The 66,494-nt window shown below is 44.1% G+C and overlaps 1 protein-coding gene across 1 annotated transcript; it reads right to left on the bottom strand.

Moving 5' to 3' along the window:
- Positions 1–14,634: 14,634 nt before the first annotated feature.
- Positions 14,635–60,376, bottom strand: LOC146058751 (solute carrier family 13 member 2-like). Its single transcript, XM_083170984.1, has 12 exons — positions 60,275–60,376; positions 50,331–50,459; positions 43,507–43,643; positions 39,651–39,910; positions 38,481–38,658; positions 36,154–36,276; positions 31,899–32,120; positions 29,284–29,392; positions 25,520–25,636; positions 19,342–19,503; positions 17,332–17,469; positions 14,635–14,763 (listed from the first exon to the last, which is right to left on the bottom strand). The coding sequence occupies exons 1-12, from the start codon at positions 60,374–60,376 to the stop codon at positions 14,635–14,637; spliced, it is 1,806 nt and encodes a 601-aa protein (XP_083027110.1).
- Between the last annotated feature and the right edge of the window lie 6,118 nt (positions 60,377–66,494).

Below are 66,494 nucleotides of genomic sequence, written 5' to 3'. Positions count from 1 at the left end.
GCACTCATATATCGACAAAGTTTTCCAATGGGCAATGCTAACCACACTGAACTGTTGATTGCGCCCTATATGCTTCTAACCATTACACACTGGAACAGTTATATACTGTACATCCCTCAAGTCCCCAGCAATGACCCCATGGAATGTAACTCACCAAGTTATAGCTCCCTATGTTCCTCAAAAGGTATCTTTAAATTGATGTTTCTCCTGAGCCATAAATAGGGCAAACCAGAGAGTTCCACTCCTCCACACGAAAAGATATTTATTATGAACAGTCCACACACAGTTAAAAAATTCCACTTTAAAAATACACAATAAAAGTTGACAGAACATACTGACACCTGGAGATTTCTGGAACGGTCCTCTTCCGGACAAGGATCCCCCCAAAGCAGATTACAGATGAAATTGGCAAAAAAAGATCTCAACAGAGTAACAGGTAGAACGTACACACATCCACCAATGCATTTCGGGCTGCTTTGAGCCCTTTTTCACCTGTCGATATATGTGCGCACTGAGGATCTTTTGAGATTTTGGTGGAACAATCATCGTGTAAAGAAACCCCTATATGAATATAGGGCATTTATTTAAGGTCAGTGATCAGTGTGCACATTTAACGGCCGAATTAGAAAAAAGAAGATTCGAGTGGATAAGATTTCTCCCCTTAAGTGGTGTTCAATTCAGTAATCCTCCTACCATTTTGTATATGGGGGTACAGCGCCAGTAAACACCTATTCCTTTCTTTGTTATTGTATTTTTGTGGATGTGGTACTTGTAAGGTGTTGTATAGGCTGTAGTACCAAGGGCGCAGTCAGTATTCTGTATTTTTCATCTTCCAATATGTGCCTTAAGTTTATAAAAATGGTTTAAAGCTAGTTTTAATTTTTTATGGGAATATAGGGCCTTATTCTAGTTCACTCTTTCGGACAAAGTCCTTCTTAGATGGACAAAACCATGTGCACTGCAGGGGGGGGGGGCAGATGTAAAATGTGCAGAGAGAATTAGATTTGGGTGAGATATTTTGTTTCTGTAAATACTTACTGCTTTATTTTTACACTTCAATATAGATCTCACTTTGAAGTAAAACCCCACCCAAATCTAATTCTCTCTGCACAAGTAACATCTGCCCCACCTGCAGTGCACATGGGTTTGTCCATCTAAGAAGGATTTTGTCAGAAGGATTGAACTAGAATAAGGCCCATAGACCCTTAGCATTAATAAAGGACAAATTGTACCATGACTTAGTATAGAGATAAGCTTAATACCACAATTACAATTATAATTGAATACAAAATGTGACCTTTAAGAAAAGCTGTTACTGTGACCATTTCATCAATTATCTAGTTTTACTTAAAGCAGGGATGGGGAACCTTTGACCCTCCAGCTTTTGATGAACTACACATCCCAGCATGCTCTGCTATAGTTTTACTATTTGGCCATGCTGAAACTGTTGCAGGGTATGTTGGGATATGTAGTTCAACAAAAGCTGAAGGCCCAAAGGTTCCCCATCCCTGATTTAAAGGAACATTAATTTAATTGGTTATCTGTATTTATTATATTATTTATTATATTATTTATTAACAGTTTCTTATATAGCGCAGCATATTCCGTTGCGCTTTACAAAGGGGACAGTGATACAACAAAGCGGGTATTTATAGACAGTCAAAATGTAGAAGGGCCCTGCTCGCAAGCTTACAATCTACAGGGAAATAGGCATTGATACATAAGGATAGATACTGTATTCTTTATTGCATCGATTCCACCAGAATGCAAGGTTCTATGACTGGTTCTGGAATTTGATAAGCTTGCCTGAAGAGATGAGTTTTTAGGGAACGCTTATAGGTTTGGAGACTGGACGAGAGTCTTATTGTGCTTGTGCTTTTACTGTATTTAATTGGTTATGGTCATTGGTTTAATCCTGGTGGAGAAAGTGCACTATATAAATAAGACTTACTTACTAAAGGTTGATTTGTTCGTTATTATGAGGACTTAATGGGTAATTAGGAATAAACAAATGGAACTGTTATGTAATTGTGAACAGGTGCAGCCTGAATCTTTACACAAAGTTATATAAATGTTTTATCAAACAGTACCATTTGCTAATACAGTTACGACATGAAGATGATAACAGTCGCTAGTGATAGTGAACCACTTGTGATTGGTTGATTGTGACCATATTGCTGATGCTCATATAACCCTAACCCTAAAACTAACCCAACAAACTACATTTATATTAGTGTACTGTAGCTACTTGAAGAAGGAATGTAATGAGACCAGCAGTAATAATGAAACTGTTACTTATTGAATGTAATTTGTACCAAAGATGAGCAGGCCCGGCTCTTTGACAACCAAGCCCACTTGAACTTTCAGGATCCGAGGTGGCGCTTGGCTCTCCCCAGCTGCCTAGGATCCAAAAATGAGGCGAAATGTCATCTCGCTGTTAATCTTGCAGGTTTTGGATTCGGGCACTATTTTTAGAATTCAGCGTCCCCTCTCTGGATCTCAGCTTCTGCAGTGACATGCTACTGCTGCTGGCATTGTATCATGATTTACACACAAAAAACCTGTGATTCGAGCGTTTGTACTATTATATGTTACGCAATGTTTTAAGTCATATCTCTAGGCAGCACTTTACCCATGGTGGAATTTATGGTGTTTGCAACTTTAACCTTTGAGAATTTACTACCTTCTATACATTAACATTTATGTCTTCTTTAACCAGAACAAATTATATTGCAAGTAGTTGTTTAATGACCTAAAAACAAGTAAACATGAGCAGCTTGGCCTGGGGGGTGGGGGGCTGATGTTTGAATTGGGACAGTAAGAAACCTCCATTATTTTATTTGTTCTAAGATATTCTAATAGACCAAAACATGAGCTGGCCCACTGCCTGTGCAGGTCAGGGGAATGGCCTTGGATTACAGCACTTCCTGTGAGGCCAAGCCCTATTTTCGCCACTGTGGGGGCATGCCAAGATCTTTATGAGCTGTTGGCCATGCCCCCGGCCCCTCTGAATCGACACTGTGCACACTGAGTGGAAGGGGTAGGGGTGTCTCTCAACTTCCCCCCTCCCTACTGTGGGACACTGATGTGACCTTGCTGTGAAAATTGGCACAGTTGGGAGATGTGCATCTATGTAGGCAATTATATTGTACAATTCATAATAATGAGAATAATCACTGATCATATGTTAGGACACATGTATGTAGGTTTCAAAGACCGTTGGCCATACTCGGTTGGACTATCCATAGGCACCGCTACTACAATGGAATTTGATTCATATCTACAAACTCTGAAATAGAAGTGCTTTTTGCTGCAGAGTTTGCAGAAGCAGGGAGGGATAAGTCCGATCTGTGCAGTGTTTCTGTGTGTGAAATGTAAAAGAAAGAGTTACACATTTAAATAAAAACTGTGGTGGGTCCCCTTTCTAAGCATAACAAGCCCATTGTCTGGATTTGAGGTGTGGATATATCCGGACCTGTGTCAGAGCTAACAGTAGCTTCAGTAATGCTATGCTAGGAACTGGAAGCTTCAATGTAGTTCCTTATAAAAGATGAGAAATTGTGGACTGAAGAATGAATTAGCAGGATCTAACTTTAGCACCAGGTAGATGGTTAGACCCAGAACACTGGCAGGGAGTGTTAAAGTGGTCTCTGAACCCCAGAAGGTAATTTGTGTTCTGCTACACCTGACAGGATGGTAGCGGCCCTCTGTCTGTCACCTGGGCCAAAGCTATTGGAATAACTGATAACAGAAGGAATAATCAATAATCAAGGAATAATCAACTGAAACAGATGGTGAGTATGGGGGTACTTGAGGACCAGGGTTGGGAACCACTGTTCTAGGGTGTCAACCTCCACCATTGGCGGTAGTAGTAATTCTCGTACCCTGAATGACACAACAATAGTCATATTGGTATGCATAAAAGTATATTTTATTAAGCCCATAAGTTAATATGTTTGGCCACAACTTGCATACCCCACACACGATTTTGATGTGGCATTCGTTCCTATCTTTATCCCATGATAGCTATATTTAGGAGTTGTTCTAAAATTCCAGTTGGGGGAAAATTTACTTCACTTTTTTATTTTTAAAGATTATTAAAACAAACTCAACTATGGGTTTGTTTTAATAATCTTTATTCTTTAAAAATACAATATATCACATTCAAAACATAAATAAAAATACAAAAAAAAGGTTTATCACAAAGAGCAACAAATAACAATCAAAAACTTCAAAATAGTGCGACTAAAGAAAGGATGAATGTTAAATGACCTCAAGAATGTTGGAAGAGTAAGCAGAATCTCCAAATTTCAACGTTTTTCATTTCTTAATGAAACAAGTAAACAAGACAAGACAACAAACTTTTCTAAATCACATGGAATTTGAGGGTTTCATGAAGGAAATTGTTTAGCTATTTTAATTTTTTTGTATTACCAGTATAATCTCTTCTAATATTGGTGGGTATATAATCATGGATGGTAGCATGCATGCGCAAGGCCTAACAGTGACAGATTTTTTTTGCAATCCCCTTGCAATTTGACCGACAGGAAGTCAGCATTTGGGGGAGGTAACTGGCCTCCATCTGGGAGTGTCAGAAAAAACACAGGGATGCCCAGGCTTTTCAGCAAGGATGCGTGACTTCAGCTCCGGTTTCCATCAACCTTTCTGTATTGCAGGGTTGTGGAAGCAAAGTGTAGGGAGGGTGGCTCTGCTGGAACTCAAGCTGAAGTAGCTGAGGAGGAGAGAGGGCACATCCCCCTTCTCTGATGTGCCGGGAGATGGAGACAGCTGGCGGGGGAAGCGGCACCGCAGGAGTGGCCAGTCTCCATCCACATGCAAACAGAGACCCTGCACCCCATCAAAATTGGCCGCTGCCTTAAAGGAAGAAAATGCTAGAGGTGCTCCTGCAACAAAGAGCACATAACCCCTAATGGCAATGAGCAGGGCCGCCGAGAGATTTGCAAGGCCCCGGTAAAATTCTGGTGGCATGGCCTAATCTCGGGAGGCTTGGCCACCTCCCGTGATTGGGCGACTTCCCCATAATGTTTAGGGGTGTGTAAAAAAACACTCTAAAGTCGAGGGGTTGGGAGTGTTATTCCCCCCCCCCCCCCTCAGCAGCAGCAGCAGCACACACTTACAGCATGTCAGTGAGACACTCATGCTGAGCCTGCTGTCAGCACAGCACAGGCTGTACGTACGTGTGTGCTGCGCCCAGGAGGGACAAAGGGAGAAGGGAGGGTCGGACCAGGGCCCCCGCCGGGCCCCTCCCACAAGCCCGGGCCAGGATAATTAGTACCCCATCTCGGCAGCCCTGGCAACAAGCACATCACCCCTGCTTGCAAGGAGCACATAATCTCCCTGGCAATCAACACGTCACCCCCTGGCAATGAGCACGTAACCCCCTGGCAAGAAACACATAACCCCCTGGCAACAAGCAACCACCTGACAATGAGCATGTAGGTAAGCAGCACTTCAGGGGGCATTATGTGTGTGAGAAGCACTACAGCGGAGGATTAAATGTGTGAGCGGTACTAGGGGGAGCATGATTACGTTACAGATGAAAGACAATGCCTAGGTCGATAACTAATGGTCGGCAGTGACTAGGTCGACACCAAAAAGGGTCAACATACTTTTGGTCGACACGGTCAAAAGCCCAAAACAAGCTTATGGTCGACATAGGCAAGGTCGACAGTCAAAATGTGTTTTTTCATACTTTACTATTCAAGTGTCCCGTATGCCTATATTCTGCATGCAGCCACGGCTGTATCTGCATACAACATGCTGTAAAATAGCATTACATTTGCAGATAGACCAAGAGTCACCTAGAATATATACATGCCACCTTTTAATCAGCAGAAGCTACTTGTGTGTCCTATGACCCGCAGTCACACCCAGAATATATATATGCCACCTTTTAATTAGAAGAAGCTGCTTGTATGTCCTATTTGCACTTTTTTATGAACAAGATGCATTGTAATGGAAAAAAAATTACAAGCAAAGATGCTTGACATTGCCAAGTCTCTCTATGGCATGGTGTTGGACTGGCCCACAGGCTGCAGAGCCGGCCCTAGGCATAGGCAAACAAGGCAAATGCCTTGGGGCATTTAAGTTTGCCTGGGGCCAGCTCTGGCAGAGGGATAGAGGGCTCTGTCCGCAGTGCCCCCTCACCATGCCAGCTTATGGCACCTGCTCCTGCAGCATGGTTTTCTTTTTAAGGACGTTTCGTCTCTTATGCCATTTATTCCAGGCTTGACTTCATCAGGAAAGTGAAGTCCTGCCTGGAATAAAGGGCATAAGAAACAAAACGCATAGAGAGGCCTCTACTCAATATCCTTTTAACCACCTATAATTGCTTTATGTAAGTTTTATTTTTATTTCATGTTTATGCACTTTATTAAAACGCCTAATTTAATTGTAATTGGAGTTCTTTCCTCTTTTTGGAAATCACCACTGCACAATAGTTGAAGTATACTTGTGGACTCACTTGGGAGACCAAATAAAAGGTCCAATTTGGATATCAGCCGGGAGTTCCTGGTAACCAGTTTACCCAAGGAGGAACAACAACAATTTGATGAGCACTAATTTATTACTACACGGTACGCACAATTTAAACTGTAAATCACGGTGAAATCACTAATCTACTACACCATAGAGCGCTGTTTCTCATTATTTTTCAGACATTATTCACACTGAGATGATTCAACAATGTCCCACTAGGGGGCACGGCACTCCAGACGACTTCAATAATTCAGGCAAACACAGGTTTCATATACGTATATATGTATATGAAACCTGTGTTTGCCTGAATTATTGAAGTCGTCTGGAGTGCCGTGCCCCTTCCCGTTCTATACTACATCCTTCTGTCCCGGGCACCCGATGCAGCAAAGCACACCACAGGAGAGCCGGATCCTCCCTCTACTTTTATATATATATATATATATATATATATATATATATATATATATATAGACAGCTTGGAACTGGTGCTCCACACTGTCCTGCTCTTGAGGACCAGCTGCAGGTTTGACCACTGGTTTACATGTTCACCGATGTGCCTCAGCCTTCAAACGGGTGTGGTATAGCACCCCAACAGTTGGGATTCCCACAGTCATTAGTATAACACCCCGACAGTCGGGATTCCTACAGTCATTAGCCCGACGTCGGAATCCCGATTGCGGGGAAATAAACAGCGGGAGGAGCGCAACAAAGCCCTTTGAGGACTCGCTGTGCTTGCCACGCTGCAGGCACAGTAGCTCGCTACACTCGCCATATATTTTATTCTCCCTCTATGGGGTCGTGGACCCCCATGAGGGAGAATAGCTGCTGCCTGTGTGACGGGCTTTTAGCAGTCAGCATTCAGACTTCGGGGTAATAACTGTCAGAATCCCGACTGCCGGTGAGTCCTCCGGCACCCCCTTCCAGTGGGGTGTATTACTAAAACTGCTCTGCAGCAGCTGCTCATGCACCCATTTCATCTGTGGATACAGACCTTGGGACATTTGGTGAGCCTACTGAGCAATTATTTGCACAAGTTACTTTCACTGATGTTTAACATTTGAGACGTTATATATGTCTATTCCAACTATGGCTGCTAGCTTATTAACCCCACGTCTCTGGCACAAACTAACAAACATTGCTGACTGATTAATTTAAGGAGTTTGGAAATGTACCATCTTTTTAGCCAATTAGCACCTGACTGGACTGTATATCTAAGCTGGGACGCCAGCACATTTTATTCTTTAGTGTGGATTACTAAATATTTGGTTATTATATTACAACATATATTGATTATTATCATAGAACTCTATATATGTTTTCTGATGTAGTATATGTATTGACTAATTGGGTGTTTTTTCTTTATATAAAGTAATTTATTTTTTCATTAAATCATTGTGTTTTGTGTCTTTATGAATAGCGTGAGACTTTCATTAATATCCTAATTAATTTTATGAGTCATTTCAGCGCAGTGTATACTTTATCTTGTTCTGCACATGTTGGGAGGTATGCTTACAATGCTTCTTACCTTGTGAATTTTCTTTTATCAGTGCCTCCACCCGAAAAAAAATCAATACACACTAGATCTAATAGACCTTCCATTGCTTAAAATGTTTTTTAATGGTGCAGCTATTTTGGGCAGTGTTTTCTGCATAATGCATGTCCCACAATATCTAAAATACTTAGGGCAGCCCGGACAGTGTAATGGTTAGCCTTACTGCCTCACAGCACTGAGGTCATGGGTTCGATTCCCACCATATCCCTAACTGTGTTGAGTTTGTATATTCTCCCCATGCTTGCGTGGGTTTTCTCCCACAATTCAAAAATATACTTGTAGGCTAATTGGCTCCTAACAAAAATTAGCCCTAGAATGAATGTGGGCAGGGACTGATATAAATGTTCAAATATTCTCTGTAAAGTGTTGAGGAATATGTATGCACTATGTACATAACTGGTAATAAATAATATGGTAGGATGTTAAAAAAAACTCTATATTATATAGTCTTAAACTATTTGCTTATCACCCGTTTGTTTTAGTTATTTATTTATGCCTGCCAGGATTTTACCATATCTTTAAAAATTGCTAGACATTAAGGGGGAAATTTACTAAGAATACGAATACAACAAATCGTATTCGTATTCTTAATACGAATCAATACGACTGCATACGGCTGTTTCAGCCGTATGCAAAGTCGTGTTCTGGAGGGGAATTTACAAAGCAATCAAATACAACTGCTTTGTAACCCTCCAATGGTGTAATGATTCGTATTAGCGGCTGTGTATACGGCCGCTAACACGAATTCGTACATGCAGTCTGCACAGATCAGTCAGATCCGTGAAGGCTGCAGAGTGTAAAAAAACATAGAGAAATAAATAAACAAATAAATAAAACAGCATGGGGTCCGTCCCCCCCCCACAGCCGTAACCAGCACCAGGCTGAAAGAGCCGGGGCTGGTAATAAAAAATCTAGAAACCCGACAAATAGGGGTTCCCTGATTTTTTTAAACCAGCCCCAGGCTCCAGGTCTGGGGCTGGTTCCCAAAATACGGGGGACAAAATGAATAGGGGTCTCCCATATTTTAAGAACCAGCCCCAGGCCAAACCAGCCAGCAGGGTAATGTCACAGCCGGGGGACACTTATTATATAAGGTCCCGCGGCCAAAACATCACCGTACCGACCAGTCAGCCTGGCCAGGGTCCGGGGCCTTGGTTCCGGGGTCCAGGGCCTTGGTTCCGGGGTCCAGGGCCTTGGTTCCGGGGCTGTTCCGGGGTCCGGGGCTCCAGGGCTGAAGAGTCCGGGGTCCAGGATCCGAAGAAATCCATATGAGGACTGTGGAAGGAAATCCTACTCACCAGATCCTGTGGCGAAGCTCCCATCTTCTTCTCTCTGCCGTAGTCCAAGTCGCGCATCACTCAGCCGGTACCCGCTCGGACTGAGGAGAGACGTTGATGTTTCATGTTCAGCGCCTCTCCTCCGGATGATTCTATTGGCCGCCTAGCAGCCAATCAGGAGCCGAGAAAGTCGGCTCCTGATTATTTTTTTTACACTGAAGGCTGCAATTACGACCCAGCCATTCGCGGCCGTTTTACGCTAATTAGCGGCCATATTTTACATACGGCCGCTTAGTAAATCAGGAATCACCATTCTTTTGAATGGTGATTTCTGTTGTATTCTATCGATGGTGTAATCATTCGTATTTGTAAATACAAATACGAATGTCCCATCAATACGAATACGAAAATTCGTATTTTTGGCATAGTAAATGCCAAAAATAGGAATACGCCAAAAAAAATTTGTATTTTCGTATGAAAATACGATTTTTTTTCCACAAATTTTTCTTAGTAAATTTCCCCCTAAGTTGCTCATGTGCAATTGGACATTACATATGTAAAAACATAGCTATACTGTACATTGCATCTTTAAAATATGCAGTTTGAGCAAAATTAAGCTAGACACATACATTAACCCATTGAGTACCAACATCTCTGTGAGAGATGCGCAAAACATCTGGTAAAAATTCCAGCGTCGCTCACATTTGTTATATAATTTAAAATAAAAAATGTTGTGTAAAAGAAGATTATACTTTTTATATAAGGTAAACATTACAGGTCATTGGGGGAGATTCTCTAAGAATCTCCGCCCCCCTTCGCCGCCCATCGCAATTATAATTATCGTATGTGGTAGAAGCCCATTGGCTTCTATGGGGCATCGCCAGATTTTTCTGGCGATGCCCCCCATTGCGGTAACTCGGCGGGGGATGCTTACAGCATCCCAAAATGCGGTAAAAACCCCGATAACAGGGTTTTTACCGCATTTCTATCTTAGAGAATCTCCTCTCTAATGATGAATAAAAATATTTGCTTGCCAATTTTCACACCAAATTTGATACTCAAAGGGTTAATATCTCTATGTGACGGGTGTGTGAATAGCCATAGTGCTTTTGTTATCCATTTGTTCCTACTGTATGTGAACAACCACTAAAGAGCTGATGTCCTCATCTTATGGGGCCTACACACTTAGCGACGGGAGCTTTGTGCGCTCAGTTCGCTCAGCAACAACTGGAGATGGGAGGTAGTAGTGGATGGAGGGGGTAGTAGTAAAGGGAAACAGTAGGGGATGGGGAACAGTAGTGCTTGTGTGCAGCAATAAACAATATGCAGATAAAAACACTGTAGGTGTAGGGAATACAGTTTAAAAAAAAAATTAAAACTAATTAAAAACATATACAAAAATGATACTGTATGTGCAGTGATTATTCTCTGCAATAATGCTTTAGGCAATATGGGTAATATAGTTCTCAAACGTGCATGTTTAATCAATATACCATACCTCCCAACTTTTTACTGCAGCTCGGCGGGATTGTTTACGCGACACAGCTGCGCAGCACTTTTTTTGGGGTGTGGCCTAGTGGAAAGGGGGCGTGGACTGTACTCGCGGCGCTGCCGTGAGGCCATGCCCCACAGTCCACAGTCTTCTCGCTCGCCTGGCAGGGACACCGCGGCCCGGACCGGAGTGCAGAGGTGACGGATGTGTGTCTCAGGCCTGTATAGCGAATGCTGATTCCTGCCCATATTCTGACATCACACCGCATTACATCTGCTCTCTCATCCACATAATATACACTGAGTGCTGCAGTCATACTTTATTACCAGTAACAAACATAAAACACATGTATATCTCTATATAAAGTCTTCTCGCTCGCCCTGCAGGGACGCCAGGACTGGAGTGCAGAGCTGACGGATGTGGGTTTCAGTCCTATATAGCGAATGCTGATTCATTCTGACATCACACCGCATTACCTCTGCTCTCTCCATCCACATACTGTACACTGAGTGCTGCAGTCACACTGTACCGTAAGCTGCTGGCTATGCCCCCAGCCCTTCCGGCTGCAGGAATGGACGCTGCACACAGCGTCTTTTCATGGATGACAGGGGGGGGCTCCCAACTGCCCCCCCACCTCGGGACACTGCCGGTCGGGAGAGGGACACAAGAACGTGAAAAAAAAAGGGACATTCCCGTGATAAGCGGGACAGTTGGGAGATGAGCACAGAGGTGAGCACTTAATTTAGGTACCTGCTTCCGATTCCTCTAACTCCTTTATAATTTGTTCCTGGTCTGGTTAATTGTAGGCCATCTTGTGGGTTTCAAAGATGAAAATACTGCTCAATACTGGATTAATAGCCCTTCTTTAAGGATAAAGAAAATTGTATTCCAAAAGCAGCAATGCCTGGAGCCAGTGGTCAGACTCCAGTGCTGTTCGCACTCTGTGCAAAAGTAATTGCACTGTTGTCATTAACTCCAATGAGCTGGTGTTAATTATAGTATCTTCTGTCTGGCTTTTTGCTCCTTACTTAGCCTTTGTAGGTCCTGATGAGAATCAGGATTGTACAGAGATGTTGTGCGGCTCTCATATTCCTGGTTGCAGGCCATACAAAATACATATTATGCTGGGAAGGTCTGCCCCCGGTGACCGGCACTGTGTGAAAGGCACTATCGTACCATCGGCACCACTCTAGTTATGGACCTTGTGGCATCTTGCGTAACTTCAGCAAATGACTAATCTGCAATGAATGCTGCATCTTTGTATGCAGCCTCTGGAATTTGCAAAGCTGCCACTGGCCATTTCAATACAAATCCAGAGCCATTGTTTTTATACAGCTGCTGCTTACAATTTCACAGGTGTGAATGTATTTGCAATTGCAACCATCTCTGAATTAGACCCTACAGTGTGTCACACAAGTCCAAATGCAACTGACTGATGCTAAATGTTATTATTTATTTGTTTTGTACAATTGTTTTTTTATTTGATTACATTTTCTATCTTGAGATCCGTGGCACAGCAATGGGGACCAGGTACACCCAAAGCTATTCTATTATATATATGGGCACATATAAACAACAGTACATCTGGAATAGTGGCTTTGCAGATAACCTGGTTCTTTAGACATGTTTTATAGAATATTTATTTTTTATTTGAAAAGGGCACAAGGCATACGATGCGATGCTATGTGTGCTAATTAAGCCCACAACGCACGCCGGGATCGGTGCGTGTGTGGGCTCCATAACTGCTACAAAAAGTGGTTGGAAAATATTTCAAGGGGATATATATTCATATATATATATATATATATATATATATATATATATATATATATATATATATATATATATAGAACAGGCTGCTTTACTATTGAATTGTTATAAAAAAAAATATCTTATCCTGTTAATATAATAGCTGACCTTCTTTAGGACACTTGAAAATTGGAAAGATCTGTATTATTAAGCCATAAACCTAAGATTTTATTTTATTATTTGTTAACAGTTATTTTATATAGCGCACACACATTGGCCCTTATTCTGGTTGGTGCGGCCAGAGCCGCACACGGTGCTCTGGCCGCACAAACCAATCCCCGCCCACGAGACGGATCGCCACGGCCGTCCGTACACGGACGGCTGGCGATCCGCATAAAAATGGTGGAGGCGTACGCCTCCACCATGGTGGGAGCTGCCCCCTGCATTCGATGGTCGTCGACCATCGAAGGCAGGTCCGCACGCCCCAGCAGCTCCCGCAAGCTGAGACCACACGGACAATCGTCCGTGTGCTAGCTTGTATGGGGGCTGAGAGCTGACATCCGGCGACGTCAGCTTTCCGCCCCCATCACTGGCGTCATACCCTCATTAGCATGCGTACGCCCCGCGTTTGCATGGGAACGCCCATGAAACGCGGGGCGTATACATAGGGAAATGAGGGCATGAAGCCCCTCACTCCCCTATACGCCCCCTTTGCGGCGTAGTAACGTTATGTGCGGCGAATTCGCCTGCACATGCGCAGATTGACCTCTGCGCATGTGCAGACGGAAAACATCGGCGGTACGGCCGCACGCGGGCCGTACCGCTCGAATCAGAATAAGGGCCATTCTGCAGAGAATAATTGAACATACACATCATTCCCTGCCCCAGTGGAGCTTACAATCTATATTCCCTACCACATGTACACGCACACACATTCATTCTAGGGTTAATTTTGTCGGAAGCCAATTCACCTACCAGTATATTTTTGGATTGTGGGAGGAAACCAGAGTACCCAGAAGAAACCCACGCAAGCACGGGGAGAATATACAAACTCTGCATAGTTAGCAATATTGTAGGAATCGAACCCATGACCTCAGTGCTGTGAGACAGTAATGCTAACCATTACACTGTCTGAGTTACATGATGAATAAAATAATATCATCTATATGTCTAGTGTCCGTGTGTCTCCGAAACACTGCCATCCATTTGGCAGTGAGTAAAACGACATCTCTTCCTCTCACTCATGCACAAACACATAGGGCCTTATTCTAATTCACTCTTTCTGACAAAATCCTTCTTAGATGGACAAAACCATGTAAGGTGGGGCAGGTGTTACTTTTGCAGAGAGAATTAGATTTTGGTGGCGTTTTACTTCAAAGTGAGATCTATATTGCAGTGTAAAAATAAAGCAGCCAGTATTTACCCTGCACAGAAACAAAATAACTCACCCAAATCTAATTCTCTCTGCACATTTTACATCTGCCCCCTTGCAGTGCACATGGTTTTGTCCATCTTAGAAGGATTTTGTCAGAAAGAGAGAACTAGAATAAGGCCCAGAGGCACAAGGTAGCAGACTATTTTTTAAAGCTTTTGCTTCGAGCAAGCTTACTAGTATTTGATGGTTATCTAACTATCTAAATGATTTAAATTTAATAATTCATCCTTTTAAAATTAAGTTTTCAGCTTCAGCTCATTTTAAAAATGGAACGTTATAAAAAAAAACAATAATTTATTTGTGAATAAAAGCATTCCTTTACTTCCTTTTTTCTTTCACTCGGTAGTAGAGTGCAGTTTCTACTTTTTTTCTGGTCCAGCAAATGCACCGTTTCCCCCTGTTCATACCAAGTCACTCTCCCTGCAAGGTGTAGAGATCATGTGTGGCTCTACTGTATATCCAGAACGCTGCTGTTATCATATGCTGGAATTCAATATGTAGACAGGTTCCTTGAGACCGTTATTAGCCAAGGAGGATTGCATACACCCAGAAAGGGCAACCCACTTTAGTTTTTGCAACAATTTACTGAATACTGTAAAAGTCTTCTCCAAATGGAAATAATAAGATGTTGCTATGGTTTCCCTGTGGAGTTTGCCCAAGAAGGGAATGTTCCCAGGTCAAACATGTAAAATCCCCAGCTGTTAATGGCCATTGTAATTACAAGTACTCCTAAAATATTCAGCATAAATCCAGCTTTAGCCTGTAATGAAGATGAAAACAAATATAAAATATAAATAAATGTCTGTATTTCAAATGGACATTTTTTATTTACTACTTTAGTGTTCAATCACATTTATACTTTTAATGCTTTCTCTTCATCACTGCACAATAAATGACACAGTTCAAAAAGTCATTTGTATAATTTTTGTTATGCATATCTGTTCATGCTTTGCTATGGAAATCACATCCTTAAATGTATGGTAGGGAATGCTTGGTCAAATGTCATATACATTAAATAAGGCAATTTAGCCTTCTGTGCCATGAATACCAGGCATGTTATGGATTATTAGGAAGATGACATAACCCTCGGTCTACAATGGCAGATGTCCAGAGATAGCACCATGTTTTTATGCAGTTGTATATAATGAACATGTTAAAGATAGTGAGCTACAGTACATAGGTGCCGATTTATGATTTTGCTGGTGGGTGCTCAAGCCAAAGATATAGGGGAGTGGCTTCATGGGGAAGGGGCATGGCCACAAAATAATACCAATTAATATTGCGCAGTACAGTTGTCTCCAATATTCAAATTATGGTAGCAGTGCCAAATACATAAATGCCCACACAGTGCCAAATACATAAATGCCCACACAGTGCCAAATACATAAATGCCCCCACAGTGCAGGTACATAAATGCCCCAACAGTACCTGTGCTGGCAATGAGAGAGGGGGAGTGCAGTGGGACATGGGCGGAAGGGCCGCTGCTGAGATACTCAGTCAGTGTGCGCTATGTGCACAGCACGCACAGAGTACGCACAGCCTGGCCTGCCTCACATCCACCTATTACTCTGTGGATGGAATACACCCTTGCCGCCATCCCAGCATACTGTTTCCCAGGCGGCGGGTCTAGCGATGCGGGTGCTGCAGCCGCAAATTAGCAAGTTAATACAGCGGCCCAGCAGTGGGACTTGGGTCCGTGGGTGCTCATCAATTTCCGTGGGGGCTCGGGCCCTTGAGCACCCACAGAATCGGCACCTATGCTACAGTATGTGCTGCACAGGCTAGAACTATGGAGAACTAGGAATTTTAAAGGGGAAAGGAATGTATAGGGCCATGTTCAAGGTGCAAAAGTGTAGAAGAATTCCAGACCTCCTTGGGAAGATTTTTTTTAAATTTGTTTTAACAAAAGCAGGATGTGAACTGATGATCTATAGTTATTATCCTGTGATAGATGGCCAAGTCACCTATACAGCACTGACCTCCATAAAGATTTATAGGCCAAATAGGTAAGTGTTACAATTCTTTATACAAGAACTAGAGCATATAAAATTGCATACCTCCCATCTTTTTGAATGGGGATCTGCCGTGCCTGAGGCACGACTAAGACAAAAGGGGATGGAGCCATGAAACGTTAAGCTGTCATGTTTGATCACAGCTGAACACTAGCGGGGGAAGGGGAGGAGGGCTTAGATCGTCGTGTGAAGCTGAACCACTAGTCATGAACATAGGCCAGGGCCTTAGCCGTTGGCAAGCTTACATTTCTCCTCAAATGATTTACATAACTGTTTTTTCTTCAACTTACTGAACTTTGCCATTTTGGATTTTACATGCCCTCTACGATGACATTGGGCATCGTCCTTGGCAGACGACGTTGCTGGCATTTCATGTTCTATGTCATGACTAGTGGTAGTAGCTTCATCACGAAGAGGAAGTGGTTCTTGTTCTTTTACAATTTTATCCTCCAAAATTTTGTTCTCCATTATCTATCTGGAATTATAATAATATGAGGCACAGGAGAGTGTACCCCTAGACCACACACATGGCAAGGCTAAAAAATGTATACAGTTTAAACTGGACTTATATGGCAGTCCCACGGGACTTACTGTATATGGCTGTCCCACTGGACTTATATGGCAGTCCCATGGGACTTACTGTATATGGCTGTCCCACTGGACTTATATGGCTGTCCCACTGAACTTAACGACATTACTGAACTTAATGGCAGTCCCACTGTTCTTAACGGCACTACCACAGGACTTAACAGCAGTACTAGACAGCAGCACAGCACCACTGCATGGACTATAGCAGCACAGGACACCAGCACAGGACTGGACTGAACTGGATGCACAGGACACAACAGGAGGTCACCACCACTGCGACTAGATCACCACCCCATGCCAGATTCCTAGAGCCACAGCCACCCACAACCTCCCTCATACTCTCCAATGCTGGTGTGAAGATGGCGGTGGGAGCAGGGGCTTATATCGAGTTCAGATCTAGTCAGATTGCTTAGAAAAGGCCCTGATATCGCCCCATGCGTAGGCGCCATTACAGCTAACAGTAACACGCTATGGGTCAGTGCACACCAGCACAGATAAGATAGACCCTGTATGATCATTGTTCTGCTGTCTGTTTCTCCTACCGAAAGGGGGGATAATGAGAGTCGTCAGCAAAAACTCCTGACCTGAGCAGCTACAGCAAATCACAGTGATTACAGCAAATCACTGTTCTTTCAAAGAAACTCCTTAGTGGTACCCCTGGCAGAAGATTTATGACTGAAACAGGAGCCTAGTGCAGGATGCTGGAGGGTAGGCAACTTTGAACTTACCATATCAACAACCTTGAGCTGTCCATATGAAAAGGCTATGGCATTAGGAGGTGTGGCTACTGGTAACATGAATGCAAAGGAGGCAGAGAGGGTACATGGCAGCATGATGTATAATGGGTTCTGCTGTATAGCTTTTGCCTGGGTGGTGAAAAGGACAAATGTTATTATAAAAATGAGCGATCTTTTACAATATCTACAGGAAGCGTATTGTGCAGTTATGCAGGACATAAACACAGATTGCTCTCATTGTAAGATTCTACTGCTTTACTACTGTATACTCTCTTTTTTTAATATAAACTTTCTTTTATTGAAGCGTAAAAAGACAATTCAATACAAATTATTTGTGCATAGAATACAATATAGAAACACATAATAATTTGCGAAAACACCAAAGAATATTCTACCAATGCAGTAATAGGGCAAAGGTCTTTAAGCAAAAAGACATAGTAAATCAAAGGGCAAGAGACAAATACACATATCATAGCATGTCGGGTCTAGGCCCACGCCCATACCAATACTCCCATAATAAGCAATCCCTACTGTATACTCTCTTACAGAAACATCCAAAATAGCCAGGAGTTTGTGTTTACGCACTGGCATTCAAACAGGGCTGCTACTAGAAAGTAGGGCCCTCCCCTCACTTGCCGCCTGCCCCCCTCACTTACAGTCCGGCTCTGCTTAGGAGGGTGAATCAGAGCAAAGCACAGGCTCCCCCACCCTCCATTCCGCTGTGCTGAATGAAGCCCACTGCTCCCGGAGCGCAGGCTTCTTCACCTACGGATGCTGGCAGCCAATCAGAGTGGCTGCCACTACACAAGCTCTGATTGGAGCATTTTAATTGTCCGCCAGGGTCTGGAGCTGAAGAAGCCTGCGCTTCGGGAGCAGTGGGCTTAAATCAGCACAGGTAGCATGGTGGGGGAGGGGGGTACAGTGGGCAGAATGAGTGGCCCGGGCCCTTCCCTTTCTGTCAGTTGACGGCCCTGCATTCAACCCTCACCAGGTCAAGAATATTCAGAAAAGCTGTGCACTATAAAATGCATTTTTGTGCAAATAGACTTCCAGTATATGGCAGAATGCAATGACACCCAAGTTTGGTGGCTTTTTTTTAAAGGGACAATCACTTACAGGGCAAAACTATGCCTTGGAAGTGATTACTCCTTTAAAAAAAGTCCAAATTTATCTGGCATCCCGCACTGCCGCCAAATTCGTCCGGAATTACATTCCGCCCATAGTACAGCTTGAGTATCCCGTATCCGAATATCCATTATCCGAATTATTCCGAAAACCATACATTCCAGAAAGTGAACACATTTTTTTTTTTTTTTTATTAAAACTTACTGGGGACATCTGTAACAGCACTACTGGGGGAATGATATGTAACTGGCAATACAGTATATATGTGCAAGACAATGATGGCTTGGCATTCAATTCAGTATCGAAGATACTGTAGTACACAAACTTTGTTTCATGTTTTGTAACCTTGTATATAAAATATATTTGTGTATTTCAAGTGTTTGATGTATATGTACAACATAAATGCAAGATACCTCAAGATACATAATTGAAATGTTAAAATATTCCGAAATACGGAATAATCCGTAATCCAAAATTCTCCTGGTCCCGAGCATTTTGGATAGGGGATACTCAACCTGTATGTCTAACTCTAAATCAGTCTCAATCTGCTTTGCATAATAAACATAACATGGTCATTTATTAATGTCATAAGTACTACTAAAATAATATTTGAAAATATTTATGAAATGTATATATACATTTTTTTTTTTTTAAATACATAAGCAGATACAGTAGGTATGGACATAGTATAGATAGATATGTCCTGAAATACCAAGAGTAAAATGCATGTATGATGATCACATTTGTCAGACAACCATACTGTACTTTACAGTAACTGTGCCAATCCTTATTATATTCATACTTCTGTCTAGCATCTTCATTCAATAATCTGGAACATGTATCATGTAACTTTATATGGTGTTACTGATCACTCACCATGGATGCCAGGATGGGTAGGAAAAGCGTAGTGGTGGCCACATTACTGGTGCATTCTGTGAACGTAGCGACCAGCAAGCACAGCACCAAGGCTATAGCTGCTGGGGGTATACTCTCCAGTGGAGCGAGTTTCTCTCCAATCCATATTGATAGTCCAGAATCCTTGAAGATTGAAAATAACTTTATATTTATCTACATAAGTATAATTGAACAATGTGTGTATGTGTGTATGTGTGTGTGTGTGTGTGTGTGTAGGTGTGTGTGTGTGTGTGTGTGTGTGTGTATGGATGTTCCTCGATAACTCTTGAACACTTTAGCTAATCGTCTTCAAACTTTGCACAGCACCTTATCATCTTAAGGGACAATATAAGTTTGAAGATGGGTTTAATCGGATGAGCCCTTAAGGGTGCTGCCATAAGGGTCCATGCTATTTCTGTTGGTTTCATGCATTGTGATATGTCGTTAGAAATAAAGGACACCCTTAAGTGGTTAACCTTTATCCCTCTGGGAAAAGAAGATTGTAACATTGTAACCCCCCCCCCCTCCTTTTAGGATAGGCTATATGATAACAAATGCTTGTGATGTTCTCCTTATAAGATAGATATCTTTATTATATCAGAAGTAGAAAAACTTTGAATACATCTATCTACTAACGATGCGCAATTTGCAGCATGAAATGTAATTATATCTCTTCCTTTTATTCATGTTTTTAAAAATGAAAGTCATATATATTTATTTGCAAAGCTCAATTCACTGTAAAGCATGGTCTCCTCTCAGTGTAAGTAACAAGGGTTATAAATAAAAACATAATAAATGTCTAATAGAAAAGCACTTGAGGAACCGTGATCTTTCCGATATGCCAAATGAATCTAAGTGCTTAAAATAAACTACACATGAATGCCTAATTATCTATTTGTTACGCTTATATGATACAAAGACGCGTGATACAAATACTTCAGTGATGAGAGACAGTGCTACTTCGACATACTGTAATGTAACCAAGTTTTACTATGTAAAACAGAAAAATGCTGATTGGTGTATTGTCCAATATGAGTCCTGTTCACGTTCACCAGCCCACTTATGAAGTCTTCTGATGAAACGCGTAGATACGTGGTCAACGTGACGAGCCCTCCTGAACTTGGAGCTGTGGTGTATGCGCCGGAGAAAACACCCCTGCCTGTCTGTGATGAGTGACACTGTACGTCCGGACAACACACAAAGGAGGTCCCGTGAGTGACGCACTCTATCGGTGAAATCCGGTCCGTGCATGCAGCTTTCCAGTTTTACTATATGCCTAGTGGTAATCAGCCCACTGCAGCTGAATAACACGGTACGAGTTTTGTACAGAAAGTAATTCTTTTATAAACTACATGTTTTAAAAATAAAAGCGATATTGCACTATTGGGTGCCCCTCTGGCCCTCTATCTTTTCCAAATTTGTCCTGTGTGCCTAGGCATAAGGCACAAAACAGCGGGGAGTAGCGGTCCTAATAAAGTGGACGAGTGCTTTTTTACCATAAAGGAACTTTGTTTGGATAAACTACAAAAATTCCCTAACAAACAGGGACTATTAATTTGCAGGTGTCAGCGCTTCTATACCAAAAGGAACTGTAGTGTTTATATATATATATATATATATATATATATGTTAAGAAAAGGGAGGGGTGCGCTCAGTGGCGTAGATATCGTAAGGCAGCCCCCGCTGCTGCTTGGGGGAGCGGGGGCTGCGTGGGCGCCGGATGCTGGCACCGGCCACTGCCCTCCACCCCTCTCCTTACTGTGCCCGGCCCCTGCCTCCCCCGCCGCGTCTGTATTCCGCCGGGAGTCGGGACCGCATATCTACTACTCTGCATCCCGGCGCCTGGCTCCTTATGAGTCCAATGTCTATTACAAAATGGCCGCCTCCTTAGAGCAGACCGTTTTTTAAGATGCTAGAGGAGGCAGCGACGGCCTCCTCTAGCATCCTTACAAACGGTCTGCTGTAAGGAGGCGGACATTTTGTAATGGACATTTGACTCAAGGAGCCAGGCGCTGGGACGCAGATTAGTAGATATGCGGTCCCGACTCCCGGCGGAATACAGACGCGGCGGGGGAGGCAGGGTAAGAACGGGGAGCCTGAGGCAGCGCTAAATTTAGGGAGGGGAGGGCGCCGAAATTATCCCGCGGGGGGGGGGGGGGGCGCAAAAATTGGTGCTACGCCCCTGGGTGTGCTCCATAGTGTAAAACATTTTTATTATAAAACGCAAACTGTAAAAGTACATGGAATCAATAAAGACCCGAACCGAGCAGGTAACCGCTGTGGGCTGGTTACCACAAGATTCAATATTGTATAAACCCAGGCAAGCTCCTACCGACTTCGTCGGGAAACTTCAAGCGTTATATATGGATGCATGAAGAAGAAGCGTCACTCCAGGGCTGTTTAAATCGTGCAAATATTTATGTGTGGTCTACGCCACATGGGAGTAACTCCCATTTTCGGGACACACGAGTGCCGGGTATATATATATATATATATATTAGAGATGTGCAGACTCGGTTTCCAGAGATCCGAGCCCCCATGGATGTCATCATTCCGAGCCCGGTTCTGAGCAGCGCATGGATATTCCCGCCTGACTCGGGTGTCCATCCGCGTGGGAAGAACGTCATCGACCGGCGCCGGATTTCGCGAGGCTTTAAATAGCGGCAGCTGCGCCCACCATCTTCACTCCAGTCTAGTAGTGGGTTGGGAGAGGGTGTGTTGGTGCTGCTGCTGGGGCTTAAACTTGAGCTCGACCTTGAACGCAATGTTTTTTATTCGCTGGGGCTGTCTCTCTCAGTGCTGCTGTGTAGTCTGTGTACTTGTAGTACTACTGTCTCCTCTGTGCGGTCTACCTCTGGTGTGCTGTGCTGTAATTATTTTATTCGCTGGGGCTGTCTCCCTCAGTGCTGCTGTGTACTCTGTTCTCCTCTCTGCTTAGGGTGGGATCTCCCTAGCAAGTAGGACAGTCTAACTGTGTACCTGTAGTACTACTGTCTCCTCTGTGCTGGGGCCTACCTCTGGTGCTGTGCTGTAATATTATATATTATATTAATAATTAATCATATTATATATATATAGTCCACTGGTGCTGCCTGCACTGAATCTGCCAGTATTATTTACTCAGTCCACTGTTGCCACTGGCAGTGCTACTGCCTAAGTGTACCTACCTAGTACATACTAGGCTGCTATATATAATTTAATAAAAAAATAATACCTGTGCTTTGTGTGACTGTAAAAAAAAATTCCATGCTGCTGGTGCACTGACGTGTGCCACTGAGTGCCAAGCAGTACCTAATAATAAAATTAATTATTATAAATTCTGCTGGTGCACATACTAGTATTGCTGACATATCTACCTGTCTTGTGCCTAGTACTGCCTTATTTACCTGTTTTGTGCCTAGTACTGCCTTACCTACCTGTCTGGTGACTAGTACTGCCGTATCTACCGCTGCAGTGCCACTCTTACATGAGCCACATGTTTGTGCCGCACACTTGTGTGGCTTAGCATAGTTATCCAGCTACCTCGGTGCAACCTTTTGCCCTAAAAACAATATTGTGAGGTGTTCAGAATAGACTGGAAATGAGTGGAAATTAATTTTATTGAGGTTAATATAGCGTAGGATAAAAAAAAAAAATTCTGCGATTTTAGCAGTTTTTATGCTTTTTTAACAAAAAGTCAGAACCCAAAACCCAAAAAATCCGAACACAAAACACTTAGGAGATGTTTTGCCAAAACCCATTAGTACCCAAAACCTCAAGGTAATCAAAACCCGAAAAGTGGCCGGTGCACATCCCTTATATATATATATATATATATATATATATATATATATACAGTATATATATATATATATATATATATTTCTTCCTCAAGGGCCTTATTCGAGTTCACTCTTTCAGACAAAATCCTTCTTAGATGGACAAAACCATGTGCACTGCAGGGGGGCAGATGTAACTTGTGCAGATCTAATTAGATTTGGGTGGGGTTTTACTTCAAAGTGAGATCTGTATTGCCGTGTTAAAATAAAGCAACCAGTATTTACCCTGCAAAGAATCACCAAAAAATCACCAAATCTATTTCTATCTGCACATGTTACATCTGCCCCCCTGCAGTGCACATGGTTTTGTCCATCTAAGAAGGATTTTGTCAGAAAGAGTGAACTCGAATAAGGCCCTTAATTCTACAGGTACTTCCATAAAAATTTAATTATTGCTATGTGACTGTAGTCAGTATTAACCCTTCCCTGATAAAACAAAAAATAAAAATGATGACTGAGCATGCCAACAAGTGGCTGCACGTTGCTTTGACAGCTGCTTCTCTCTGCAGCCGCTGAACGTGAGGTGCTGCTGGGCTGGACACTGCTGGAGGATACAAGGTCCAGGGGGAAGTTGGCAGCTGCTGGAAGATTATTGTCTGGCAGCTCATTTCTGACTGGTCGTATTGTTTGAAACCATGTCAGTGAAATCCCAGAATGACGTGGTAACAATTATGCAACCAGGCCAAGCAAGTGGTTAAAATAAATAGCTCAATACTATTTCTAAAGGTGCAGTGGTCAGGTAGTGTCTACTGCTCATTCCCTCATCTCTCACTCTCTTTGAGGCCATTTCTCTCCAACACGCTCTCTTTTTCTCCTCTGCCTGCTGATTGGCTGGCTCTTTAACACTCTCCATTTTATCACTTTTGAAGTTTGATACATCTGGCCTTGAAACTGTCTCGGCAGCGACCAGAAGGGGGCTGCCTCCATGTCCTGCTGCTCAAGTTTATCCTTGACCACCGGCAAAAGCATGGTTGCAGAGGATGTATCTTGGGGCCCCCAAACTGTGGCCAACTTTGCCACAGCCTGGAATGGCCCACTCTTTCCCCTGCCTGCCAAGCTTCCAGCAGCAGAGCAATGCTTTGATTCATGAGTTTTTTGGGGTAAGGCCATTTGCCGTTAAATGCTGTGGTCAGGTAGCGTCACTCTCTCTCTCTCTCTCTCTGTCTCTCTCTCTCTCTCTCTCAAACTCTCTCACAGGGCCAGATGCTCTAAGCTTCAAAAGTGATAAAATGGAGAGTAATAAACAGACAGCCAATCAGCTCCTACCTGCCATGTCACAAACTGTGTTTGAAAAATGTCAGACAGGAGCTGATTGGCTGGCTGTTTATCACTCTCCATTTGATCACTTTTGAAGTTTAGTGCATCTGGCCCAGAAACTCTCTGAAACTCTCTCTAAGGGCCTTATTTTGGTTCATTCTTTCTGACAAAATCCTTCTTAGATAGGCAAAACCATGTGCACTGCAGGTGGGGCAGATGTAACATGTGCAGAGAGAATTAGATTTGGGTGGGGTTTTACTTCAAAGTGAGATCTATATTGCAGTGTAAAAATAAAGCAGCCAGTATTTACCCTGCACAGAAACAAAATAACTCACCCAAATCTAATTCTCTCTGCACATTTTACATCTGCCCCCCCTGCAGTGCACATGGTTTTGTCCATCTAAGAAGGATTTTGTCAGAAAGAATGAACCAAAATAAGGGCCTATATCTCTCTCTCTCCTTTCCTGAAACTGTCTCTATCTTCCTAACACTGTAACTTTCTCTGTCCCTGACACTGTCTCTCTCACACACTCTTCCTGACACTGCCTCTTTCTCTCACACTGTCCCTGACACTGTCACTCTCTCTAACACAGTCTCTCTTCTGGACACTGCCACCTCTCTCTCCCTGGCACTAGATCTCCCTCCTATCTCTCCCCCTGATACAGTCTCTTACTCTCCTGGTCACTGCCACTCTCCCTTTGGGCCAGATATATCACATTTCAAAAAGTGATACAGTGGAGAGTGAATAAAAACCAGCCAATCATCTCCTTATTATCCTTATCTCCTACTTATCATCTATAGTATACAGGCTGTACCACGTCTGTAAGCTTCAAGCATCATTCAGAATAATGTATACAGTTCCTGCATCACTGGTCCATACAGATTTGTCTCTTCTTTAGATAGTAAGCATTAATTTTTTTCATTTTTAAAGATAAAATTATAATCACCCCAGACAGGAAAGAGGAACTGCACGGATTTGGAAGATGCAGAGTTCCTGAATGAACACTATCAACATCACTATAACATAAACTAAACCCTGGTTCATTCCCCGTAGTGGCTGTGCATAGATGAACCCTTTGGCTTACCTCACTGCCTTTAGCCAGAGCAAAGCCTCCTCCCAGCAGAAAGATTATGTTCCATGGCATCTTCTGGTTTACAGTCTTCCAGTCCAGAAGTGGTGGTGGCACAAAGACCTTTATCTTCTGTCCTAGAATATGGAATACAATAGAAAAAAGGCTTTGGAAGGCAAAAACGCACACACACTCACAAATATTTACTGAATATAGATACATACAATGTAATCAGTGGCGTAAGTTTACCGTAGGCAAAATAAAAGTTATTGCCCCCCATACCCCCCAATGGCTTTGGCCCCCTCACTCTTAACATTCTTTTGAAGAGTCAAATAGGGTCCGGTATGATATGTCGGCGGTCGGAATCTCGTCGAAATGCCGTGGATCATCCCCCCTTGCGGGCTCGCTACGCTCGGCACACTATTTTATTCTCCCTCTATGGGTGTTGTGGACACCGATAGAGGGACAAAGTGCCGGCATTGCGGTATTTCTACCGCCGGCGTATTGGCCGCATCCCATCAAATATGCTGGGGAAAGGGTCAGGACTCAGTAGAGGTTGGCTGTAGGCTGCAGATAGATGCTGATGACAGTGTGGAATGCACTCAGAGCTGAGGTGCAGCACTGCCCAGCCAAACGTTTAATAAGTGCTACCAGGATCCTGGGTGATGGGGCTGCACTAGTCAATTGTTCTATCAGCTACACCAAGCCCTCGCTCTACTTGAATGGTCCTTGAGAGCAGGCCCTCAAGTCACTCAAACAGTGTAGCTCTGTAGTCAACATTTCAGACCTCCTTTGACAGGACTGACGAAAAAGAACTTAGCTCTCTAAAACATTGAGACTTCGGTACTTGTGAGTTATCTGGACGCCCGATTTTTTGATTGTATGCCTTAAGTTAAGGCATACAATCAGATACGATGCGATGCGATATCGCATCGCATCGCATCGCATGCGACCATCGGATGCGATGACCCGATTTTTCCATAGGAATCAATGTTAAAATGATTCCTATGGAAAAAGGGGTCCTTTTCATACCCCTACTATCCAAGTGGGCATGGAGTTGGATATAAACCTGTGGCGAGCGTAGCGAGCCACCGAGCCCGAAGCGTGGCGAGCGAAGCGAGCCCCGCGAGGGGACGGTATTCCGTGTCCCCTCGCGGGGCTCGCTACGCTCGCCACGCTTCGGGCTCGGTGGCTCGCTACGCTCGCCACAGGTTTATATCCTACTCCATGCCCACTTGGATAGTAGGGGTATGAAAAGGACCCCTTTTTCCCATTGAATTCCATGTTAAAATGGACTCAGTCCATTTTAACATTGATTCCTATGGAAAAATCGGGTCATCGCATCGCATCGCATCGCATCGCATCCGATGGTCGCATGCGATGCGATGCGATGTGCCCGATCCGACCCGATTTTGAAATCGGGCGTCCAGATAACTCACAAGTACCGAGACTTCTTATAAGATCTTCTATGATGCCCCACTCTCACTGTTATTAGGGCACCAAGAGTAGCATACATATTGATAACCAGTGGTCAGGATGCCAATGATCAGAATACCGATACTGGCAAGGAGGGAATTGCGACAGGAGTAAGGTACATATACTTACTGTCCACCTGCCTCCCCCCACCCCAATACTCCCTTGTAGAACCCTAATCCTTTCCTCTGAAGCCTGCCCGTAACCCTCCCCACTACTTCCTAACCCTAACTCCCCCTCCCCACAGTCAAGCACTTACCTTTCCACCCCCCCCTGCAGCCTAACACTGAGTCCCCCCCCCCCCCACTAGTGCCTAAATCTAACCCCCCTTTCCTGGCCGCACGCTAGCTAGCCCCAATTACTTAATAATCGGGATGCTGGCTGTCAGTATTCCACCATTGGCATAAGGATTCCAGTGTTTGTATAGAAAACCCCAGAATACTGGCCTTCAAGATGTTAACTACATCCCCCAGAAGCAGTTGGTCTCCCTAATTGGAGTTCGAGGTACAATACATACATAATGGGGGATATTCTGGTTCATTTCCTCGGATGCGAATTCGGATCCTTGCGAGTGAACCAGATCCCCCCTTACGAATGGTGGTACACAGGCCCACCATTCGAAAGGTAATTAGCAATGGCTGCAATATCACCTAAAAACACATTCATACACATATGTGAGTAAGTACAGTAAGTATTTGTGTAGTTTCACGGTGCCACTTAAGTCGTCAGCGTAGTGTCCCTGTCAGCATCAGTGTCGTGTTCCCGCAGCCAGTGTAGTCAACATAGTCAGCTTGTGTCTGCGACTGTGTGTATGTTCGCACCTAACCGGAGCGTACGCAGTTAGTGTAGTCAGTCAGCATTACGCAGTTAGCGTGTCAGCCTAGACAGCTTGTGTCTGCGACTGTGTGTAGGTTTGCGCCTAAATGGAGCTTACGCAGTTAGCGTAGTCAGTCAGCATTGTGTCACTGCTTATTACAGTACATTGTGTGGGAAGCATTGACCATTTTTAACCTGCCTGACATGACAGGTGTGAATGTGTTCCTGAAACACCCCCACTATCTACGTCAGCCTGAAGCGCGGCGAGCACAGAGAGCCCCACGAGGGGACACAGTACGCATCCTTCTGACCTGTTCATACCCCCACTATCCACGTCAGTGTGGATTTGATTATAGAGTGTGGCAAGAGCAGCGAGCCACCAATCCCGAAACGCGGCAAGCGAGCCCTCGCTGTGCTCGCCATGGTCGCCATGCTTCGGGCTCGTTTTACGCGTCCCCTCGCGGGGCTTTCTGCGTTTGCCATGCTTCGGGCTCGGTGACTTGCTGCACTCGCCACACTTTATAGAATCAACTCCACGCCGATGTGGATAGTGGTGGTATAAACAGGTCGCCACACTGTTGTGGATAGCGGGAGTTTGAAATGGAGGTATTTGCCAGTATGTAACATGGAGCACTGGCAAATGCTTCCTTTATTGTGCATGAGACTCACTTGCGCCCGCACTCACTACGCGCTACCAAACCCCTAACCCTGACCATCTCCCTGAAGCGGACACGGGCAGGGTTGCCGTACCCTGCCGCACAAATTACTGAGACGCACTTGTGTATGAGATGCTCATGCGTCCCAGGCAGATGGAGTGCCTCTCTGCCGGCGCCCGCATGTTCACCTCTCCGCCTACGTCCGACAGTACAGGGGATCTGGTGGTTACCGGCGCTGTGTGAGAGGCGCTCTATAGGCTTGCCAGGGACAGAGCTGCAGCTCGCGCGGACAGTAAGCTGACTACGCTGCCTGACAGGGAACTTTATTACAAGTCTGACTGTTTAATGTGAGGGAAGCATTACCAACTTTAGTGCTGAAATTACAACAATGTGTACAGCAGTTTGAGGTGCAACCTCTGTTTGGTGGTTACAGACAAATGGAAATAAAATAATAAACATGCAAACATTAAAAGCAAACATCTTCTACACCAACAAAATCATCTCCAAACTGCTTCTGTTATCTTTTTTTTTTTTAAGAGCAAGTATAGGTGGTATCTTTTTTAAGCAACAACTACGTACGTCACATCATCATGGCACCATGAGCATCCCGAAAAAGTATTAAAATTGAATTTCTATTTTGCTCATAAAATTACTCTTTTGTGACTTGTATTGTTAGAAATTGGGGCATATAGTGTTGGGGAGAACATGGTCACACACACACACACACACAGCACTGGTCATAGCATTTGCGATTCTCAGATTTGACCAGTTTCATCCCCAAACCCATGTGGCGCTTAATCTGGCCCTGATCATACAAAAGCTAAAATGAAAGACAATCTTACCTGTCTGATCGGGATCCTTGGGCTTACACGAGGGTAATTCGGAAGGGAATAGAAACAGCATGATGGCTATGAATAGAGAAACTGTAGCATCCGTAACATTCCTGTAAAATATAAATAGATGAAGTTACTGTTTTATATACAATAAACTAACATGTAAAAATTCATATTATTATTTTCATTAGACCATACTTGCGACTTCCTGGGTGCTCCCTACCTTCCCTGGTAGGAGGCAGCAAAGTCATATAAACAGGGAAGGGGAAGAAAGTGTTGAGGACATTGAGAATCGGAAGCATGACCACAACTACAGTTTGGGATTTAGTGCAAATGACTTAATTGGCCACCTAGACCTGAACAAGGCAGCTGTGAGCTGCTGTGTACAGGTGCTGCCCAGCTCTGGGATATTTGTTCTTCTTCCAGGCTACCTGATTTTCGGGAGCCTCCCTGCAATTCCAAAAGAGAAGGCAAGAATGCATAAGACAAATTTGGAGAACAAACCATAAAGCTAAACCAATATCTACTTGACTGGTGTGCCCAGGCAATTTATATAGAGGCCACATAGATGTAGACAACTTGTAATGCAGGTGGAGTTCTGCATTATAGCCCCCTAACTTCTCTGATGCTCAATACAATAAAAACCATAGCTCATGCAACTCATGAACAATGACAAACTCCAAATTGCCTTCAAACGACAGTACTTTGTCAAGGCCTTGCCTGTGTAAATACTAGGGCCGATTTAGGCACATACATTACAGGCCCCATCCCCGATGTTTGGGGGTTTGCACATGCCGAATATGCATACTCCTAGAGCAAGCAGCTTCGGCAAATTTTACACTTTCCGGGCCGTTAGTTCCGGGAAGAGAGGGCCTGGGGCAGGCAGGGGGTGGACACAGGGGTGGGTGCACCAATGAAAGTGCTGGGCATACCACAGGGGCAGATCACATGACAACAGCACCCACCTTGAATTCGGCCATCTCTGGCCAAAATAAAAGTCAGTCTTGACAGTGCCACCAAGCTCTAGGATAATTTTAATCCTACTTTCATTTCTTTTTTCATGATTAATTAAGTAAATTGTACACTTTATTGTGACAAATCTTTATCTCTTCTTAGTGTTATTCGTCAACAACTTACACTCATAACATTCAAACAAATACAGGCAGTTGCCATGCCCATTGACCAAACATTATCTATGAATCAAAAGGGTCTGGGACACCCTTAAGACAGAGCAATGCCTAACATCCAACTAACAGGGTGAGTACAGTGTACCCACTTTTTATTGATCAACGGGTACATTTGCCAAGACAAAGATTTCTCAGTGCCTCTGGCCAGGGAGCGCAGTGAAAGCCTGGAGGACTGGAGAGACGGATATGGGAAAAAACTGTATATTTGGTACAAGTTTTATTTGCCGGTACAGACTTTTAAAAATGTCTTTACAGTTGGAGGGTATGCTATGATGCAATAATTTTTTATGTGTTCTGTGTGTGTTGTACTGTTTTTGCATGTGTGTTGTAGTGTATGTGGGTGTGTGTGTTGTGTGTATCTGTCCAATGCGTAAGTGTGTGAGGTGCACTACGTATATATACAGTATATGTATGTGTGTTGTGTCATTGTGTATATGTGCAAAGTGTGTGTTGTACTGTTTTTGGGTGTGTAGTGAATGCAGGTGTGTGTTGTACTGTTGGAGGCATGTTTTGTGTGTGTGTTGTGTGTATCTGTCTAATGTGTAAGTGCGTAAGGTGTGCTACGTATATATGTGTGTGTAGTGTGCTGTGTGTATCTGTGCAATGTTTAAGTGTGTGTTCTGTGTGTTGTACTGTTTTTGTGTGTGTTGTAGTGGATGTGGGTGTGTGTTGTGTGTATCTTGCCCTGTTCAGGGGACCAGCAGATGCAGGGAGCGTGGCAACGGCAGCGGAGGGGGGCCCACATTGCGGCAGGGGGGGGGTCAAAGGGTACAGCTGACGATCAGAGGGGCCCCAAGTTCAGCCCCCGCTTGCCCGCCGGGCCACTCATTAAGAAAAATTTGCGTGGCCGTGGTGCTGCTGAGAAAGAAATGAGGCTGCAGAGAAGTACACAGGGGCTGCCTGGGGACATCCTGGCTGCCGCGCGAGCAGCCTGTGGACAGTCCGCCGGGAAATGCATCTTCCGGCCGCCGCTTATGCACACTGACATGAGCCGGTGCTGTCAGTGCATCTAAGCAGCGGCTGGAAGATGCGTGTCCTGGCGGACCGCCCACAGGCTGCTTGTGGTCACACCAACGGGTCCAGAGGTACCTTGATGCTGAATTTGGCGGCTCTGAGTGCCAAGGTATGTCCGCAATGCGACAGAGACACACGCACTCTTCAACTTATTATATAGATAACTATGTTAGCTATTTTTGCAGAAGAACAATTTTGTAACACTTTAGCAGCACTGCACTCGTTAGGAATATATTAAATTAAAAACTAAAATATCCAAGCAAGAATATCCAAGCAAGAATACCTCCAAGTCTGTTACCCAGTTTGTTTTATCACTGTCTACAATAGTAAAGCGCAATGGAATCTGCTGCATTATAGAAGAAACTGTAAATAAATAAATTAAATAAGAATAGATTGATCTTATATACACACTTACTCTTTTCCTTGCTTGTTAAAGCTGATAGTTGCCCAGCCTTTCATGAAGCCTGGTTCCCTTGAGAACCACAAGATAACCAACAGGACAAATAAAACCAGAACACAGATCTCTGCGAAGCTCATAGAACCCAGCTTCTTGTGCTCAGCCCTGATGACATTGTACGCTCTGGTCTCTTTTAACTTCTGTTCTGGGGTACCACCACAGCCAAAATTCTTTCTGAAGCTAGAAGAAAAGCACAGCAGTCTGGTTAATTAGGATTTGGTACAAGACAGAAAGAAAAGTACTCTCTGGTTTTGGGGGCACAACTTTTACAGAATATTTTCTTAAAACTTAACTTTTAATTTTTTTAGTATAATAATAATAATAAAATGCACTTACAACACATGTAAAACAACAGACAGATACATAAACCAAAAAATTATGAGTGATGTTTGAATTATATCATACACTCAAGACTTAATTGCTCAATCTTGCATGAAAGGTCACCAATCGTTCTGAATATTGGGTGACTTTTGAGCTACTGACAATTAGATACAGTTTTAAAGTTTTGTGAATAATATTATTAGAATTAACGTATTACTCCAATATTATTTAAATACCCTCCTGAGAATTCCTGACTGTGTATATAATAAACAGTCAGAGTTGCATAACAGACATAGATATTAGGGTACTTGTGTACCAGCACGGCGCCCATCGCATCACAGACCATATCGCATGCGATGCGATGCAATGCAATGCGATATCGGCCGATGTTCTACAATGTCATACAATTTTAAAATTGTATGGCATTGTATATGACATACAATGCCATACAATGCGATGGGATGCGATTATAAATTGTATAAGCACCCTAATGGGTGCTTACAATGCTTAAATGCACCCCCACGCCACCCCCCAAGTATAAACGTGAACCCGAAGCGTGGCGAGCGCAGCGAGCCCGCGAGGGGCGGCGGTACGCGTCCTACGACCTTTTCATACCCCCACTATCCACGTCAGTGTCCCCTCACGGTATCCGCGTCCCCTCACGGGGCTCGCTGTGCTCGCCACGCTTCGGGCTCGGTGGCTCGCTGCGCTTGCCATACTTTATAAAATCAACTCCACGCCGACGTGGATAGTGGGGGTATGAAAAGGTCGTAGGATGCGTACTGCCGCCACTCGCGGGCTCGTTGCGCTTGCCACGCTTCAGGTTCACGTTTATACTTGGGGGGTGGAGTGGGGGTGCATTTAAGCATTGTAAGCACCCATTAGGTTGCTTAAAAGCACCCATTATGGTGCTTATACAATTTAATATTGTATATGGGTCAAAATCGCATCGCATGCCATCGGGTGTATGGCATGCGATGCGATACAAAATCGGGCAACTAATTATCGTGGGCGCCGTGCTAGTACACAAGTACCGATATTAGTATATGCAATATTGGTTAGAGCACAGTAGGAGATAGCGGAATATCTCTCCCTGTGTTCAAAAAATCTCTACAACAGATATTGTAAGTGGCATTTAATACAATGTTTCAGGGGTATAGAGTATGGATAATAAATTAACTGCGTTGAAACCTGACACTATTACAAGAATAACGGTATATTCAAATAGGATTCCTGGTAAATACCAGTATGAATATAGGGAAAATGCCGCTGGTTTAATGGATAGTAATTTCTTTGTAAGGAATTGTATTTATATACACATGTGTATCTGCGGTGCCTCCCAATGAGAAAGAACAGTCAAAAGAGTGACAAATGGTGGGAATGCAACCCCCACCAGTTTAGGGACTGCTACTTCTTGTATAGGGTAACCGAGGGTTTTTACAAGTGAGCCAGTGCCCTTTTCCTGAATATTGGAGTAGAAATTGAAGGTATTACTTCTGTCCCTTTTCCTGACAGGAAAAAACCCCTGTTGATATAATGTCAGTGCAGGGTGTTTCCCTTTAGTAATGGGGTTGAGTGAATACCAGTGAAAGAGCCACGATAGGCTAAATAAAATGAGAAGAAAGCTTAGCCTCTTATATTTCCAGAGCACACTGATGCTCCCCACTTGCCCTTAGGTATTGGTGGGGGTTGAGCAGCACTACAAGAGATAGCGGGGGCTAGTATAAGTGGTGCATACCTCCCAACTGTCACGATTACAGTGGGACAGTCCCGATTTTCGGGTCCTGTCCCGCTGTCCCACCCGCGGCAGGCATTGTCCCGCTGTGGGGGGTGGCAGTTGCGAGACCCCCCAATCTAATAGAATAGACGCTGTGCGCATGCGCACAGCGTCTATTCTCGTATGAAAATGAGGTTGCGGCTAATTAGCATAAGCCGCGCCCTCATTTGCACACGCCCCTCCCCCTTTTCGGGTGCTCGCGCGGCGAGTGTCCCTATTTCATTTCATCAGAAGTTGGGAGATATGGTGGTGTTTAATATAGAGAGGACAAGAATCTGCTATTTGTGATCCTGTGAAGCAGAGTCCCAAAGTTTCAGTAGGGAGGTACAGTCGCAAGAGAAATACCTTACATATGCGTTGTAGGAGACATTTTTATCACGAACCAGGGGAGTGAGCCTGCTGTGAGGATAATGCTCCGTGGTCCAGGTCTCCGTACGTCTGATATCAGCGGTCAAAAGTTCAGGTTAGTTCATGCTGCGCTCAGCGTGCACGCTGCACGCAGTGCCGAAATTTCACATTAGGCACGTGAGGCACGTGCCTAGGGGCGGCACATGTTTGGGGGCGGCACTTGGATGCTTATGTTGGTGCTGCCAGCCTGAAATGTACCAGTAACTGCACAATATCCACTGTACTGTTCCATATTCCATCTTGTATAGAGTGTACATGGATAGGGAATGCAGATACTGTCCCTGTAATCTGTCCTGCTTACTTATTCTATTCTATCAAATATGGGCTTATAAATAATCAATAAAAATAATACACTTAGGCAGGGGGGGCGGCCATTATTGTTGTGCCTACGGGCGCCCTCACTCCTAAATCCGCCCCTGGCTGCACGCTGTTGCTGGTGGTGTGCTGTGAAGTTCTGACGGACCGTTTCGCAAAGGCTTGCTTCGTCAGTGTGAGTAATAGGTCTGTCGTCTGGCTGTTAAATGCTGTTGGTTTGTAATTCACTCCCACAATGGGGAGAAATTGGTATTATGACAAGATTCATAGTTTGGAATTTTCACAAATAGGGAAATAATAAAAATGATAAAACCAATAATTGGTGGATGAGAAACAAGAAATTGGAAGGAACTTTTTAAACGCCGATGGGAATTTAAACTACTAATTGTCCCATCAGCTAAGTGGAAGTACAATGATCAACTGAGGTGTGTTTAAACTGCTATTTGTCCCATCAGCTAAGTGGAAGTACAATGATTAACTGAAGTATGATTCTAATCTTGGATTGCAGGTAGAGAGCTACCATGCAGTGTCAGCATTGAAGAGGGGAAGGGGAAATATTGCAACATTGTAACAAATAATAAATACTGATTGGCAACAATTGTTATTATGTAATTAGGATTTGGTTCTGAAAAAGATATTTGTGAAGTGCGCAACCAGCAGTCGGTAAAAGGGTATCCAGCCCTCTAAATGCACAAATAAAGAAAAAGCGTTACCAGCGCTCACTGTATATATAAAGGAATGGATGGGATCTTAAAAAAATCTATGATTTAGTAATAACAATTTTAACACATAAATAAAAATAAATATAAATAAAAAACACATCAATAGAAATATGTGCAATTGCATATAAATATGGAAAAATGCCAGTGGGTATACGTTTTTTCCTCAAAATAAATTGGCTCAGGACTAGCCAAGATGGGTTACTCTAGGGCAGTGTTTTTCAACCACTGTGCCGTGTGGGGGTCTGATGTGTGCATTGGCAAATTTAGAATCTTGTCTGGTGTGCCAGGGGCTAAAAAGGTTGAAAATCACTGCTATAGGGAAATGCATTGAACCTGATTATTACTATTGCCACTTATGGGATGCGAAACAGTGAATGCTACCAAGGAGAGTTTGCTCCTTTTATTCCCAACCTTTTGCTATACATCTGCATCATCACTGCAGCCTAACAGGACATCTACTGTATTTGGGACCTTGCTTTTTCTTAGTTTGGTTCAGACCTCCTCAGGAGATCTGAATCAGAACTTGGTTCCAAACGATCCACAAAAGTTAGGTGAATTCTGATTTCTAAATAATTGAACTACACAAGTCTATATACAGTACATCTATTATTAATGTCTGCACTCCTACAATTTCATTGGTAAAGTGATACAATTTCCATCATACACTTACTTAATTCCCAGGAACATGATCTGCAGCCAGACCCAGGCAAGAGCAAGCAAAAGAATCACGATGGGAAAGGCAAAACCAAACCATGATACAAAGTTGATGACATTGTTGTTTCCGGGGAATAGCCTGCAAACGAGAGTCAATTTGTCAAGAATTATGCACATGTCGGTAGTCATGAACATAAAGGGACATTTAGTCATAAGGGATAGTCATTAGAGGAATTAGTGGGATATACAGATGAAGCAGGCTGGTTGCAGGGCGTGCAAAGCGTCTCATACGTGCGTGTCCCTGGCGCCAGCGGCCGGCTACCACCAGGGGCACGCACACGTGAGACGCTTGCGCGCCCTGTGGCAACGGAGCCTGCTGCGGGCCCCCGCTGCCTCCCCTGCCGTCGCCGCTGGTCCCCCTTGCCGCCCCCCCCCCCGAACTGGCCAGCGTCTCCCTGAAGCGGAGATGGGCAGGGAGATTCTGTCCAACTGCTGTGATACTGGGATGCACGTGAGACGCATGCGCATCCCAGTCCCTACTGCCGGCGCTCGCCAGAGAAGCATATAAGTGAAGCATGAAAGTGAGAGGACATAAGGGTTTTGAAAGGAATGAACAGATAAATAGTTACAGATTTAGTATATTTTGTTCAACATTCATCATGTTGAAATTCAGAATTTTGACACTGATGAAATGTCAACATGCTCAGAGTACTCGGACCCCCCCCCCCCCCCCCCCCCCGATGGGCCACTATCAGAGTCAAGGGGATTTCTCCTACTGTATAAATTGACAGTAAAAATATGGACAGCCAATAGGTCAACATCAAATGGTCGAAATGTAAAAGTTTGACAGGGTCAATAGGTCGTCATGGAAAACGTAGACAGTAGAAAATGTTGTCAGGGTCAAAAGTTCAACATGAAAATGATGGACAAAAAAACTTTTTTGTGTTATTTTGTATGTTTTACCATATCTGAGCCATATTAGTGTACCATTTTGGGCTTGGTTTGCTTGTCATATTTCAGGTAGGTTACTATTCGCAATCTCCTTTCACCTGGATGGTTGACATATAGGGGGGCATTCAATGTCCATTTTCGCAGAAAAATTGAGAAATAAGAGCCATTTCTGCAGAGAATAGATGAAATTTACTTTGTTTTTTCTTTTTTACTGATTTTCGGAAACAATCCAAAATATGGAAAAGACATGGATCCATGAATCCATGTATTTTTCTGCAAAAACAGGGCTGTGGGCATCAAGCTTATTCTGTGTAAAAAATAGCTGAAAAACTATTCTCTTATACCGTTGAACTATGAGTCCCAGCAAGCCTCCCCCGCATGCTGGGAGTTGGAGAATCACAAGTCCCAGCATGCGGGGCATTAAAGGGCCCGCTGGCACTTGTAGTTCCACAGTAAAAGAAATAGTTAAATAAACACACTGACACCTATTAAAAATAAAGCTTTAAAACATCCAAAGCCCACACATACTTATACTTACCTATATTGAGCCCGTAGGTAGGTCCCTGGGTCCGGTGCTCCTGGGGTCTGGGGCTGGTCCGGGGTCCGGGGCTCCAGGGCTGAAGAGTCCGGTGTCCAGGATCCGAAGAAATCCATAGGGGGACCTGTGGAAGAAAATCCTACTCAGCAAGGTCATCATGAGAAGATCTGTCCTCTTGATCCAACGTAGTCCAGGTCTTCTTTAAAAAAAAAAATTGCGTCTACTCCCACTGGTACCGTCTGACGAACTAACCGGAGAGACGCGGATGCTCCATCTTCAGCGTCTCTCCTCCGAATGATTCTATTGGCCGCCTAGAATCATGGCCAGGCTAATAAGGCTAATAAGGCTAATAAGGTCAGGCTAATAAGGCTGTAGGTGCATGTTGTTTCTTGGCTCTTTAAAAGGGTTTGCATGTGCAAAAAACCTGTCATTGTGTTTTTGGATTGTCACAGTGCTCTATGGCTATATAGTAATTAGCCCAGAAGGGTAATAACTTTTCATATTGACTGCTATTTATCAACTTCTATCACCTGTATCATGTTATCTTCAAACACCTTCTCTGATTTCAAGGCCACTAACTAAGCTCCTTGCTTACATCCACCACACACCTAAAAACCGGTAGGCATCTGCCAATAACCTTGTTAAGTATTGTGTAAATAGTTTGAAGCAAAGTTTGAAAAGTTACGTAATTAAAATAATCTATTAATTCCGTAAAATGTTACATTATTGTAGCAATATAAAAATAAATATTCATGTAAGGGGAGGACAGCTAAGAGGTGTGTCTTGATAAGCATTCGATTACTAAGCACAGTACTTTGTGATCCTGCACTTTGATTGAAAATAAATGTACCTACTCGTCCATTTGTCCTTTCAAGACAAGGTTGGGTACGGTGCCAGTCAACGTTGCAATGCCGCCAATGCTGGAAGAATAGCACACACAGAGGCTCATGCCCTTGACTAGTTTGAGGTGTTTTTGTAACCTTAGAGCTTGTTTTTCTTCCTTTGATTTGTCATCGTCGAGTTCAATTTCAACTTCATTTACACCTACAAAGCAGAAAAATCAAAGATATAAATTAGATATAGTTCTCACAGACAACAAACCTGATCAACATCACAATTAAACTATTTATACTGTATGTGGGTCATATAATTTACTACAGCATAGAACTAGCATCAATGTCAATACTTGGGCATGAAGTGCAGTGATAGAGGCCCATGTAGAGTCTGGCAATCCTCTACAGGAGGTGGGGCCAGCCACAACTGAATTGTGGCCATTGGAAGAAACAGGTTTATATTGATTGGTTTGTGAAGAGAATAAATCTTGGTGTAATTTCAATAGGAAGAAACCAAACCCTAATATTCATTCTTGGTAAATGATCCTTCTCATGTGAGAGTCAGTCATGGGAGTGCCGTGGGCTTTTAATCCAAATTCTATTATTGTTCTTAACAAGCTTTTCTCACAGATCTTTTACACTCATCATGAAATCGGTGACAACACAGATATTCATCATTTACAATTGGATTCTCACATTAATACAAGTAAGGCAACTGCGGCTTCTCATAAAGAGTTTGCAGATGCATTTCCAATCATACCTGTGTTGGGGCTTTGGGCTCTTCCTAACAGCATGGACCCTAAGTGTGTGCCTGGCTTGGAAGCCTTCCATAACAACTGTTACCAAAAACGTCACCTGTGAACATCTGCTTTACGGATAGTGGTCAGATGGAAGATTTTACAGATTGGGATTTTCGACCATGTTAAAAAAAAGTGTCTAGCTTTTATACAGTATATAGAGGTTTTTCTTAATTCATATTTTCAATGCTTCATATGTGTTTGTAGTTGTTGCTGAAGTTTTGTTTCCTAGTTTCTTCTCATTTTATTTTCTCTATAATCTTTGTACTGATTAAGAAGTACAAAAGCATATTCTCTGCTCTACATAGAAGATATAATACAGCACAGGATATATAGACATGCAAGCTGCCCAAAATGGAAATCAGACCCAGATATGAATGACCTCATCACCTACTTGGAGTCTCCTGTTTGGGTGAGTTAGCATCTACGAAATGTTCTTCCTGCATCTCAAGGGCCTTGTTCAAATTCCCATTCAGGTGTCCATCACTCTTGCCCATGCTATTGGTTTCAGATGAATACTCTTCCAGTTTACTTTCAGAGCTGTAAAGTTGCTCCATAACAGCCTGAGCTATTGGTATCATCATGGCTGTTGTGGCTGTATTACTGATCCACATGGAGAGGAAGGCTGTAACAATCATGAACCCCAGAAGCAACCTGTAGGGAGCAAGCAAGGGACAATGCAAGTGTCAGTGCTCATTTATCACTTTATAGGGCATTGGATTCACCTCATTCCTTACTGCAAGCATATAGGCTGAAGCTTTAACAACCAGAGCTATTCAGTCTTAGGGGGTTATTCAGAGTTGATCACTGATGTGCAAATTTGTAGTCCACTCGACTGCGCATGCATATTGATTGTAGAGTGTGCTTACATGAGCCAAAATAGCGACAGAAGTGGATCTAATCACAATCCCCTCACAATTTGATGTACAGGAAGTTGGGGTTTTGGGGTGGTTTACCTAAGCAGTTCTTCCCTGATTCTTAGGAGAATCCCAGTGACATCAGTCACTGGGACTTCCCTCAGCCAATCAGGGCAAAGCTCCTGTGGAGCTCTGTGCCTGATATGCTCTGTGAGGCTCCATAGAATGCCATGTTATAATATTAGCATGGAAGTCTATGGGCAGTTCCCACCATAGGACTCCATGTTAACAAGGACTCTTATATTGGGAACCGGTTAATCAATCTGACCGCAAAGTCAATTAGGGTCAACGTTGTGGTTGACCCCAAATGACCTTGAGGTCAGGCTGATTAGCAGGTTCTCACCACAGGACTCTGTGTTACACTTTAACATGGAGTCCTAAGGTGGGAATCATTCATAGACTGCCATGTTAATCTCATAACATGGCATTTAATGGAATCTTTGTGGTTTGATATTTTAACCCCTTGGATGCCTACAGGGACTGAGGAGGATGCGATCTACACTGGAAGAGGTAAGAATACTATTTTTTTTTACAGATACTTGTTTGGATTACTACTGAGTGGACCGAACCTAGTATTTATGGATGCATGGTGTGTGTTTTATTTGGATATTGGTTCTGTTGGCCAATTAATACCCCACATGCTGGGACTTGTGGTTCTCCAACAATCCCAATACTTTTTATTTTATTTTTATTTTACACATTTAATATCAGCTCGGCACCCACCACCCAGGGCTGCTGGGGACATCTCCTCTATTAGGGGGTTCCCTCTCCCCCAGGGATCCAGCTTGTGTAAAAAGTCTTTCCTGGCTGTGGCATTACAGCATGGTGCTAGTTATAAAAATATGGGTGACCCCGATTCTTTTTGTCACCCATATTTTTGTAACCAGGACCGGTCCAGAGCCGTGCATGCTTCATCAAAATATGGATGGAAAATGTGGTACTGTATATGTTATATTTGTATTTTGAGATGAATTCAGTGAAAAATTTGGCATATGAATGATAGTAAAATAGACAATCTGATTTAACTCTATGGCCATTTATGGTCAAGTTTGATCGATGGTTTATTCATTTGCACAGCCAAATTTGACTGAATTTGCCATTTGTAAAAAAAATGGTAATTCAGTCAAACTCGGCTGATTGTAAATTTGCCGGATTCTGGTAATTAACATTGAATGGGTATGAATAGATGCATTCATACCCTGTCCTGTGTTGCTGACATGCATTATCTGTCAGAAGTTCTACACAACTAATATCATCTCTGGCTGTGTCATCCTGTATTGCTGACTGGCATAATCTGTCAGAAGTCTTGCACAGCTATCACTATCTCTGGCCGTACAATCCTGTATTCCTGACCTGCATCACCTGTTAGAAGTCCTGCACAGTTATTGCCATCTCAGACTGTGCAATCCAGTACATCTGAGATGCTGGTGTTCCCTCTCCATCCACCCATCCTTTATACTGTCAACAGGGCCGGCGCCACCACTAGGCAGCTCTAGGCATTTGCCTAGGGCGCCGGCACCTGGAGGGCGGCAGTTCGCCCCTCACCCCCAGCGAACTGTGTAAAAAAATTGCTGCCCCGGCGTCCCTGCAGTGCTGGGGCAGTCAGGGGTGTCCGTGCCGTAGGGGTACCTGCGGCGCTGTCATGTGTATAAAGCTGGCTGCGGCCGGCGGGGTCCCTGTAGTGAATAGCAAATAACTAGTGCTATGCGCGTGGCGGCGCGGGAAGCGCTAGTTATTTGCTATTCACTACAGGGACCCCGCCGGCCGCAGCCAGCTTTATACACATGACGGCGCCGCAGGTACCCCTACGGCACGGACGCCCCTGACCGCCCCAGCACTGCAGGGACGCCGGGGCAGCAATTTTTTTTACACAGGTACCACTCCCTCCCCCTGGCACCGGGGCGCCCCCACCCCGACTCGCCTTGGGCGCTCCGGTGCCTTGCACCGGCCCTGACTGTCAAGATAATTCTTCTCATTAAGTCTAAACCAGTAGGAACCTTGATTCGTTCTTATATTGTTACCTACAATCACCAGATTTGCTAAATAAGCCCTTACTGTTCGAGTATAAATACAGACGGTCCCTTAAGAATCGATGAGCGTATCCAGCTCTATGGGAAGAGAGGATGACTGTTAGTGATGGAAGACCTCGTGTATTCTTACTCTAAGGGTCTCATGTTTGTAAACTATGGTGTATCGTAACAAGAGTTCATTAAAATAACATGGTGGTCCAGCAGACATGGTTAATGTTGTTACTGTTTCTAGCACTATTATTTTTTTTATGGTGTTCAGAAATCTAAAATGTAATATCTATACAGAAGTCAGGGCTGCGCCACCACTAGGCAGCTTTAGGCAATTGTCTGGGGTGCCGGCCACTGGAGGGCGGAATAAAGTGAGATTATCCTTACACCAGCATGCCCTGACTCACCAGCAATCCCTGCGTAGCATGTGCATGTCAACAGCGCCCGCATTACCCCCATCCCAGTGGAGCGGGTGCAGCAACACCCCCCACCTCCCCAGACCAGGTGCTGGTGCAGGTGAGCGGCGGGTCTGCCACACCCCCACCACCCATGGAGCAGGTGAATGGCACCGGCATCCGACCCACACGATTGAGCAGATGAATAGTGCACACCGACGCGCACCCCCCACCCCCGTGGAGCAATTGAGCGGCCAGGCGGTTCCACACTCCTCCCCTGGTGGACCGGGCGCTAAAGCAGGTGAGCAGTGCCCACATTACCCCCCCCATTTTGCCTGGGGCAGTGAAATGGCTGGCACCGGCACTGACAGAAGTCAATTATGTATGTGAGTGGCTGGGTAGAGGGTTTTGGGGGAAAAGGGGGTGGTATTGTTTAGCTTTACCTAGAGTGTTTAGAAACCATGCACCGCCATTGTGTATCAAGGAGGGGATGAGAGTCTGATATCTGATATCAGAGAATGTGAATTAATGAGAGTGTACAACATGGTGTGGGAGAAGAGGTCCACAGGATTAAATGGGGGTGGAGGTGATACAGAGAAGTTTGAAAGCAAGCTTACAATAGAAGTTATCAAAAGGGATGTTAAAGTTGGCAAGGATAAAAGTGGGTAGGTTAGAGGGAAGGAAATGAGAAAGAAGCGGGAGGGAGGGTGCCTTACATGACAGAAACAAAGAGGCGGATCTGTGTATTGTATGAATTGCAAATCAAGTATATGAGATGGAGGATAAAGAGCTGATAGTGCAGTTAAGATGAATACACCATAAGCTGGGCAGATGCCAGGGTGGTACAAAGGTTTCATTGAGGGAAAGAAAATGTATACCCTGTCCAAGTGGCAATCACACAAAAATGGGAAGAACCTCACAGGGCAGGTTTGACTCCAACAATCAGCAGAACCCTCAGGGCTATCCGCTTGTGCAAGTTCCATTTTTCAACTGATATTGCCACAAGTAGTCCACCAACAAAGAGCATGTTGGTATCTTTCAGATATTGGCTGCATACCTGAAATGAATGAAGTGTCTGAATGAATGAGGGTCTACAGACAATATTTAGCCTTCAAGGACATAATTCAAGTTGTTACTGTACCGTATATAACAATCAAATAAACAATTCATCATTTTGCAGAAAAAGAGTGGAAGATTACATTTTTCCTTAGTATATATGAGCTCATGAAAAAAATATAATAGTTATCAAGGTAGATATGGCTTAGGTCAGTGGTAGCCAACACTAGCCCTCGAGAGCTACAGTACCAACAGTTCACATTTTCCAGACAACCTAGCTGCTGCACAGCTGCACTCATTAATCACTGACACATTTTAAAAGATCCACAGATGGAGCTAATTAGCTCACTTCTGATTCTGTGAGGAGACCTGCAAAACATGCACTGTTGGTAGCTCTCGAGGACTAGGGTTGGCTACCCCAGGCTTAGGTTTTCTCTGATGCAGAAGACCTGGGCAAGTGTAATAAACATATTTTTACATTAAACTGGTATTTGACATTGAATTGGTTTCACAGGCTAGTCAGGATCAGGGTTTGACCTGAGCAAAACCAGCCTGGAAACTAGGGCAGGCTGGGTTATAAAGGGAACAATACCCAATAAAAATGGCAGCCTGCGGGTGGGCAGCCTGACACAAAGGCAGAGTGCTAATGGCCTAATTATGTGACAGGTGAGACTGCACACAGAACATATACAGTATAACTGCATCCTTTCTCCTGTATGTGTTTTGCACACAGAAAACATACAGGAGACAGGATGCAGTTATACTGACCCACCAGAGGTGGCTTGTAACAGTTGCAGGGATGATGAAAAGGGTGTGGTATGTGGCTCTGACAGTTGGGATTCCAACAGTCATTATACTGACATTGGAATCCTGACTGCCAGTACTCAGACAGGGCAAAGAACCCCTTTGTGGGCTCGGTGACTCACTGCTCTTGTTGCATTTTCTATTTTCCCTCCATGGGGGTCATGGACCCACATGATTCTGATGTTGGTGTACTGACAGTTGGAACCCCAACTGTCGGAGCGTCATCCGGCACCTAATGAAACTGCTTTATAGAATGTTATAATCATGCTTTATAATCTAAGCAGGGCACTTCTGACTCCCACCGGTATCACCTTACAAAGTCCTTGAGGAACTTTTTTTTGTCAATGTTAAATGAATCTTTACTCATTTTACTTTTTGAAAATGTAACTTTCCGGGGGGAAATTGTTTCTCCTTGCGGATGTTCTAGTTGGTGCTCAACTGAGCCACAGGGAGACACCTTTCAATTCACAGCCCTCCAAGCTTGTGAGCTGAAATGTGAAATGAAAGTGACCCGTTTAGGGGACGAAAAATATTTTGAATAAACATCCATTCGAAGGGTAGCATGCGGGGCCAAAATCATTTGACGGTTGGCGACCATCGAATTATTTCTACCCTGCTCACAAATCTAAGTCAGTCTGGCCTGACTTGCGGTGTCTGGGTCCAAAAACTGGGTAAGTGGTTGACGTCCTGTGATGTCAGCCACCCACCCCTGTCAGGCAGGTGCCCACCTGCATTCGCATGGTGACGCCCGGTGTTTCTCCGGGCAACACCAAGCGTTTTCATGGGTACGCATGCAATCTCCCCCAGCCTGCCTCCATCCGATCCCCCCATTTTGAGCTCCATGCCGACTATTCAAATCGCCAAAGATGCCAGCACAAAAGCCCTGCACATGTGCAAATGAGAATATATGCATGTGCAGAGTTTAAACATCGGGCCTCTGAGCGAACAAGCCGGGACCAATGTAATTAGAATCAAGGCCAAACTTTTGGTAATTTTGTTCATATGAATTATCCGCACAGTGTATACAATGACCAAAAATGTTAATGCTTAACGTAATGTCTGCAATAGGAAGGAAGTGGGTTAAACATCTAAGGCTGTGTGTACCTTGGAAAGCATGTGACTCGGTTGCCCAATAAGGATTCAAGGAATGTCAGGGTTAGCTGGGATATCAGTACAGGAAGGGGAGGAGTCTTCCTCTCTTTCCTGAAGGTTTTGATCTGAGTGGACCTGCTTCCCTGCGCTCTGACCTCAGGTAGGAACTTGCTGCACTTTGCCAGACCTGTTGCCCCATACAGCATGCCGCTCACAAAGGCTTATCCCTCCCCCAGTCCACAGCGTTCCACCCAGCCGCCCACTCATTTCACGGCAGAGGTCGGTGAGGGCAACACTGCTGAGGATGCTGCCGTGGCATCCCCCAGGTCCCCCAGGCTCACTAACCCCGGTCTGCAGACGGGGCGGGCTGTGGCGGCTTTCATGGTGCTGCCCGGAACGTGGTGGGGCGGGTGATGTCATGAGGATGGCGGTCTGCGGGGCGTGCCAGCGGTGATGCTTTGTCGCCGACCCAATCCCCGGTCAGCACACGTGGTGTGTCTGGGCAGTGACAGGCTGCGGCAGGTGAGGCCTTGGAGCCTCCTGCCGTGGGGCCTGCTTCCAGCTCCAGCACCAGGTCTGGGAGATCCAGGGGGTGGGCCACAGCTCGTGGGGCTGGGAATTGTGTTGGTTGCTGGGGTGCACCAGAGTGGAGTGGCAGGCAGCGGGTCCCGGGCAAGGAATGAATATAGGCCCAGCTTGGAACGTGGGGAGGCCAGGCCACAGGGTGAGATGGCATTGGCCAGTCCTGCAGGTACGGGTTTCCCGAAGTCTTAGTGCTTCATCTGGGTGGCAACGATCTCGGGAAAATGTTCCCACTTGAGCTGAGGGCCTTGATCTTGAGTGATCTTGCTGCCATTACTGCTGCATGGCCTTCATGCACCTTGGTATGGTCATTTATTGGGTACTTATGTATTTGCATGCGATGCGATCGCATGCGATGCGATTTTCGTATGTAATTTATTCACTGCTCTCTGGCATTGGGTGGTGTGATGAGATCGCATCACATCGGATCACACCACACATAAAATCGCATGCGATTTTATAGGGTGCGATGCCATTTAATCTACTATACATTTGTATGACATACAAAGGCATTTAGGCACCCCCCACTATCCACGCCATCCCGAAGCGTGGCGAGCACAGCGGAACACATCCTCCCGACCTTTTCATACCCCCACTATCCACGTCGGTGTGGAGTTGATTTGGAGCCTGAAGCGTGGCAAGCGCAGCAAAATACATGTAACGTAATTTGCGTCCCCTCACTAGCCCAGTTGCGCTCACCACGCTTCGGGCTCGCCACACTATATAAAATCAGCTCCACGCCGACGTGGATAGTGGGGGTATGAAAAGGTCGGTAGGACGAGTTCCATCACCCCTTGCGGGGCACGCTGCGCTCGCCACGCTTCGGGGTGGCGTGGATAGTGGAGGGTGACTAAATCCCATTGTTTGTCATACAAGTGTATAGTAAATTAAATGGCATCACACCCTATAAAATCGCATGCTTAGTGGGCGCCCGGCAAATACATAAGTACCATTTATTGTTCCCCGTCTCTGTTGGAGAGGAGCTCGGGATTTTTTTCGTGTGTATATGTTACGTGTGTCATGTATGTCTTATGTCATGTCAGAATCACTTTTTTATGATTGATAATTAAACGTTAAGTTTTAATTAAAGTCTGCCTCCAAACAAAGAAAGTACTTTCTCTTTCCTTGTTTGACTCTACCTTACTCTCAGGGGAGCACCTCCACACAGTTCACCAGACACTTATTCTCATATCGTGGATATTCTATTGTTGGTACTTATCCAGAAAATATTTATTGGTGGGTATTAGTGCATAGGTACATTGTCCCGTTCCCCGTTCCCCCATGTTTACAAAGCGATTGATGAGGCTCGGAAGAAGCTTAATTCGGCTGTGGCACGGTGGCTTCTGGCTGCTGGTGGTTGTTCCCCATGTTAGGATTAGGTTTAAGTGCCATCATCTCTTCCGGCCTTATGGAGTGCGTTTGGTTAGGGATGGATTGTTTATCTTCCTGGAGAATCTGTTTCTGGTTGTAGCTGAGCTGCTTTAGGTTGGTGGTGGGGCGTGGATTCTGGGCTCAGAGTTCCCGCTTTGGCAGGAAAGAACGGCAGGTTGCCCAATAAGGATTCAAGGAATGGCAGAGTTAGCTGGGATATATGTACTGATGCAAAATACATTGGCTGCACTATCATCGGTATGGCCAGACGTGCAAGCGTTAATGACGCCCACCTTAGCCCCCACGATCATCTTGAAGTCTTTCCGATTCCACTTGAAGTCCTTCCGATCCCACTACTACCGGCACCGTCACTGTGTTTACACAGCACACCATGACAGCGCAACAGAGCAGCCTCATTGGCTGAGCGCTCAGGGGAACCCCCGTGACGCGCTACACATACACACAGAGAGCCGCGCGCACACACTCAGCGTGGTGCTGAGTGACAGCGCATTACTCTCCTGAATGGGGCGGACTTGGCGCCTTTTTGAACAGGTATTTAATGCCTGCCTATATGCTGCTTCTGTTGGTACCCCTGAAGAAGACTGGCTGGCTGCCAGTCGAAACGGCTGTTGGGTCAGCCGCTGTATACCACTTGCTGTGATATGTAACGTATATCTCAATACACTTTGTTTATTCTAACTGCGGTGTGTGCTGGCTCGTTTCTTCCCTCTGCTGTGGGGAAGCAAGTGTTTCTATTTATTCTTTATGGGCCCCTGCACCACTTATCAAAGCCAAACAAGTTGTGTGCCACCTTGTGACCCTCACTGTGTATATATATATATATATATATATATATATATATATATATATACATATACTGTTTATATATATATATATATATATATATATATATATATATATATATATATCTCGGTATTACGTGTAAGCGAGTCTTCTGGATGCTGTACTATACAGCTTTGGCCCATTTTCCATCAGATAACAGATAATAAAATAAGTTGTTTCTCAGAAAACACGCCACAACTGTACTTTCCCTCAACTGTGTACACATTACACAAAATGACACATATCTATCACTGTCAGCATTTAAATCTAGTTTCCGGGGACATTTTGCAGCAGAGCCTTAAGCCTGAGCACAAAACCTGCAGCTGTTTTTAGTAGGACTTGGTAGGAATTTGATGAAAGCATTATTTATTATTATACTGTTCAATAAATATTACATTATAAAGCTAACGGGGCCTACAAACATAGCGGTTTAGGGGCATTTTGTAAGTAAACTCGGTACTTATGTAGTATCTGGGCTGCCGATTTCTAAATCGGGTACATCACATCGCATCGCATGTGACCATCGGATGCGATGCGATGCGATGCGATGACCCGATTTTTCCATAGGAATCAATGTTAAAATGGACTGAGTCCATTTTAACATGGAATTCAATGGGAAAAAGGGGTCCTTTTCATACCACTACTATCCAAGTGGGCATGGAGTTGGATATAAACCTGTGGCGAGCGTAGCGAGCCACCGAGCCCGAAGCGTGGCGAGCGTAGCGAGCCCCGCGAGGGGACACAGAATACCGTCCCCTCGCGGGGCTCGCTTCGCTCGCCACGCTTCGGGCTCGGTGGCGCGCTACGCTCGCCACAGGTTTATATCCAACTCCATGCCCACTTGGATAGTAGGGGTATGAAAAGGACCCCTTTTTCCCATTGAATTCCATGTTAAAATGGACTCAGTCCATTTTAACATTGATTCCTATGGAAAAATCGGGTCATCGCATCCGATGGTCGCATGCGATGCGATGCGATATCGCATCGCATCTGATTGTATGCCTTAACTTAAGGCATACAATCAAAAAATCGGCAGCCCAGATACTACATAAGTACCGTAAACTCATTAGATCTGCCGGGTTGGTAGACCTGGGTTATGAGCTTTGGTGCTTTCACGCCTCACCTCGACCTGGGTTGACATGTCAGCAACATGACAATTACCTGGATTCAAAGTGCAGGGTAAAAGGGGTATAAAAGAAAACCCAAACCATAGAGACTTCTCCAGTGACCAGGGAATGTTTTTAAAGTAAAGGCAATAAACAGCACTACTTTTGCACAGAAAAATTAAATTATTTTATCTCTAACAAAATGTAATTTTCTGTGGAACTTCCTTTATACCCCTGGATGATCAGGGATAGTCTGGGAGGATCATGTGACAGTGAACTCACAAATGGAGCTGCGGTTTCTGTAGTGAGAGAAATCGGTTGCTGCCATACGTGTAAACCTCAAAACATGAGCTGATCAGAGCTTTATGCAATGTGGTTAAATAAAACCTACGGGGCAAGTGAGCCAGTGCTCTTCAGGGAAGGCTTGGACGCTTCTGCTACAGTATGTGACAGACAAAACCTCATCTCAACCTGCGGTGCAGTTGGATGCTGGCTCCCTGGACCCTCTTTCTTGTAATCCAGTAATTTTCTACCAAATCAGCCAGGGGATTCTTAACACCCAATGGGGCCGGTGTGTCCTGGGCCGCCTCTATGGTGTCATCTTTCCAGTGAAAGCCAAGGCTCTTACATACAAAGTGCCAGATTCCTGAAGATGTAACTGGGAAGAGGGCACAATGGAGGAGGAGGGACTTGCTTGGTGGCACATGGTAAATATACCCTGGGTGCAGGGTGTTTGGTGTCTCCTGTGCCCATTATAAATGTGCCTATGGGATCAGTTACATCCCTGTGGATCACTGATACATGCCAATTTAATATGAAACTAGATAAAAATTAAGCCTTACTGTGTTGTGGAAGTACTGCATATAACTCAATAATTTCTAAATACTTACAGATGTAGAATCCATAATATCCATCATAGGAAAGAGCACCATTGGGAAGAGGGCAGTGACAGCCAGCGGTAGAGCTTCTGTGCACCAGAATATAGCCATTATAATGATTACATAGCCGCAGCTTGCTTCCTGTGGGGGCAAAAAAGAACAGAATTGGAATTAAGTGAACAGTGCAGCTACTACTGCCACTGAATGTTACTCGGATGAGTAGAAACATGTCACTCTGACTCACTTGGTTACCTACTATACTGCTATTCTGAGGAGCCACTCAAAGAGCCCGTGGCACAAAACACCAATGCCTCTGGCAAGTAAGTTTTCTGAAGCTGGTGGGGAGGGGAGAGGGTTGCTGTGCTGAGTTATATGCTGTGATGGGGAGAGCCATGTTTTGCTGTGAGAGGAGAGGGGTACTGAACTATGAGGGGCACTCTACAAAGAAGAGTGCTGTGAGGAGTACTGAGCTGTGAGGTGAGAGGGGTGCTGTAAGTAACTTTCAGGGTTGAATTACTTTGAGGGGAGATAGGTGTGCTGTAATGAGCAGGGGTACAGTGCTGAGAGGGGTGCTGTTCTTTCAGTGGTGCTATACTGAGAGGAGTGTTGTGCTATGAAGGGAGAGCGGTGCTCTACCATGAGTGGTTCCGTGATACTTTATCCCAATTTAAAAATGTTCCATTTACCACAGCTCTCTGTTCCCTATTCTCCATCCAATTTTTGACCCAAGTACAAATGTTGCTTTCTAGACCTAGACTCAGCTCCAATTTTGTATATAAACATCATGTGAGGCACTGTATCAAAGGTCTTAGCAAAGTCTAAGTAGACAGTTGTAGTGATGACACAAGAATATCAATATGATTGGAGTGTTGACATTGACTATTTTGACATTCTTGATGACACTGATGCAAGTTGACATGATTAGAACGTTGACAAAACTGTGTGTCCTGGCAGTGAACCATCTTCACTTACCTGGTAGCGGCTTCAGTGTTGTAGCAGTATCTTCTGGACTGGCAGTCAAGTGATCCACTCCACCCCTATTCCTAACCCTCAAATTTGGTAAACACTGAGGGCCTGATTCTGGTTGACTTTGTAAGCTGCGAAGATCGCAGCTTACCGAGCAACAGAGAGCCCGCCAAAGCACACATTGGCCCGCCCGCATAGCCATGGGAATGCCCAGCATTTTCATGGGGACGCACATGAAACTCTGGGCATTCCCATGGGTAACCCCCGACCCTGCTGTTGTTTGCCCCCAAGCTCACCCTGATCCATGCAAACGGCTCGAGGACTATGCAAGTCGCCAAAGCCGTTTGCAAAGGGGACCTGCCCAAAAAAGACCATGCACATGCACAGTCCCACAAACATTGGGATGGGGCTGAACTTGTTATTTAGCAAGACACTAGAATGTCCCCCTGAGCGATATATCGGCTGTTCTGGGGCTGGGCGATATATTGCTAGCCACTGTGTGTGTGTGCACCAGATATTTCTGTGAGGGGGAGACAAAAAGTTGGACTGTAGTGACTGCGCTGGGTCAATATTACTATTTGTATCAGAAGGTTCTAACTCTGGTCTCAAAGCTCTTAACTCACAACTAATCCGTTGTTATGTTTGTAGTACAAAAATCAGATTGTTATAAATAAACAATGACATGTCATATAATAAAGCAGGGATTCTCAAACTATTTTGCTCTGGGACCCCGTCAGACAATAGGAATTATTAAAGGACCCCAGCAAGCCGCCACACATGCTGACCACACATGCACAGTAGCATTACAGATGCACAAAACATATGAAGTTACCACTAACGCAATGGAGAGGCAGTGGGTAATGGGGGATTGCAGTGGTTGAGTGGTTGCAGCAGCTGCTGCTAGGCAGGAGAGGGACTGAGGCAGAGCACTGGGAGCACTGGTGGAGCTACCTGATCACTCATTGGATGTCTAAGCCAGCGATTCCAAGAATCTGAAGTACAGTAACAGACAATTCAACTGATTTTTCAGACTCTTTTTGATCACTGGCTAAGAGATCACATGAGTTATTAGCCTGAAGGTCAACAGGACCTCATGCTGATATTGTTGGGACCCCATTTGGGGTTGTAATCCACAGTTTCAAAACTGCTGTAATAAAGGAAACAGGACATGAGAATAAAATGGCTGTGTGAAAAAAAAGCTACAGTATAATTTTTCGTTTTTACTTTGCAAAGTGAAGATTTCCCTACTACACATTAAAAATCAAAAACAAAATTCAGTTTGTTTCTAGTTGCATTGTTACTGATGGGCGGCATTGTAACTGTATGGACTTTCATCATTTACAATGGCTCTATACAATTCCTTAGTTCATATGCACCTCCGCAATAATACATCAATGATTTATTTTATTTGTCTTCCATCATTGTAAAACTTAATTGATCTACAATTGTCTTCTCATAAATTCCTTCACCACAGCATTATTTAATGAGTTTTATAGGTTTGCTCATGACTGGATGGACCCTATCAAGAAATAATACACAGGGTAACCTCGTAAAAGTAAGCTAAGGTCAAGCAGAGCCTTCTTTATTTTCAGCAACTTGACATTTTGGGGTTTATTTACTGAGATCAGCTCCTGTAGAACTAAGGGCCTTATTCTAGTTCATTCTTTCTGACAAAATCCTTCTTAGATGGACAAAACCATGTGCACTGCAGGGGGACAGATGTAAAATGTAATTTTTTCAGGCTTTGCCATGTGTGTGTGGTACCCTCTCCTTATAATATATATATAAATAATTTGGAGGATAAAATTGTGAAAGAATACACACCACTTCCTCCACTAGTCATGTCATAGAAAATGAAATGCCAGCAACATCGTCTGCCAAGGCAGATGCCCAATGTCAATGTAGAGGGCATATAAAATCCAAAATGCCAAAGTTCAGTAACACAAAGAAAAAAAATAGCTGTAAATCGTTTGAGGAGAAACGTAATCTTGCCAATATGCCATTTACGACACGGAGTGGCAAGGAACGGCTAAGGCCATGGCCTATGTTCATGACTAGTCTTCCAGCTTCACATGACAATCTAAGCCCGGCCTGTCCAAACTGTGGCCCTCCAGCTGTTGTGCAACTACACATCTCAGCATGCCTTGCCATAGTTTTAGAATTCCCTAATAGCAAAACTGTGACAAGGCATGATGGGACTTGTAGTTGCACAACAGCTGGATGATATGCCTGATCTAAGCCCTCCTCCTCCCACTAGAAAATTTAAGAGTTAAGCTGTCATCAAAAACATAGCAAACAACTGTGCCTTTTAAAGACATGGTATCGTAAATCCCCAAGGAGAGTCCAAGGGTGTTGGTGGTTGCGATGCCTGACCTTCCCATCACTATATGGGAAGAGGTGGCTCTTTCCACCATTTGCACGCCCTCTGCATATGCTGGAAGGATCACCCACAGTCCAATTCCTGATTTTGAGATTGAAGGTGTCAATGTTGTACACCAAGAAGAGGATATTGATGTAGCTGGCGTTGAGGAGGAAGTTGACGAGGATGATACTGCTGATGGTGATAGGGTTTGCTTAAATGAGGCACTAGGCGAGACAGTTATTGTCCGTGGGATGCAAAAGGCCGTCGCCATGCCTGGGCAGAAGACCAAAAAATCCACATCTTTGTTTTGGAATTATTTTTATACAGATCCAGACAACAATTGTCTTGCCATATGTAGCTTATGTAATGCTACAATAAGCAGGGGTAAGGCCTTTGGCCAACTAGGGAAATGCTTGCTTATTTGTCACCTGAAGTTCATTCATAAGTCACTGTTTAGTTCAGAAACTGTGGCTAGGACCATAAGCAGTCCGGGGACACCTCGATCCCTTGACCCTGTTGTATACAAGCATCTGAAAACCACACCAGCAGGTCACTCCTGGTCAAGTTCGTCCTCGAGTCCTGCAGGCCATGTCACTGGTATGACTGACTCCTCTTCTATCCGGAATTCCTCCAGAGAATCCTGCAGCGATACGCCTACTGCTGCTGCTGCTGTTGCTGCTGGGAGTCGTTCATCATCCCAGAGGGGAAGTCACAACATCGCTACTTCTTTCACTGAGCAATTGACCGTACAACAGTCATTTGCGATGAGGACGAAGTACGTCAGCGTTCATAAGGCGATACCCAGGATGTACAGAGATGTCTGAAAAAGTGTCCTCAGTGCCCTGAAAAATGCGGTCAAGTGGTTCAGGGCAAACTAAGGATTATATGACTGTGACAGTAGATGCTCGCGGTATCCCACAAAGTTGCGGGACACTTTCGCCTGCCAAAGACTGGAGCACCATCAAAAACTCCTGAACCTGAACTGCCATTACCTCAAGCAAGAGGTTGTGATGCACTGGAACTACACTCTCTATATACTGCTTCATATATAGGAGCATCAATAGGCCATTCAAGCCTACACAGCCACCTACAATATAGGCAAAATAGCAGGGATGCACCTGACTCAAACGCAGTGGAGACGCTTTTCTGTGTTGTGCAAGGTTCTCCAGCCCATCGAACTTGCCACATGTGAAGTCAATTCCGACACTGCCAGCTTGTCAGGTCATTTCCCTGATCAGGCTGTTGAATGAGCAGCTGGAGAAAATGAAGGAGGAGCTAAAGTTTTCCGCAAAGCATGTAGCTTTTGTGGATGAAGCCCTTCATACGCTTTGCCAGGATATGAGGGTGGTCAGTCTATTAAAATCTTTATTTAAAGAGCATTGTGTCTGTTTTTTGGTGGACACAGGTCTACAGCGGTGTGAGGACCTGCTGGTCAGGAGATTGTCATCTGAAGCGGACCGTGACGTGGCAAAAACTCCTACTTAATTTTCTCCCACACCTATGTCTATGAGGAAACAGCTTAAATTTTCTAGCCGACCAGGTGGTGGTAATGCAGGGCAGGCAGGAGCAAATTTGGACATCTGGTCCGAACTGAAGGACCTGGTAACAATTGCTGACATGTCTACTGTCACTGCATATGATGCTGTCACCATTGAAAAAATTGTGGAGGATTACTTTGGGGAGAGCAACCAAGTAGACATGTCAGACAGTCTGTAACTGTACTGGCAGGAAAAAAGGCAGTTTGGAGGCCCCTGTACATACTGCCTCTCCAGTGTGTACTCTGAAAGAGTTTTTAGTGCAGCTGGGAGCCTGGTCAGCAACCGGCATAGGAGGTTGATTTCACAACATGTGGAGAAGATGAAGTTCGTCAAATTGAATTATGCTTCTAGTGATTAAAGAGGGACCTGTAATGATGGTTCCAGCAGGGACAAATTAATAATCTGTTAGGATGAGGATGTACGTACTATTGACTCTATAGAGCTGATTTGTACAGGGAGAGATTAATTGCTTCTTTTTTTGTGGGGCCTAAACAAACCAATCATTTCAGCCACAGTCATGTGGCAGACCCTGTCGCTGAAATGATTGGTTTGTTAAAGTTTGCATTTGCTATTTACGCAACATAATGGTGGGTGGGAGGTCCCAAGGACAATTCCATCTTGTACCTCTTTTTTTTACATTATGGGCTCTTTGGGGCCTAGGCTTTTAAACTGCCATCACGTCTGCTGCTGCAGTCCCACTCCTAGATGGGCCACGTGTTTGTGCCAGCCCCTTGTGTCACTAAGCATAGTCATCCAGCTACCTCAGTGCAACCTATTGGCCTAAAAACAACTGATTGGAAAGTTCAGTCCACCGCTGGCTGTCTGCCCAGCTCCACAGACCTGGCGTCTGGAGCATCACTTCCGGGTAGCGGTAATCGCAAGATGCTGCTGTTCTTAGGACAAAGGCTACTAGAGGCCGAAACGCATTGGACACCCACACACCCACTGCTATCTTCATGGACACGGCCTAGTCTCCTCCCCGCTGAGTTGAGCGCACAGACCCCCTGTGAAGTCATTCCGGGAACAGCGGCATTTTGCGATTACCGCTACCCGGAAGTGACGCTCCAGACGCCAGGTCTGTGGAGCTGGGCAGACAGCCAGCGGTGGACTGATCTTTCCCAGTCAGCCGCACTGTCCACCGCTTGCACTGCTGCATCGAGCACTGAACTAAGTCCTGGCCGGGACAAACGCACAGCAACACCGCAAGCACCACAAGCACCTCTGCAACTAAGACAGGGTAAGAAACAAGTGAGTGGGATGCCACTCCTTGCCGAACCTTTATTACATCAGAGACCCCCCAAACCCTATAAACACTAAGGAGAACTCCAGCAGTTCACTCACTTTTAACCCTTCAGTACCCACTGCCTCCATCCGTTCGTAACACTTGCATGAGACATAAACCATAGGAGGTTTATGGTTAAAAGGGGTCTGTTTACACCCTTATTCCCGTAAGGGCTCATTGCTAGTGAAACACCCGGTTATTTCCCCCAATCCCATTCAAGACACATGCCATGAGACATAAACCATAGGAGGTTTATGGTTAAAAGGGGTCTGCTGACACCCTCATTCCCACCAGTGCTCATTGCATATTGACTAATCTGAACCGACCTGTCAATATTTCCAGGTCACTGACTTTATATGTACATTTATGACATTTCAATTTATTTGTATCTCATTAATGAATGAATTGTCTTATACCATACAGCATCCTAACTCATTTATATATCCTTCTGCATTTATAATTTTACACCAGGTGAGCGCCTGACATTATTCTGTTTAATTACCTATTCTCTGAGATTTGACTACTCAGTTAAGCTGCTCCCACAAACCTAGTGATCACAGCACCATAACCAAATCCATCTATACAACAGTTTAGAGCCGGGCAGCGCTGCTGAACTCAGGCAGCTTCAGTGCCGCCCAGCTTACTCTCCTCTGCCGCGCCTCCTCCTCCCTCCTCTTCCCCCCTCCCCTCCAGCTTTTCTATCAAAGTCTCCGGCGCCGGCTACTGACATGCCGGGACGCCGGGTGCAGGGCCGTGGGGCAGGGCCATGGGGCAGGGCTGGGCAGCGGCTGGCATAGTGTCCAGCAGCGATGCCAGGCCCAGGGAAAGAGCATGGTGGGTTTTATTAAGGTAGCACTCCCCCAAAAAAACTTGCCCAGTGGGGAGCGCTACCTTAAAAAAAAACACCACTGCTATGTATGCTTGAGCACTGAATATAACTTTTTGAAAAAATATTTTAGAAAATAAACCAAACTTTTTCAATGCTAACTTGTCGTGTCTTTTCATTTTTATTTTAAATCATTGAGGGAAGGTTGGCTGGCCTCAGCCCTAAAATGGGAAAAAGCATGGATTGGTCACAGGGCCACAGGGCCCTCCCACCCACTATATATGGGATGACCAGGGGATGCAAAACATAAGGTCGATATAGTCCACATCTCAATTTTCTTTTCAAATAATCAACCAATCTATCATTATTTTATCTTCCTTTCACAATGTACACCACCTCCAATGCCATGGACTGCCCTTTGGGTTTTGAGCTAGTTCATGCTGCTTTCCCACTGCTGAAACGGGTCATTACCCGTTATTTTTAAACGGGTTTTTAAACGGCAAGAGCCATAAAGACCCTTTCCCACTGCAGATTTTAAACGGTAAATTACCGTTTAATAGCCATTTTGGCACATTCACACTGCCGTTTAAAAACCCGTTAACCCATAAAAAATATGAAAGAGCTGGGACTGGTATTAAAAAATCAGGAAACCCGACAAATAGGGCTTCGCTGATATTTTAAAACCAGCCCCAGGCTCCAGGTCTGGGGCTGGTTCCCAAAATACAGGGGACAAAATGAGTAGGGGTCCCCCGTATTTTTAAGAACCAGCCCCAGGCACAACCAGCCAGCAGGGTAATGCCACAGCCGGGGGACACTTATTATATAAGGTCCCGCGGCCAAAGCATTAACCCTACCGACCAGTCAGCCTGGCCAGGGGTCCTGGGGGAGCCCCTTCCCCCCTCCAGGACTGTCCTCGATGCCCCTGGGCTGTGGGCATCGAGCTGATCTTTGTGTAAAAAAATAGATCAAAAACTATTGTCTTATACCGTGGAACTATGAGTCCCAGCAAGCCTCCCCCGCATGCTGGGACTTGGAGAACCACAAGTCCCAGCATGCGGGACATTAAAGGGCCCGCTGGGTCTTATAGTTCCACTAGCGGCCAATCAGGAGTCGACTTTCGCGGTTCCTGATTGAAACGCTAAATACCGTTTCAGAGCCATTCCCACTGCCTAAAAAACGTCTCTGAAACGTGTAGGACTCTGCTTTTTAAACGTGTTGAAATACCGGTTAACTTTAACTGGTAAATCAACTCTGGTGCTTTCCCACTGCAGCCTTAAACGTTTAGAAAGGGGGAAAAAATGGCAATATACCGTTTAAGACCTGCAGGGGGAAAGGGGCATCAAACAGTCTTGGATCTATGGAGTCCTATTGTTTATTAAGCAGCCATTCTGTCTGTGATTGCAGTGACACTCTGTTTCCTAGATGTACCAAGTTGAACTTGTACATGTTTGTGCCGCTAACTGCTGTCAATAGCTCACTACAAACTTTTGCCTAAACTTGATGAAAACAATATTATGAGCTGTGAGGCGATCAAATTAGATCGGACATGACTGTGAATTAATGTTCTTGAGATTAATAATACTGTAGGATTAAAAAAAAGGCCAAATTATGTGTTTTTTCCTGTTTTATCTTTAGAATTTTTTTTTGAAAATTACAGATCCAAAATCAAAACCCATGAAGGCAGTTTTGGAAACACCAAAACACAAAGTTAATGCAGATCCAAAACTTGTTATCTGTCTTGGTGGGTGGTCTGCAGTACTTCCCTCCCTGACCTTTTGTGTATTGATGGCTGACATGGCAGGGAGGTGGAGCTTAGGTCTGGGGGCAGAGTGCAGGCTTTAGGTCAGAAGGAGGGGCTTAAGACCAATGCTTATAAACAGCTTATATGGACTGCATTAATTGCAGCCCATAGAATTCAGATAGGACTGACATTATAGCAGAGGAGTGACGTTCCATTGGAAGCACTCTCTACCAGGGTAGTAACTAAAACTTTGTGGGCCCTGTAGCAAAATTTTGAACGTGTCCGACTACACAATTGTCACTACAATGCCACTTAGGGGACAGAAGAAAGAGAGATGTACTAAAGTAGAAATCCAGTAAAAACCTCACAATTTTTGATGCACTAAAGGCCACTCTGGTGGGACTCCGCTGTGGAGGGTAATGCCAGCTTTAGCTGGCTGTACCCCATATAAGTCTATGGGCTTCTCTCTGCAGCTCTGAAGTGTTAGGGTTAGGGATTTAATTTTGATATTTTCTATGAGAAAACAACATCTGGATGTGATTTGTAATGTTCAAATTTTTAGACAGGCCAAAATGTGCGATTTTTACCACAACTTGCACACTATTACATGTGCGATTTGCTATAAACATGCAAATTTGGCAGTTTTTTACCCAAAAAATGCACATTACCAAAATATCGCATTTTACTACATTTGGCCCTTGATATTCCGAGAGAGGAATTTATATGTAATCCAAAACAGGCAAGATTCTGTTTTTACGTCCAAAGTCTGAACTTAACATATCAGTTTGATATGGAACCCCAAAAGTGTTCAATTTTCAGAGAAATCAAAAATTCTCATCTCTAAAAGATAATTGATAATTCTGACACTTTAAACATAGCAAAAGAGTGTCGCTATACAAATTATGCTTTTTGTGAAGTGTTTTCTATAAAATGTATATAAATCAGCCAAGACAGGCTGATCTGGCATCTGAAAGCAATGTTATTTAAATAACACAAAATGTTACACTGTGTTAATGTAGACTTCTCGTTTTCAGCATTTCTACAATACGTTTTTCTCTATGTTGTGAATACTAGGCTGATTTGCAATGTGTATAACTGGATATAAGCTTACAGTACATACTGTATATTTGTTCACTGTCCTGCAAAGTTAGCTGGCCGTGATTACTAAGCACCTGTTTTAACACACTTCTAAATAGTAATAGTAATTATCATTTTTCCTATTAAAAATAAAAAGTACTTACTGTTCCCGGCACTACCAAAGGCAGTGGGAGGAGGAAGAGTGGGACCAGAAAAATGATAAAATAATTTCTGTTTGCAAGCAGCCATTTCCAGGTGGTGACCATATTGTCAGCAAATAGTTGTAGTGGAGGAAACTCTCTGCCATCATCTATATAAATGCTGAGGCACTCTTATGTAATTGTGGCTGTTAAAGTTAACAGTTTCTCAGCCATAAACCAGCCTCAGTAGCTCCCAGACAGATGTCATGCCAGTCTACTATGTTCACATTATTAAAGTGATTCTAAACCTACAGTAGTTACAGTACATGTTTGTGAGAAAATATATTTCACTCACAAGATTAGATATTGCAGTAATTTAACCATCTGCAAATTGTCCTACAGATAACATCTAAACGCAGCCTATAGAATTGTGCATCCTGGTAAATATAATCAGTGAGGTTCATTTTAAACAAAGTGCAGTTTAACTTAAAGCACTGTACACAGGGGTTAAAGTGTGTTTGGTGGGGGAATGGGGTCAAACTGAGTTCCACCACCTGTAATGGGGAGGTGGAGCTAGTTCAACCTCCACCTTAGCCCTGCATAGTAAATTGTAACAGAAAAGCATTATAGTTGGTAGAAGAGGAGGGTTTTAAATTACTACTACTAAATTGAGAAACAAATCAACTTTTTTCCCAGATTTCAAAACCTGGCATTCCCCAATTGATACCCGACCTACGACTTTTGGATGTTTGGAGATCTTTTCACTTATTAGAAAGGGAATTCACACGCCTATCTGCAGCTCATGCAACTCTATCACAAATTGATGATCTATTAATGGGGGAGATTCTCTAAACAAGAAATGCGATAAAAACCCCGTTATTGGGGTTTTTACCGCATTTTGGGATGCTGTAAGCATCCCCCACCGGGGGGGGCGGGGGGCATTGCGAGAAAAATCTGGCGATGCCCCATAGAAGCCAATGGGCTTCTACCGCATCCCACCGCCACCCCGCAACGACCCCCTGCCGCCCCCCCGCATCGCCCCCTCACCTGTGCCCGGGCAGCACAGAGCAGTGCTGCCCGGACCTGTGACCTCCTCCCTGCACTGATCCTCTTCCGGGTGCAGGGAGGAGGAGAGCCCGGTGCAGCAGCAGCAGCGCCGGGTGTGTGAGGGAGGGGGGAGCCGTCGGGACCTGCTGGGACCTGGCGACTCTCAGCGCAAAGGACAGCTCTTAACGCAAGAGCTGTCCTTTGCTATAATTATCGCATATGTTAGAACATATGCGATAATTATAAATGCGATGGGCAGCGAAGGGGGGTGGAGATTCTTAGAGAATCTCCCCCAATATCTGATACACTTATCTCCAGAGTAGATGATTCAAAAATGTAACCTATTGTGTTATCAGATCATTCACTTATTTATTTTTCTTTAACCTCTGTAATTAAAAGTGGTTCTTACAAGCCATTGAAATTTCCCTCTTATTTGGCTAATTCGGTAAAAATTAGGAACATGTTGGAAGCAAAATGGCAAGAATATGCCCATTCTAATATTGAACATGTCCAAAACCCTGCCTTGTATTGGCATGCAGCTACTCTAAGTCTGTTCTCCTTGGAGAAATAATTGCCTATACATCCAAATATAAGAAAGACTATGAGGCTTTGTATTCGAAAGCCCAGGCGGACCTAACAGCATCTTTCCAGGCCTATAAGTTAAACTCTTCTCCCTCCAATTGCTTGCAATATATAGCTGATAAAACACATTTTGATGGAGTTATTGATCAGTTAGTGTCTAGGCATACAAAAATTGCCAATATTCTAAACATGGTAATAAAGCAGGGAGACAGCTTTCTAATGTATTCTCATTCAAATCCTTCTATTATTCCCACTCTTCGTAATAGTAATGGCATATTAATAAATAAAGGTCATTATATTGTATCCCTTTTTAAAACATTCTATGCAGTATTCTCCCCCAAAAATTGACCTAGATCAAAAAAGCTACATTTTGTGACACTCTAAATGCTCCATTGATTAGCTCCAATCACGCTGATATGCTGACACTGCCAGTTACTGGAAAAAAATGGATATACTCGAGATGGGGTACTCAGAGTAGGAATAGGCGCCCTAGGTAAGCTGCTCCTTCATCTTCCAGTGAATCAAAAGCCCTCCATTTCCAGGGACATTAACGGCAGCAACACAGAGACATAAGTATCACCTTCCTTGTCCTACCTATTTTATTGTTATTATATTGTCATTATATTGTTTATGTCATTCCAGTTACTGCCAGTTACTGTAGAGAAGTGGCGGGCTGGGCTGGGGGGCAGGGTGCCGCATGCCCCCCGGGCTGGTATGTCATTCACTGTCCTGGGCCTGGCTTTGTGTACTTAGCGGCCGGGAGACAAAGGATACTACCCGGCCGCGCTAAATCTTCTTCTGCTGCGAGTGCTAACAGAAGTGATCCCCGTACAAAGCTGCTGCTGCTCCTGGGTAGAGAGACTGAGGAGACTCAGCAGCAGCTAGTCTGGGGGAGCAGATTGCCGATTTTTATTTTGTTTATTTTTAAATGCAGCCTGTGTTTCTAAAGTCAAAGGAGGCTTGGGCCTACCAAATATTAAACTATTTAATAATTGTGTTTTATTTAGATATATTAGTGATTGGTTATTAAACAGAGAAACATATACTCATGCTTTATCTGAAAAAGCTCTTGCTGCCCCATACTCATTAGCTGCACTTCTTCATAGTCCATTATTTATAATAATATTATGTTCCATGATACTTTTTTGACTTAGAAAGCTATTTGTTCTAAACTTTCTCGACCTTATACAGTTACAGTATATACCATTTTTTAGTAATCCAACTTTTTTCCTGGTTTAGAAAAATATATCTTTTTGCAATGGAAAGAAAAAGGCATCTCTCAAATTACAGATATTTTTGATCCAGGTGGCATTATTTTACAATTTATCATTTGCATTAGAAATTTAATATCCCACAGAAACAATTTTTCATATATTTACAAGCTTGTGCTTATGCTAAAAAAATGAATGAACGTATAATATCTTTACCATCTCCTGACCCCATTCAATCGCTTTTGGGCTTTATTGTTTTACAACCTTATAAAACTAAATACTTGGAATCTATTTTGACTCAATCAGTTCCTAGAAAAATCTGGGAAAAAACTATATTGGCATGGAAACATGGAAAAGCAGCAGCACTATGAAAAAACATTTAAATATTTAAGAAGCTAATGGCTTCAAGAAGTTCATATAAAAACTATATATGTATATATATATATATATATATATATATATATATATATATATATATATATATATATATATATATATATATAAAATAGAGTTTACATTTCCCAAGCTAGGAGAAGATACATGTTCTCAGGGGAATCTGGTGATTGTCTTAAATGTAAACAATCAAATGCTAGCTTTATTCATATGTGGACATGCCCGAAATCCGTCAATTTTGGGGTAAAGTGACTAATTATATTAACGCTATCTTTCATTTACAACTTCTGGCGGAACCATTAACCTTATTATATGCAAACTTTTCACAATGGTCTTTAACACCTAATAGTAAAAAATTATACCATTATTAACTGTCATAGTGACCATTGCAAATAAGGTGATCCTAGGTGTTTGGACTTCCCCCAAACCACCGTTATTGGAAAATGTAAAATCCATATTACTAGAAATTTTATATTATGATAGTCAAACAGTCTTTCCGGATTTGGAGATGGGGGTTGCTTCATTTTATAAAAAATGGGAGGTACTTATAAAATCACTTGACTCACCTACCGTGTTTCCCCGATAATAAGACACTTTCTTATTATTATTTTTTTTTGGAGCACAAAACACCATAGGGCTTATTTTGGGGGTAGGGCTTAATTTAATTAGCATTGACAGCATGCTCCTCAGTCCTGCCCCTCACCTTATACCTTCAGCACAACTGCCGCTTTCCTTTCACGTTTTTCAGCCTTTCCGCCGCTGCTTAGTCACTCTGCTCCCACCTGTGTACCGTACACATGCCGCTCAGTCTTGTATGGGACCATTGATGCCAGCAGAGGCTTCAGCGGTACCAGGGCTGCTACCATAGCAGCAGCATCCATTTCATGTGGGGTGGAGCTGGAAGCATTGTAGTTTAGTGCAGGGACTGGGGAAAATGGAGATTTAGCTAGGGCTTATTTTCGGGGTAGGGCTTATTTTGGATCAATGTCCAGAAATAAGGGTAGGGCTTATTTTCGGGGTAGGTCTTATTATCAGGGAAACACGGTATCCGAGATTATGAAAGTGTTTGAGACAACTAGTTGGTCATTGATGCGTCAAATTTCATAAACTCAAATTGTTATTAGTATTATTATTTATTTTTTTAAAGTTTTTAACTAATGTAATCTGTAAAACATGTCGATAAATGTAATGTGAACTTAATATAATTGAATATACTTTCCAAAATGTATGATATCTGCTGTATTCATTTCCCTTTTCTCCCTGTTTATCTATTGTTAATATAACTTTTATGTATTGTATTGTATTGTATTATTGTTTCTGTTCAATTGTGAAAATGTAATAAAAAAAGGTATAAAAAAATGAAATCTTTAGTTTTTTTAAAAATTTGCAATCATTCACACTGCACAATCAAACTGGTTTTGAAGTGTAAATGATTGCCGCTTTAAAAAATCTGGAGATTTCTTACCAAATCTCTCACTTTCTGAATCTCGCATCCTATTACATTTCACCCAACTGTATATCTGCCTTATAAGGTGTTTCCCTTTTTCATTTGATTGATTTTCCTTGAAAATTAGAAACAAAAATGTGTTCTAGATTCCCAGTAAACGCATATATCATAGAGGGTTCAGTCTCCAATGTAGTCTTAAGTATAGGATCTAATATTAGTTATTTTTCCAAGATGAATCAGTGTGTTTAGAGATAAAAGGCTGTAACCAGTTTTTATCTAATTTTCACCAGCATTCACCAACCTTCACACATTGAGTTCTTATGCTGTGTGCACACTGGCCAATATATAGACTGTTGAAATGGTATATATCGCTGGTCCGTTGGACAGAGTGCACCAGCAATATGTCTTTGAACTACATCATTACCAGACATATGGCACCACCGCTCACCTGCCGCAGAAGCCAACAGTGGTTAAAAGCTCAACTGGGCACCTGTCCAATTGTGAGGTCAGTCATAACTGTTCAGGTAATGTGCATGGCAAACATGCTACCCAAACCATCAAAAGTTATACCTGCATAACAATTAATCTACAGATATATATTCAAAGTATGTACCCAGCCCTAAGCTGAGTGAAAAACTGTGTGAAGGCTGCATAAGCCTGAACACATATAAGAGCCCTGACTTAGGTCAGATAAAGTTCAGGAGTTGAAAAAACTTAGCCTGGGGTTTTCCTGCCTGGATACAAGCTGGGATCAGGCAGGAACCTATCAGAGACTAGTGGGAGTAGCCAGGTAAAGGTTATATAGGGCAGATGATCATGTGACCTCACCCTTCTCTTTCCAGTTTGGAAGTGCTGCAGTCCTGCGCGGATCTGACTGAGGTAAGAGAGCTTTGTTTGTGTGAAATTTTGCTTTTAGTCAAATTATGCCCCGTCCTAGACGCTCTGCGCCCCCCCCCCGCCGCCTTGTGGATGCGGCCCGGCCGTTATCTGCGGCGGGGTACCGCCGTCCACGAGTGAGGGTGCTGGGGGCGCAGGAGGCCTTGGTTGCCGCCGGCTCTCCTGTGGGGAGCCCGGCGGCGGGACTTATACTGCCCCCATCTAGCCAGCCTTCCCCGGTGAGCGTGGTCAGCGCTCCACCGGGGGTTCCGGTTACGGCTGCCTTAATAGGCGAGCCGGCGGAGAGTGCGCCCGTCGAGGTCCGGGCTTTACCGGGTCCCTCGACGAGCGGTAACGTGCCCCCCTTGCCTCAGGTCGCGTCCGTCATGGACGCGACGCTGGAGGCTTCCGACCCGGCGCCCGAGGTCATCACTGACTCTCAGGCGGCGGACGGGCTTCTGGTGACGGAAGGGGTCTCAGCGCCGGCTGGCGCGAGACCCGTTCCAGAGCTGCAGCCGGTAGGAGGGCGGGTGAGTGTGTCGCGAGCCCTGGCGCCGGCTGGCGCGGGGCTCGCGTCATCCGTGACGGCGGGCGTGGGGTCGCCGGGAGGGGAGCAGGCCCCGGCACCGGCGGACGCGAACACAGCGTCATCAATGCCGGAGCCGGGTATCCCGGCGGCCCCTGTTTC

This window comes from Crinia signifera, chromosome 2 (assembly GCF_055691185.1).
Source record: "Crinia signifera chromosome 2, ASM5569118v1, whole genome shotgun sequence".
Classification (NCBI taxonomy): Eukaryota; Metazoa; Chordata; class Amphibia; order Anura; family Myobatrachidae; genus Crinia; species Crinia signifera.
Note: the sequence above shows the minus strand (reverse complement) of the source record. Positions and strands in the feature narration are given on the sequence as shown.

Excerpts from the sequence above, each read along its gene's own strand:
- LOC146058751 (XM_083170984.1), bottom strand. The coding sequence starts at position 60,376 with ATGGTCACCACCTGGAAATGGCTGCTTGCAAACAGAAATTATTTTATC. Across the intron at positions 29,393-31,898 it reads TTTAACAAGCAAGGAAAAGA|GAATGTTACGGATGCTACAG; the intron begins GTAAGTGTGTAT and ends TATATTTTACAG. Across the intron at positions 14,764-17,331 it reads AGCTCAAGGTTGTTGATATG|GCTAAAGCTGGATTTATGCT; the intron begins GTAAGTTCAAAG and ends TCTTCATTACAG.